Here is a 72,089-nt window from a genome sequence, read left to right as displayed (position 1 = left end):
CTATAGAAATGGGACCTAAGAAGTGGCCAAAGTAAGTAAATTTTATACTTATCAGACAAAGAAACAATACGTTTGTGAGGAATTGACAGAACAAAGAAACAGTATTTAATTAGCGAGGAATCTGAACGGAGTTTAGGCTTGGGTTAGGACAGTAAAGGAGGGACAGGGTTTGTCTCTACAGGATTCTGGGCCTGATAATTCCTGCCTCTGGAGGTACAGGTTGTCCTTCTGCCTCCAGGGACAGGGGAGGCAGCTTTCATGTGAGAGTTTTATTTCTCTCTTTCAGGCAGACCCAGAGGAAGACCAGAAATGTTCCCCTTGCATCAGCTGTTTCCTATTTAATTCAAAAAATCAATACGCCAGACATATTTGGGGGTTAGCCTGCCCGGGGCCCCAACAGCGAGAACACAGATAGTTGCCGCCACAAGTCAGCTCCACCCAAGCCTTCTCGGTGGCCTTTCCTGGCCTCAGGGAGCCTGATGTGTGCAGTTGAGGATCTGAGGGGGACCCTCTGCATGTCTCCAGTCCTCTTCTCTGCAGAGAAAATTTGCTCCCAATCCTCAGGCCCTTAACCAGGATTTCAGACTTAAGAAGTGTTCAGTAAATGTTCTCCGTGGGTCAAGCAAACTTGGGCCAGGGCTTAACATTTGCCTTCTAGAAAACATCCCACAATTGGTCTGCAATTTGTTTGCAAACCAAGGACAGAGTCTCCACTGAAGGAGAACAAAGCTCATTATTCCAGGAGGGAGAGACTTCAGAGCCACTGGTTGATATCAGTGACCAAGCTGCAGGACAGACAGATCTAGTGTTTAGAGCTACATTATCCCATACAGGAGCCAGTTGGCACGTGTGACTATTGAGCACTTGAAATGTGACTGGTCTGCAGAAATAGACTCACAGACACAGAGAACAGACTTGTGGTTGCCAAGAGGGAGAAAGGACTGAAGAAGGAATGGGCTGGGAGTTTGGGGTTAGCAGGTGCAAACTATTATGTACAGGATAGATGGACAATCAGGTCCTACCTTATAGCACAGGAAACTATATCCAACATCCTATGATAAACCATAATGGGAATGAATATAAAAACAAATATATATATATATATTATAACTGACTCACTTTGTTGTACAGTGGTAATGAACACAACACTGTAAATCAATATACTTCCATCTTTCCAATTAATTTTTACAAAAGAAATGTAGCTGAAACCATTCGGTGGCATCTTGGGGAGCTCCGAAGAGCTCCAGTCCTTTATGTCTAAGACTTCAGTGAGAGGCCAAGTAATAGATAGAAGGGATTTGTTAGAATAAGATGCTTGTGAGGTTTACAAGCAGGTGGGCGAAGGGATGTCACGCCTCCAAGAACTTACTGAGCTGCTGCTGCTGCTGCGGCTAAGTCGCTTCAGTCGTGTCCAACTCTGTGCGACCCCATAGACGGCAGCCCACCAGGCTCTGCCGTCCCTAGGATTCTCCAGGCAAGAACACTGAAGTGGGTTGCCATTTCCTTCTCCAAAGCATGAAACTGAAAAGTGAAAGTGAAGTCACTCAGTCGTATCCGACTCTTAGCGACCCCATGGACTGCAGCCTACCAGGCTCCTCCGCCCATGGGATTTGCTAGGCAAGAGTACTGGAGTGGGGTGCCATTGCCTTCTCCAACTTACTGGGCTACAGGTTCACAATCAAAGGAAAACTGGGGAGGGGAAGAAGACCTTCTTTTCTTTCTTGAGTAGATGTCATATGCTTCCATCATCAGCTCCTGCTCCAGGTTGGGCAGGGGAGATTCCTTGTCCCTACATGGTCAAGGTGGGTCTATAAATGATCGTTTTTCACGTGTGCAGAGTGCATGTCACAACTTACTGAGCTCACTGGGCAGGATGTGGGTCTCATGCCACCAGTGTTTTATTGTTTGGGGGAATGTCTCATGCTCTGACACATGGTTTTGTTGCTAAGCGAGCCTGGTTTTGTGGTTAAGCAAACCCGCTTTCTTGAGTGATCATTAATTTACAGGGGTCTGTCATATTCTTACAGTCCTGTAGTGGGATTAACTGTTTAATCATCTACTTGGTTCCTTTACTCTTTCCCCATAATAACTAGCCTGAACTGAAATGTGATAAGTATAAAATACACCCTGGAATTTTCCAAGATTTAGTATGACAAAAAGAATGTAATGACTTTGTACTGTTAACACACCAAAGCAATGATAGTTTGGGTTAAAACAATATTAAAATTGGTGTCTTTTTTACCCTTTTAAGAAGGCTACCAGGATGTTTAAAACCTTGTGCGGTGGCTTACATGATATGTCGCCCTGGGGGGAGAGGGCATCCCAGGATGGCAGGCCTGGGCAGGCCCCAGAATCTTAGAACCCATCCCCAAGCCTTGAGGCTGACAGGAAGTGGAATCTAGTGGAGGCAGAGGAGCGGGGCAACAGGATGCTAGAGGCACAAGTGGCAGGTTTCGTCTTTTGCTGCTTGTGGTCCTCCCCACCCCAACCCCCCAGGCAACGTAACATGAGCCACTCACCTACTGCCTTAAGGAAGAAAGCTGTTCCTGTCAAAGCAGCGAACAATAGAAGCAGATTCTCAATTGCTAAGATCAAAAGCCAAAGAAAAAGTCAGTCTCCAGACTGGGGAAAGCCACCCCAGCTTTCATCTATTTACAGCATCTAGGCAGGACAATTGGACCACCTGGATTCAAATCCTAGCTCTGCCCCTTACAGCTGCATGATTTCCAATCAATGCTTCCCATCTGTGTTTGTCAGTTTCTTCTTCTGCAAAATGGAGCTGATAACAGTACCATCACCAACTCAATGCACATGAGTTTGAGCAAGCTCTGGGAGATGGTGCAGGACAGGGAAGCCTGGCCTCCTCGCAGTCCATGGGGTCACAAAGAGTTGGACACGACTGAGAGACTGAACAACGAGAGTACCCAACTCACAAGTCTGCTGTGGGAGTTAATTTATACCAGGACTTAGAGAATAATGACTGATATCTAGGAAATACAGCCGAAATGTTTACTATGCCCCGTGAGTGAGTTCTGTTCAGCAGCAGGGCTGACAAGCCATATAATAAGTCAAGTAAGGACAGCAGTAGCTGCCATGTGGCTGATCGATTATCCCAAGGAATGACATCCATGTGATGTGAGCCCCTGTCATTGTTTTGGGTCCATCTGGTCTACCCAGAGATGACAAACCTGCCCAGGAGCCAGGATCTTCCCAATCAGCTGAGGCCCCTAGGTCTTAAGACAAGCAGGTGTGGCTGGGTTGTAATGTGTCCATTTGTATTTAGGACCCAAGACTGCACAACATGTGACATGTCCAAGTGCGGCTGGCTGCTTAGGAGCATTAGCAGGTGGCTTGGGCTGGAGGGGGCTTCCCCGGTGGCTTAGATGGTAAAGAATCCACCTGCAAAGCAGGAGCCCCAGATTTGATTCCTGGGTCAGGAAGATTCCCTACAGGATAAAATGGCTCCCCACTCCAGTATACTTGCCTGGAGAATCCCATGGACAGAGGAGCCTGGCAGGCTTCAGCCCATGGGGTCGCACAACTGAGTAACTAATACTTTGACATTTTTGGACCAAAAGCATGACTGCTCCTTGCCTATCCATTCAGAGAAGAGCCCAGACTGGACCCAGCCTGCCCATGGCTCTCTCTCTAGTTCTTTTTTTTTCTTTTAATTTCTTATTGAAGTACAGTTGATTGATAATGTTTCAGGTGTACAGAAGAGTGATTCAGCTACACAGATACGTAAATATAGATATGTGTTCTTTTCCATTATAAGTTACTATGAGATATTGAACATAGTTCCCTGTGCTATACAGTAGGTCCTTGTTGGTTATCTATTTTTTTTTAACGTCCTCTTTTATATTGGAATGTAGCCGATTAACAATGTTGTGACAGTTTCTGGTGCACAGCAGAGTGACTCAGCCATTCATATATATGTATCCACTGTCCCTCAGACTCCCCTCCCATCCAGGCTGCCACGTAACATTGAGAGATGCTCTGAGTTCTTGAAATTGGGAGGCACCTGTTGAGACTGTCCAGCCCTAGAGCTACTCTTCCCTTAACTGAAGAGACCACTGTTGAGTTCTGCTTCTAAGCGGCCAAAAGTCAGATAAACGTACGGGAATGGCAGATCCAGCAGGGGATGGGACCAAGGAGACCTGGACTCACCATCACCAGCTTGTCTCATCTTGAACTTGAAGCTCTCAAGAGTAGGAAGCTTATGCCCCTTGGTAATCTCAGAAGTTGGTAGAAGAGGAACACACATGTTTGAGAATGAGTGAATGAACGGCTTAACAGTCATTAGGAAATGATTGAGGTCATGTGCTCTCAGTGGGAATATAGAAAAGGGGAGGGGTGATTCCATTTCAAGGGACATCCAGTGGAAAGAGTCAGACACCCATCAAATATTTCTTGAGCACCTACTAGGTGGCAGGCATTGTTCCAAGCGTTAGAAAGGATATAGCGAGCAATGGAGTCTTCCCTCCAGGAGCTCACACGCCAGTGGACACAGAAGAACAGTCAGAGAGGCTGGAGGATGACCTGCAGGAGGAAAGCTGAACCGCTTGACAGAGGGGGAAACTGAGGCCCAGCGAGGTTCTACTTGCCCAGGCCACAGAGCTGGCAATTGAGGGACAGGATTTGAACCTACGTCTGTGTGATCTCAGAAAAGCCACAAACAGCGAAAAAGTTGCGAGCCATCAAGGGCCCCATCTAGTTCAACACGCCTGAAAGATTTGGCCCAAAGATGGGAAGGATCCATGTCTGGGAAGTGCTCAGAGCCTTTAGTGGTTCTTAGTTCCAGGCCTGAAATAAATTAACTGGCTCCTCATGGCATTCAGGGGCTTCCCAGGTGACGCTAGTGATAAAGAACCCGCCTGCCAGGGCAGGTAGACGTAAGACACAGCAGGTTCCATCCCTGGGGTGCGAAGATCCCCTGGAGGAGGAAATGGCAACCCACTCCAGTATTCATGTCTGGAGAATCCCATAGGCAGAGGAGCCTGGTGGGCTACAGTCCATAGCATTGGACCCGACTAAAGCGACTTAGCACGCACACATAGTTGACTCAAAACTTTTTTTTCTTTTGGCTGCACATTACGGCCGGTGGGATCTTATGAAAAGTCCCCCCAGCAGGGATGGAAACCGTGCCCCCTGCAGTGGAAGCGTAGAGTCTTAACCACTCCATCACCAGGGAAGTCTTTTTTTTAAGACTCAAGAAATTATGACTTCCGGCTTTCTCCCTCTTTTGCCTCCTTTTGACGCTGACGATTTCTCGAAAGTCACTCCACATATCTGCCCTGTTTGGGTGTCTCCATCCTCTTAGCCTGGTGATGAAATCTGAGTGCTGTTTGGGAAGGACAGAGGCACACCTGGGAAGCGCAAATACACGCTACACGGGCTAAGTCCGCGTTTGCCTCTGCACGCGGTTAAGGTGCTTTGAACTTTGGGGTTAGCCTGACCTCTAGTGGTCAGACAGGGAACTAAGCCGAAAGCTCCTACATTGACATATATTGACATTGAAGTCGCTCAGTCGTCTCCGACTATTTGTGACCCCATGGACTGTAGCCTACCAGGCCTCTCCGTCCATGGAATTTTCCAGGCAAGAGTACTGGAGTGGGTTGCCACTTCCTTCTCCAGGAGCTCTTCCCGACCCAGGGATCGAACCTGGGTCTCCCGCATTGTAGGCACACGCTTTACTGTCTGAGCCACCAGGAAGCCCCAAGGAAAGCTTCTAGGAGAGGTTCAAATATTCCAAGCCTAATAGGCCATTTCAGGCCTTCCCTGGTGGTTCAGACGGTAAAGAGTCCGCTTGCAACGCAGGAGACCAGGGTTCAATCCCTGGGTCGGGGAGATCCTGTAGAGAAGGAAATGGCAACCCACTCCTGTGTTCTTGCTGAAGAATTCCTAAGGACAGAGCAGCCTGGTAGGCTATAATCCATGGGGTCAAAGAGTCCAAAGAGTCAACACAACTGAGCGACTAACACACACAGGTGCTTTTGGAGGCAGCTTTTACTGAGAGCTTACTAAACGCTGAGTTGTACTAATCCACAGAAGTTACTCCCCGTGGTGACGTCCGCAGAGTTCAAAAGTGGAAGTGGCTGCTGCTGCTGCTGCTGCCAAGTCGCTTCAGAAGTGTCCAACTCTGAGTGACCCTATAGAGGGCAGCCCCTCAGACTCCCCTGTCCCTGGGATTCTCCAGGCAAGAACACTGGAGTGGGTTGCCATTGCCTTCCCCAAGGCATGAAAGTGAAAAGTGAAAGTGAAGTCGCTCAGTCGTGGAGAGAAGTTTAACCTAATCCCATCTGACTTGAGAACCCTCTTGTTTATCATGGAGGCACAGCGCCTGACTGGAGAGGGCCATCATCTTGTATCCAGAGAGATAGTCCGGCTTACAAAGCCCTTCCAGAACATCACGGAACAACACAAACATCCTGTGACAGAAGCTGCAATCTACAGGGCCTGCCCTAAAGTTACGTGCATAGCTATCCACCCACATGGGGCGTTATGCAAGACCCTTGCAATAAATGAAAGCAAAAGACACAGGATCCCTGCCTTCGGAACTTAAAGGCCACCATGTAGGTACCGGGACAGAGGTCCCCCGCCTACCAGCTGAATGTTCTTTCCTCGGGGACATAGACAGTGTCATGAAAAGCCATCTCATTTCAGGGCACCCAGACTAGAAACTCAGCAGAGCCAGGGATGCCTCAGTTTAATTTCCTTTTTCTCCATCCATGAAGCTCCAAGTGGGACCCCGCCTGCAGTCGGCCAGAGCTCAGGCTGCCCTCCAGTTATTGGGTTGAGGGAGACTCAGGTGTCATGAACGCCATCACTACTAGGATCAGCCACTGCTGGTTAAGTGTAGACCCTTGTAGCAGGCACTAAGCAAGCATGACTTGCCTCCTCTCAGTTCATTCTCCCAGCACCCCAGTGAGGCAGGTACTACAGTATCATCATTTTACCGAAGAGGAAACTGAGGCTTAGCGAGGCTAAGACACCGATCCAAGAGACGGTAGAGCCAGGATCAGAGCCCAGTTCTGATCCCAAATCCCCCTGGGGAGGAGGGGGACTAGAGGGAGAAAGAGCTGGAGGAGAAATGGACTGGGAGTACCATACAGCAGGCAGGATCTTATTTCCCCCAACCAGGAATTGAAGCTATGGCCCCTGCAGCAGAAGAGCAGGGTCATAATCACTGGACTGTCAGAGAAGTCCTAAGAAGTTATTCCCACTTTTTAATTGAAGTATAGTTACAATTACAATATTGTAAATATTGTAAACATCGATTTACCTCTTTTTATTTAATATTCTTTTCCATTACGGTTTATCACAGGATATTGAATATAGCCCCCTATCTATATAGGGAATACAGAATATAGTATTCTATAGTTAAGACCTTGCTGTTTATCCATTCTAAATGTAATCGTTTGCATCTACCAACCCCAAACTCTCAGTCCATCCCTCTCCCTCTGCCCCACCCCCCCTTTGACAACCACAAGTCTGCTCTCTATGCCTCTGAGTTTGTGTCTGTTTTGTAGACAGGTTCACTTATGGATATTTTAGATTCCATATCCCTTTCTTAAAAAAAAAAAAAAAGGCAAAAAATTGTTTTAGCTGAACCAAGTGGCATGCAGGATCTTAGTTCCTGGACCAGGGGTGGAACCCACGCCTTCTGCCATGAAAGGGCTGAGTCCTAACCATTGGGCCACCAAGGAATTCCCCTCCAAATCTCTTTTAAGCCCTGCACTCTATTGCTGCATCCCTGACTTCTGAGCATTGCAGATTGATCTATAAAGCTCCGTGCACCCCAAGACCTTCTCATCACTGGTCTGAGGGTTGGGTTCCTGGGACGAGGATTTGAGTGCCAATTGTTTATTTGGGGAGTGGTCCCAGGAGGCAACGGGAGAGGACTGGGGGAGCGTCTGCTAGGGCTGGCATCACCACCTTCCACACACTGGGGGACTTAAACAACAGAGGAGGTTCTGGAGGCTGGAAGTCCAAGATCCAGGCGCCAGCAGTGGGACTTCCCTGGTGGTCCAGTGGCTAAAACTCGCCACTCCCAATGCAGGGACCCTGGGTTCAATCCCTGGTCAGGGAACTGGATCCCACGCGCTGCAACTAAGACTCGATGCAGTCAAATAAAATAAATTAAAATAAATAAATAATAAAGATAAAATTACTGTTTGAAAAAGGTGCCAGCGGGGTTGGATTCCTCTGAGGGCTTCCTCCCTGGCTTGCAGATGGCCACTTTCTTGTTGCGTCTCCACATATTGTCCCCTGTGTGCTCCCCTCAAGTCTCTCTGTGGCCTAAATCCAGTCAGGTTGAATTAGGGCCCACCCTAATGGCCTCATTTTTAAATTTTTGTGCTGCGTTTGCTACTCTGGGTCTTCGCTGTGGTGTGTGGGCCTCACTAGTGGGGATGCATGTGGATTCCGGAGCACATGGGCTCCATAGTTGCAGCACAGGGGTCTTAGTTGCCCCAAGGCAGGTGGGATTTCAGTTCCCCAACCAGGGATCGAATCCACATCTCCTGCAAGGTGGATTCTTAATCACTGAGCCACCAGAGAAGTCCCGTTCTCATTTAGTTTTATTGAAATATAGTTGCTTACCATGTGGTGTTAGTTGCAGGTGTACAGCAAAGAGGTTCAGTTTTATGTATTTGTATATCTTCTTGGAATAACCATAGCCTCGACTAGACGGACCTTAGTCGGCAAAGTAATGTCTCTGCTTTTGAATATGCTATCTAGGTTGGTCATAACTTTCCTTCCAAGGAGCAAGCGTCTTTTAATTTCATGGTTGCAGTCACCATCTGCAGTGATTTTGGAGCCCCCCAAAATAAAGTCTGACACTGTTTCCACTGTTTCCCCATCTAATTCACATGAAGTGATGGGACCAGATGCCATGATCTTCATTTTCTGAATGTTGAGCTTTAAGCCAACTTTTTCCACTCTCCTCTTTCACTTTCATCAAGAGGCTTTTTAGCTCCTCTTCACTTTCTGCCATAAGGGTGGTGTCATCTGCATATCTGAGGTTATTGATATTTCTCCTGGCAATCTTGATTCCAGCTGGTGCTTCTTCCAGCCCAGCGTTTCTCGGTCATGTATGGATGTGAGAGTTGGACTGTGAAAAAAGCTGAGCGCCGAAGAACAGATGCTTTTGAACTGTAGTGTTGGAGAAGACTCTTGAGAGTCCCTTGGACTACAAGGAGATCCAACCAGTCCATTCTGAAGGAGATCAACCCTGGGATTTCTTTGGAGGGAATGATGCTAAAGCTGAAACTCCAATACTTTGGCCACCTCATGCAAAGAGTTGACTCATTGGAAGAGACTCTGATGCTGGGAGGGATTGGGGGCAGGATGAGAAGGGGACAACAGAGGATGAGATGGCTGGATGGCATCACCAACTCGATGGACATGAGTTTGGGTGAACTCTGGGAGTTGGTGATGGACAGGGAGGCCTGGCGTGCTGCCATTCATGGGGTCGCAAAGAATCGGGCACGACTGAGCGACTGAACTGAACTGAACTGATAGATTCTTTTTCTGATTCTTTTTCATTATAGGTTATTATAAGGTATTGAATATAGTTCCATGTGCTATACAGTAGGTTATTGTTTACCTATTTTATGTATAGTGGTGTGTATCTGTTAATCCCAAATCCCTGATTTATCCTCCCCCATTCACCCCTTTGGTAACCATAAATTTGTCTTCAGTGTCTATGAGTCTATTTGCTTCATAAATAAATTCACTTGTACCATTTTTTTAGATTCCACATATAAGAGATATCATGATATTTGTCTTTGTCTGACTTGCTTCACTTACTTAATATGATAATCCCTAGGTCCATCTGTGCACGTGTGCTAAGTCACTTTAGTTGTGTCTGACTCTATGCGACTCTATGGACTAGAGCCCACCGGGCTCCTCTGTCCGTGGGATTCTCCAGGAAAGAACACTGGAGTGGGTCTCCATGCCCTCCTCCAGGGGCTCTTCCTGACCCAGGGATCGAACCTGCATCTCTTATGCTCCTGCATTGGCAGGTGGGTTCTTTACCACTAGGCCACCTGGGAAACCCCAGGTCCTTCCATGTTACTGAAAATGGCCTAATTTCATTCTTTCTGTGGCTGAGTAATATTCCCTTATAAATATATACCATATCTTCTTCATTCATCTGTCGATGAATATCTAGGTGGCTTCCATGTCTCGTGTAATTGAACGTGCCAGCACTGAGGAATCTGGTGTTTAAAAAATAGAATCGGGAGCTTATCTTTCTGAACCTCTTGACTCCATTTTCTGTGCTGGTTTCATTTGAAGGAAGGTTCTCTCTATGTCGCGAGCAGCTCCAGAGCTACGTTCTACCAGTCCTTTATCTGTTAGGATGCTTTTGGTTACTAGTAACAGAAAAACTGGCTTGACAATAAAGATAGTACAAAGGGTCCAAAGAGAGGTCATTCACTATCTCACATTTTGTTGTTAAGTTACTCAGTCATGTCCGACTCTTTGCGACCCCATGGACTGCAGCATGACAGGCTTCCCTGTCCTTCCCCATCTCCTGGAGCTTGCTCAAACTCCTGTCCATTGAGTCGGTGAGGCCATCCAACCATCTTGTCCTCTGTTGTCCCCTTCTCCTTCTGCCTTCAATCTTTCCCAGCATCAGGGTCTTTTCTAATGAGTTGGCTCTTTGCATCAAGTAGCCAAAGTATTGGAGCTTCAGCTTGAGCATCAGTCCTTCCAAAGAAATTCAGGGTTGATATCCTTTAGGATTGACTGCTTTGATCTCCTCACAGTCCAAGGGACACTCAAGAGTCTTCTCCAACACCACAGTTCAAAAGCATCAATTCTTCAGCGCTCAGCCTTCTTTATGGTCAAACTCTCACATCCATACATGACTACTGGAAAAACCACAGCTTTGACTATGCAAACCTTGGTCAGCAAAGTAATGTCTCTGCTTTTTAATGTGTAGTTATTCAGAAAATATCACCAAATGCACCAGACAATGACTCCAAATATGCAAAATATGAGCTTGGACTGGATCTATTCCCACCCTCTCCTCCAATCTATTCCCTACATAGAATCCCAAGTGACCCTTTACAGTGCAAATATAACTATATGACTCCCCCAATCAACACCCTTCAGTGGCTGCCTCTCGCTCTTTGGAAATCTTTGCTGCAAAGATGAACACAGCCTCTGCACTGGGTGTATCTGTTGACCTGGCAGGTGAGTTCTTTTCAACCCCCATCAGAAAGGAGGACCTGGGGGCTTCTCTGGTGGTAGAGTGGATAAGAGTCCACCTACCAATGCAGGGGACATGGGTTCGATCCCTGGGTCGGGAAGACTCCATATGCCATGGGGCAATTAAGCCCGTACACCACAACAACTGAAGTCCAAGCACCCAGAGCCAGTACTCCACAAGAGAAGGCACCATAATGAAAAGCCAGAGCAAGCGTAGCCCCCCACTTGCTGCAACTAGGAAAAAACGCCCATGCACAGCAAAGAAGACCCCGTGCAGCCAAAAATAAATAAGTAATAAAAAAGAAAGGAGGATCAAGAGGAGTTCCACTCATTTGCTCACATCTGTGGTCTTGTCCAGAGTGACACCAACTCCCCTGCTCTTTGTTGTAACGTTGTCCCAAGGGACCTCGATCTTCTGGATGTCCACTGGTCCACCATACATATCCCTCTGGTCCACTATACTGATGATGCCATGCCCGTCAGAGCTGATGAACAGGAAATGGAAGATGTCTGGACATTCTGGTGTACCACGAGAGAGGAGACAAACTCGACAGAGACTCCGGAGTCTGCCACACTGGTGAGGTTTTCCTTCCAGCCTGGTGGTCTAGGGCATAGCAAGTCATCCCCTCTGAAACAAAGGGAAGGATACTGCACCTCTCATTTCATATTATCAAGAAGATACAGCAGAAGATGGGTGCTCAGGGTTTTAGAGACAAATTACACATACTTGGGGATGCTTATTCTTGCTACCTCAGTGAGCTATTGGTTTTGAATTAGACCCAGAGCAAAACAGGGCTGTGTAGTATGGTTTGCACCTTACAGAGGGTCCTGAAACTGGAGCTGTATAGATTCCATGGCAGAGAGGTCTCCATGGTGGAAAATGATACTGGGTAAAATCTCTGCAAGCCCCAGTAGGAGAACTGCAACACAGACCCCTCAGGTTCTGGAGAAAGGCCATGCCATCTGCTTCAGGGAACTCCTGAGAGTGAAAAACCAGCACCTGGCATGCTACTGGGCTTTAGTAGAGACTGACTACCTAACCATGGGATAACCATCATGAGCTGACTATTGTTAGACCCACCTAGTCATAAGATTGAGCGAATGCCTTCGAAACCCACAGTACAGTGGAAATGGCACATTTGGGACCAGTCCTGAGCAGGTCCAGAGGTCTTGATTAAGTAATACAAACATGTGGCCCAGATCTCCCTATTACCTACCTCTATTGCTCTGACCTTCATCCTTGGCTCCTAAGAGTTTCCTATAGGCCTGCTGAAGGAGAAAATTCAAGCCAAAATCCTAGACGAGTTGGCTCAATATATTAAAATACTTAATATACTTAAATAAATAAATAATATTTATTTCATCAGTATACTTAAAATATACACTGCTCCTGGCTTCACTGGTGGCTCAACGGTAAAAAATCCACCTGTCAATGCAGAAGACATGGTTTGATCCCCAGTCCAGAAAAATTCCACAAGCCCATGCACCACAACTATTGAACCTGTGCCCTAGAGTCCAGGAACCAGAACTACGGAAGCCCACGCACCCTAGAGCCTGTGCTCCACATCGAGAGAAGCCACTGCAATGAGAAGCCCATGCACGGCAACTACAGAGTAACCCCCACTTGCCTCAACAACAGCAAAGCCCACACAGCAATGAAGATTCAGCACAACTGAATATAAATCCATAAATAAATAAAAGAAATGCACTGCTCCTACACGACTTCTCCACTCAGGGGCCGCTTTGGAAAACTGGACAGAGCTTTGAGCAGTATATCTGGTCATCAATTTTGTGAGACGAGAGAATTGGCCTGAGTTAAGGATATATGCTAGCTTCTCAGCAGTAGTGAGTGGCTTCAGTGATTAGTCGGGAGCCTTGAAGAAGCAAGATTAGAGGATCAGAGATCTTAGAGCAGAAGTACGTGGGCAGATCTGTGAGAGAAGCACGAAGTGTGTGGGTCCTCGTGCCTTTTGTTAATAACCATTAGAGGGCAAAAGAGAGCAACTAAAAGCTGAGTGCAGAGGGTGACTTGTCCAGTGGAGATTGGCCAGCCTCTTCAATCCGCTGTAACCATGCCATAGCTGTGAGCCCTTAAATGGAATAACCACCTGGCAGAGTTGGAGACTCAGCAAGGACCCAGCAATGTGGACTCCCTCCCACCAAGGCTGGTCCAGCCACTGCTGCTGCTGGACACTTAGCCTGTCAGCATCATCCATTGACACTGAATCCTGTGTATGATCCCATCCCTGGAAGAACCCAACCAGCCCACTGGTGGCAAGGAGATTGCACTGGACCAGTTCTCCCCTGGATGAGGCAGTGGTTTATCCCTACTGGGATTCATCTGGATTTCAAGTATGGGTTTGTTTACTTTTCCTGTCCACGGTACTTTGGCCAGCACCACTATCTCAAGACTCACAAAGTGTCTGATTTTCCATCATGGGAGCCTGGGTGACAAAGTCTTAGGGGGACTCCCTAAGTCGCGGGACTCCCTTTATGGTGAAGGACTTGGGCGTAATATGCCAGATCACTCAGAAGCTGCCTGTCTGATAGAATGCTCCAATGGTCTCTTAAAAGCACGGCTAAGACACCAGCTCAAGGATGACACCTTGGAGGGTTAGGATGCTGTCTCTCAAGATACAATATATACTTTGAACCAGTGGCCATTATATGATGGTTTGTCCCTAAAAGTTGTAATACATGCATATGAGAACCATATTCCTCTCCACCGTCTCTCCCAGCAACACACTTAGGGAATCTATACTGCCTCTCCCTGCAACTTGAAGCTCTGCTGAACTGAAGTCTCTGTTCCTAAGGGAAGGTTTAGGGATCATTCCACTAACCTAAAGCTAATTTGCTACCTGGTCACTTTAAACTCCTTATACAAGCAAAAAAAAAAAAAAAAGCAATTACTATATTGCGTTGTGTGTTCAGTCTCTCAGTTGTGTCCGATGCTTTGGATGTCGGACAATACAGACTCCATGGACTGTAGCCCACCAGGCTCCTTGGTCCATGGAATTTTCCAGGCAAGAATACTGCAGTGGGTTGCCATTTGCTATTCCGGGGATCTTCCCAACCCAGGGATCAAACCCCAGTCACCTGCATCTCCTGCATTGATAGGTGGATTTTTTACCACTGTGCTACCTGGGAAGACCAGTTACTATATTAGCAGAGCTAACTGACTCATTACAAGGACATAGGATTGCTGCTATCATATATAATGAGCAATATATAATGCTGCTATCATATATCGTATATATCAGAGAAGAGGATTCTGAAACTCAGAGGATTTCCTGGGGTGCCCCCTGGGGCCTCCCATGGCCAATTTTAACTGTGAAGAGGCAATTAGAGCAACCCCAGCCTCCTTCCAGCATGGAAACCTAGGACCCAGACCCTTCAGGGATGAAGATCTAGGCGAAACCACCACACAAGCATAACTGGTGGCCAAAATAAGCCCAGGAAAAGATGCTCAGCATCATCAGTCATTAGGGAAATGCAAATATAAACCACAATGAAATATCACTTCCCACCCACTGGGATGTCCACACTCAAAAAGAAGAAAGAGCGAGAATGTGAAAAAATTGGGGATGTAAAATAGTACAGTTGCTTTGGAAACAGTGTGGTGATTTCTCAAAATGTTAAGCTTTGAGTTACCATATGACCAAGTAATTCCATGCTGAGGTATCTACCCAAGAGAAATAAAAGCATATGTCCACACAAATACTTGTACACAGATGTTCATAGCAGCACTGTTCATCACAGTTAATGAGCAGAAGCAACCCAAATGTCCACTGAATGGATAAACAAAACAGCATATTCATACAGTAGAATATTATTCAGTCATAGGAGTGAAGTATGATACATAATACAGCGTGGACAAACGTTGAAAATACTGTGCTCTGTGGAGACCAGCGTGGAGTTTCCTTAAAAAATTAAAAAGAGTCACATGGAATTACCATATATGAAAAAGATAGCCAATGAAAATTTGCTGTATGAATCAGGGAACTCAAACTGGGACTCTGTGGCAACCTAGAAGGGTGGGATGGGGAGGAACGTGGGAAGGAGGTTCCAAAGTCAGGGGATATATGTATACCTACGGTTTATTCATGTTGATACATGGCAGAAACCAACACAATATTGTAAGGCAATTATCCTTCAGTTAAAAATAAATCTAAGTATTAAAAAACACTGGAAAAAAAGAAAAAACTAAAAATAGAGTTGTCATATAATCCAGCAATCTGACTCCTGGACATATATCCAGAAAAGATGAAAATTCTAATTTGGAAAGATACATGTACCCCAATGTTCATAGCAGCACTATGTACAATAGCCAAGACACAAAAAGAAAGCTAAATGTCCATCGATAGATGAATGAATAAACAAGATGATTATATATATATGGTATATGTGTATACACACATATATATCATGAGACATAAAAAAAAGAATGAAATAATGCCATTTGCAGCAACATGGATGGACCTTGAGATTATCATAGTAAGTGAAGTAAGTCAAATATGTTATCGCTTATATGTGTAATCTAAAATATGACACAAATGAACTTATTTGCAAAGCAGAGAGACTCACAGACATAGAAAACAAACTTAAGAGGAATTCCTTGGTGATCTTGTAGTTAGGACCCCCCTCCCCTTTCACAGCCAAGGGCCTGGGTTCAATCCATGGTTAGGGAACTATGATCCCAAAAGCTGTGCAGTGCAGTCGAATTTTTTTTTTTTTAAGTTCCCCACTGGGGTTTGTACTCCAGTTACCCACAGCTGTAACCTGTTTCATGAAACACTTTTAATTGGCTTCCTTCCTTTCCCTGTCTCATGACTCTAATTCCCTACTGACGCTTCTTGGGATCAACTGCCAAATAAACTATGCACATTTACATCCTGTCTCAGGATGTGCTTCTGGAGGAACTCAATTCCAGGCAGGGGTTCCCCAGTGGCCATCAGTACATGCAAATTCAAATTTATATTTTATCCTTTGAGCAAACTAAACTGATGCAGAGGTGGGGGGCGGGGCGATAGATTGTTTCTCCTGAATTACTTTTTGGCCCTGGGAGGAGGCAAGGGAGAATCTCTGAGGACACTAGGCATTTTCAAGTAAGAGGGACAACTCTTTGAGATTCTTAGAATTCCATTGGCCCCAGCACATTTCCAACAGTTGCCAATGTTCCCTAGACTATTTCGTCATATAAGAAGCTATCATTGTGGGGCTTCCCGGGTGGCTCAGTGGTAAAGAATCAGCCTGCCGATGCAGGAGACTTGGGTTTGATCCCTGATCTGGGAAGATCCCGCATGCCACGGAGCAATTAAGCCCATGCCCCACAGCTACTGAGCCTATGCTTTAGAGCCTGGGAGCCAAAACTACTGAGCCCATGTTCTCAACTACTGAAGCCTGCACACCTAGAGCCTATGCTCTGCAACAGGAGAAGCCACCACGCTGAGAAGCCCAGCGCACCGCACTAGAGAGTGGACCCCACTCGCCACTCGGGAAAAGCCTCCTGCACGGCAACGAAAATCCAGCACAACCAAACAATTAGTTAATCAACTTTCTCAAAAAGAAGCTACCATTATGCTTCAGCTGTACTTCAATTTAAAAAATAATTAAAATTTTAAAAAGGAAGCTACCCCTGTCTTGAAAGAATCTTGTCCCATACGAGTGGACTCATGCCCTGTGAGATTTCCCCAGGCTTTTCTTTTAGGAGAACCTTTGAAGATGTCTCTGGCAGGCTGACAAGTGTTTCTAGATGTAGTCTATGTACCTTCGCTAGGACAATATACATGATCTGAAGCAGGTATTTTGGGACTTTCCTGAGGCCCAGTGGTTAGGACTCCATGCTTCCACTGCCAGGGGACCAGGTATGATCCCTGGTGGGAGAAATAAGGTCCCTGCAAGTGTCGGGGCCAAAAGGGGGTTTATTTTAAGTAAAGGAGCAAGTAAGCCTTTATATGTCACCCCAGAAGCTTAGATTGTTTTTGTGTGTTTCCAGGAAGTTCATCTGAATGTGACTCTCAAGGGACCTAAAAACAGACAGATGCTGCTTTGAGGCCATAAGTGGCTCAGTGGTAAAGAATCTGCCTGCCAACGCAAGAAACGCAGGTTTGATGCCTGGGTCAGGAAGATTCCCTGGAGGAGGAAACAGCAATCCACTCCAGTACTCTTGCCTGGGAAATCCTACAGACAGAGAAGACTGGTGGGCTACAGTCCATGAGGTCGCAAAAGAGTCAGACACGACTTTGCAACTAAACAAATGGGGTCCTGGCAGACAGGGACCCCTGATAGTTTTCTTTCTTCTTTTCTTTTTTTAAGTGGGTGGGTAGGAGGGAGGTGCATGAACAATGTCTTTTTAGGGAGAGGAGGCACTTAATAAACCAACTCTAATTTGCTGGGTAGGGTTTGGGGCAGTGTGACTAAGGGGTTAATCAGCTTCAGGTCTGGGCTGGGGCAGGCCTACCTGGGAATGACCTGAGATCTCTGAGCTCACACAGCAAAATAGAATAGCTGCTATAGAAAATAGTTTGTTGGTTCCCCATGAAAGTTAAACATAGGGGCTTCCCTGCTGGCTCAGAGGTAAGGAATCTGCCTGCCAGTGCAGAAGACATGGGTTCCATTCCTGACCCGGAAAGATCCCATGTGTGGTGGAGCAACTAACCCCATACACCATAACTATCGAGTCTGTGCTCCAGAGCACAGAAGGCACAGCTACTGAAGCCCGGGCACCCCGGAGCCAGTGCTCCAGATGGGAGAAGCCATCGCAATGAGAAGCCTGCACACTGCAACTTGAGGCTAGTCCCCGTTCACCACAGCTAGAGAAAAGCCCGTACATTCACCAGTAAAGGAACAGATAAACAAAACTATACAACAGTATATCTTTCAGCCATATAAAAGGTGGACAATTAGTCAGCAAAAAGTACCAATACATGCTACAACATGATAAACCTTGAAAATATGGATGAATCTTCAAAACGTGATGCTAGGTGAAAGATACCAGACAGCAAAGGCTACATAGTGCATCATTTCATCTGTATGAAGTGTCCAAAGTAAGCAAATCCATGAAGACAGATTATGGTTCGGGGCAGGACTGAAGGAGGCAAGGTGGTGTTAGCAGGCATGAGTGGGGAATGTCTGCTAATGGGTACAGGGTTTCTTGTGGGGTGATTAAAATGTTCTAAAATTAGTGATGATGGCTGCATGACTCTGTGAATATACCTAAAGCCACTGAACTGTATATGTTTAAAAGGTAAATTTTATGGTATGTGAATTATATCTCAAGAATTCTGTTATAAGGATTGTTGTTGCTCAGTAGCTAAGTCATGCCCAACATTTTGCAACCCCATATGGTGACAAGTAAGCACTTGAAAAGATGCTTCTCATTATTAACTATTGGGACGTATACATGAGATACTCCCACATATCTGTTAGAATGACTTTTTAAAAAACGAAAAAGACTGAAAATATCAAGAACTGACAAGGTCGTGGACCCGTGGGGAGTCTCATACATTGCTGGTGGGAATGCAAGATGGAGCGACTTTGGAAAACAGTTTGGCAGGGTTTTGTTGTAAAGTTACATGTACGATGGCTCAATAACTTATTCTTGGGTATTTACCAAAGATAGATGAACACATGTTCATACAAAAACCTAAACCTGAATTTTATAGCAGTGTCATGCATAATCCCCCAAACAAGAAACAACTTAAGGACTTCTCTGCAGTCCAGCAGGTAAGACGCCGAGATTCCATTGCAGAGAGCATGGGTTCAGTCCCTGGTAAGAGAATTAAGATCCCATAAGCCGATCCCTGGGTCAGGAAGATCTCCTGGAGGAGGAAATGGCAACCCACTCCAGTATTCTTGCAAGCACAATCCCACAAACTGGGGAGCTTGGCAGGTACAGTCCCTGGGGTTGCAGAGCCTGATGCGACTAAACATGCTCGCATGTTCAACAGTATATAATAAGCTGCGTGCAGCCAAAATGAAAGCAGCCCAAATATTTCAGCTGATGAGTAACCAGCCACAATGGACCCATACAATGGAAGACGCGTCCGTGACAGAGAGGAAGGAAGTATGGCTTCAACAACGTGGACGAATGTCAAATTAAATAGGTCAAGTGAAAAAAGCCAGCCTCAAAAGGCAACATACATACAGTGTGGGGACATCCCCTGGCAGTCCAGTGGCTAGGACTCTGTGCCTCCAAAGCAGGAGGCATGATTTCCACCCCTGATCAGGGAACTAGGATCTCACATGCTGGTATAGTGGAGACAGAAAAAAAAAAAGGCAAAATACAGTATGAAGCCATTTATAGGATGAATGGTAAAATAGCAGGAAGAGAAGACAGGTCAATGGTTGTCTGGGACTGGCGGTAGAGCAAGGAGCTGACTTCACAGAGGAGCACATGGGAATTTTGGAGGCAATGGTGCTTGGTGATGTGACTGCATTCTGCCAAAAATCAGAAACCTGTAAGCTAAGATGAATGAATTGTTCTGTGTGAAAATTATACTTCAGTGAATCTGACTTCAAAAGAAAAAATACAAAAGCAAAGGGGGAAAGAAAGTAGTCTTTCTGCTCATACGGCTGGACCAACCATCTAACTCCATCTTTCCTTCCCAGAAGGCAATCACTGTTACCAGCCTGTGTATCCTTTCAGCTTCTCAGAAATAGTCTAGATATGTACAAGTGCATGGGTACATATGCATGTATGCATACACAATATGAAGTGAAGTGAAGTGAAGTTGCTCAGTCGTGTCCGACTCTTTGCGACCTCATAGACTGTAGCCTACCAGGCTCTTCCGTCCATGGGATTTTCCAGGCAAGAATACTGGAGTGGGTTGCCATTTCCTTCTCCAGGAGATCTTCCTGACCCAGGGACTGAACCCAGGTCTCCTGTATTGTAGGCAGACACTTTACCATCTGAGCCACCAGGGAAGTCCCATACATGTCCCATATATGTATACATATAATTTTAGAAGCCTATTATACACTGAGTTTTACTGTGCTTTGCACTTTATATATCTTGAACATCCTCCCATATCAATACATAGCAGGTTGTCGCATTCCTTTTTTCTTTTTTTGAAGCAGGCAGATACCGTGGCTGAACCCAAGCTGCAGACCACCTCCCTTGGAAGGTAAGCAGCTGCTGAAGTGTAGCAGTTCACTTTGTTTAACCACCACAGCTGGAGTTGCCCTGTTTACAAGTAGTCTGCTAGAGATTTCAGCAGGGGTCACGTACAGAATGTGAGGTTCCTCTTCTCCGGATCTCCCTTTCCAGGATTTCCCCCTCAATTTCCAGACGCGGTGTTCATGAAAGGGAAGCCTATGGCTCAATCGGGAAAGAATCTGCTGGCAATGAAGGAGACCCAAGTTTGATCCTGGGCCCCAAAGATCCCCGGGAGGGGGAAACAGCAACACACTCCAGTATTCTTGCCTGGAAAATCCCATCACTAGAGGAGCCTGGCGGGCTGCAGCCCATAGGGTTGCAAAGAGCCAGATACGAATGAAGCAACTTAGCATGTGTTCATGAACATTCGGCCCTCTGACTCTTCAGGGCAGTAAACCCAGGAATTCTGGCAGAGTTGTAGCCACCCCGCCTCCAGCGCCTCCACTTAGCACAGATGTATGCTGCCTTTGAAAACAGGACATTCACCCGGTCCTGTCCTTTTCTTCTACCTAACGGCCACCACCTACACCCGCCTGTCTCTAGTCATTCTGCTGTGCCCTCATGCATGCTAAGTCACTTCAGTTATGTCCAACTCTTTTCGACCCTCTGGACTGTAGCCCACCAGGCTCCTCTGTCCATGGGAATCTCCAGGCAAGTATACTGAAGTGGTTTGCCATGCCCTCCTCCAGGGGATCTTGCCAACCCAGGGATCAGACCTTCGTCTCTTAAGTTTCCTGCATTGCCAGGTGGGTTCTTTACCACTAGCACCACCTGGGAAGCCTTCGGTCATTAATTACTTTATTTATTTTTTTAAATATTTTGCCCAGCATTTATCACTGTTAACTGCATGTGACTGATCTGGGGCGTTATAAGTCCTTGACTGGAAGAGGGACTTGGCCTCACTCTTTAGAACTGCCACGTTTCACCTTCAGGACCACTCCGCAAGAAGGGTAATATTCTTGCCTCCTGTCTGCAGAGCAAAGTGTCATACGGGCCCATTTGACCCCAGAGCATTGGAGCATTTTGAGATTGAGTGTGACTTTTTCCCCCAAAAGATTTTGTTTTATTTTTTAGCCATTTAAAAAAATTGAAGTGTAGGGAGGGTCGCAAAGAGTCGGACACGACTGAGTGACTTCACTTTCACTTTAATTTACAATATTTTAGTTTGACGTGTACAGCAATGTGATTCAGTCATATATTATATGTATATACATACATACATATTATACTCTTTTCCAGATTCTTTTCCATCATATGTTATAGCAAGATATTGAATGTAGTTCCCTGTGCTATAGGTCCTTATTGTCTACCTAAGGGGACCTTCCTCCTTCCTGATCCAGGGATCTAACCCACGTGTCTTACGTCTCCTGAACTGGCAGGTAGGTTCCGTACCACGAGCACCACCTGAGAAGCCCATAGATAGTAGTGTGTGTCTGTTAACACCAAGTTCCAATTTATCACTTGCCCTGTTTCCATAGATCACTTTCTATGTCTGTGAGTCTATTTCTGTCTTGTACATAAGTTCATGTATATCATATTTTAGATCCAAATATAAGTGATATCATATGACATTTGTTTTTCTCTGACTTACTTCACTCAGTATGTTAATCTCTAGGTTCATCCATGTGCTGGAAGTGGCATTATTTCATTCTTTTATGATTGAGTAACATTCCATTGTCTATAGGTTATACATCTTCTTTACTCATTTATCTGTTGATGGGCATTTAGGTTGTTTCTTGGCTATTGTAAATAGTGCTGCTATGAACACCAGGGCACATGTATCCCTTCAAATTAGAGGTGTCTCTGTGTGTGTGTGTGTGTGTGTGTGTGTGTGTGTGTGTGTGTGTGTGTGTTTTCCACATATATGCCTAGGAGTCGGATTGTTGGATCATATGGTAATTCTGAATTTTTCAAGGAAACTGTGCAGTTCTCCACAGTGACTGCACCAATTTACATTCTCACCAACAGTACGGGAGGGTTCCTGTTTCTCCACACCTTCTCCAGCATTTATTATTTGTAGAGAAGGCAATGGCACCCCACTCCAGTACTCTTGCCTGGAAAATCCCATGGATAGAGGAGCCTGGTAGGCTGCAGTCCACCGGGTCTCAACGGGTCGGACACGACTGAGCGATTTCACTTTCACTTTTCACTTTCATCCATTGGAGAAGGAAATGGCAACCCACTCCAGTATTCTTGCCTAGAGAATCCCAGGGATTGAGGAGCCTGGTGGGCTGCCGTCTATGGGGTTGCACAGAGTCGGACACGATGGAAGCGACTTAGCAGCAGCAGCAGCAGACTTTCCTGTATGATTGTATTTGTTTGTGTATTTTTGGCCGTACTGGGTCTTTGTCGCTGCGAGGGCTTTTATCTCTAGTTGCAATTCGTGGGGGTTATGCTCAAGTTACAGTGTGCGGGCTTCTCATTGCAGTGGCTTCTCTCGTTGCAGATTCCAGGCTCTAGGGCACACGGTCTTCAGTAGTTGCGGCATGTGGGCTCAGCAGTTGTGACTCCCGGGGTCTAGAGTTCAGGCTCAACAGTTGCGGCATGCAGGCTTAGTTGCTCCAAGGAATGTGGGATCTTTCCAGACCAGGGATCGAATCTGTGTCTCCTGCATTGGCAGGCAGATTGTTTAAAACTGAGCCACTAGGGAAGCTTGTGTTTACAGACTTCTTGATGATGACCATTCTGACTGTTGCAAGGTAATATCTCATTGTAATTTTGATTTGCATTTCTCTAAAAGAGTTGACTTATTGGAAAAGACTCTGATGCTGGGAGGGATTGAGGGCAGGAGGAGAAGAGGACGACAGAGGATGAGATGGCTGGATGGCATCACTGACTCGATGATGTGAGTCTGAGTGAACTCCGGGAGTTGGTGATGGACAGGGAGGTCTGGCATGCTGCGATTCATGAGGTCGCAAAGAGTCGGACACGACTGAACGACTGAACTGAACTGAATAATTAGTGACGTTGAGCATTTTTCATGTGCCTGTTGGCCATCTGTATGTCTTCTTTGGAGAAATGTCTATTTAGACGTTCTGCCCATTTTTTTTTCTTGCCTTTTAAAAAAAATTATTGGCGTATAATTGCTTTACAATGTTGCATTAATTTCCGCTGTACAATTAAGTGAGTTGGCTATATGTAAACATACATTCCCTCCCTCTTGGACCTCTTTCCCACCCCCCCCCCCCATTTTTTGATTGGATTATTGGGGGGTTTTTTGTTGTTGATGTTATTAAGCTGTATGAGATGTTTGCATAATTTAGAAATTAATCCCTTTGTATGAGCATCATTTGCAAATATTTTCTCCCAGTTGTAGTTTGTCTTTTCATTTTCCTTGTGGTTTCCTTTGCTGCACAAAAGCTTTTAAGTTTAATTAGGTCCCATTTATGTACTTTTGTTTTTATTTCTATTACTCAAAGAGGTGGCTTAAAAAGGGTATTGCTGTTATTTATGTCAAACAGTGTTCTGCCTATGTTTTCCTCTAGAAGTTTTATTGTATCTGGTATAACATTTAGGTCTTCAACCCATTTTGGGTTGATTTTTGTATATGGTGTTAGAGAGTGTTCTAAACTGATTCTTTTACATGCAGCTGTCCAGTTTTCCCAACAACACTTACTGAAGAGACTGTCATTTCTCCATTGTATTGTCTTGACTCCTTTATCATAGATTAATTGGTCATAAGTGCATGGGTTTATTTCTGAGCTTTCTGTCCTGTTCCATTGATCTATGTGTCTGATTTTGTGCCCGTACCATACTCTTTTGAATACTATAGCTTTGTAGTATAATCTGAAGTCAAGGAGTCAGCAGAGGAGTCTGAAGTCAATTCCTCCCACTCCATTCTCCTTTCTCAAGATTGCTTTGGCTATTGCTTTGGGGTCTTTTGTGTTTCTATACAATTTTTAAAATGTGTTGTTTCAGATTATTGCAGAGATACATGCACTACCGTGGCTACTGCAGCATTATCCACAACAGCCAAGATATGGAGACAACCTAAATGTCCATGATTAAAGAAGATGTGGCACACACACACACACACACACGAATACTATTCATCTGCGAGAATAAAGGAAACCCTGCTACATGTGACAACTTGGATGGACCTTGAGGACATTAAGTGAGATAAGTCAGGCAGAGAAAGACACATACTATATAATAAGACATAGATGCACAGATGTCAAGAACAAACATAGGACACCAAGCGGGAAAGAGAAGAGTGGGATGCATTGGGAGATTGGGATTGACATGTATACACTATGGGTGTGTGTGTGTGTGTTGTGTGTGTGTGTGTGTGTGTGTGTGCTTGCTTGGTCACTCAGTCGGGCTGACTCTTTGCAACTCCGTGGACTATAGCCCATCAGACTCCTCTGTTCATGGGATCATAGAAACAAGAATGCTGCAGTGGGTTGCCATTTCCTTCTCCAGGACAATTTGGACACTATGTGTAAAATAGATAACTAGTGAGAACCTACTGTATAACATAGGGAACTCTACTCCATGCTTTGTGGTGACTTAAATGGGAAGAAAATTTTAAAAAGAGGGGATATAGTATATGTAAAGCTAATTCACTCTGCTGTACAATAGAAATTAACACATTGTAAAGCTATTATACTCCAATAAAAAATTTTTTTAATAAAAAATAAAAATGTTCTAGTTCTGTGAAAGATGTCATAGGTAATTTGATAGCGATTATGAGTGTGGGTGTTGTATTTTTGATTTGGAGGATTTTTTGAGAGGGATCTTTCTATTTTGGCAAATGAAATACTTTCAGTGTGACCTTGGAAAGGTCACTTAACTTCAGTTCTCATTTATAAATCTGAATAATGATGATGTTTTCCTTACAGGGTGAACCTGATGGTCAATGCAATAATGCAACAATGTTTACATGGCACTTATTCTATGCAGGTATTGCTCTCCGATGCTTTAGTTTTTCCAATAACCTGTGACTGAGGTACTATTATTATCAGCTGCATTGGACAGTGACGAAAACCGGGGCACAGTGAGTTTACCTGGCTTATCCAGTGCCCCTCACGTAGTATGTGGCAGAGCTGGGATTTCCACCAAGACTATGCGCTGCCTGCATCTGTGCACTTAACCACCTGCAACCAGGAATGTGGAGGCTCTTTATCCTAGCTGTTCATCAGAAACACCTACACATCCTGGCAAGTCCTGCTGAATCAGACCCTTCAGGCTCTGTTTTGGAAGCCAGCACTGTGCCTAGTCACAGAGTCAGGGCTCAAACATGGGCATCCCTTTCTCTTCCCAGTCTCCCTCTCCCAGCCTCACTGGGGAGGATCTCTCCCACCAGCCCCTTCCTCTACCAAATGATAGACCTAGATGATTAGGGTTACCTTTGACTCATTCCTGCCGGATCTGTGTCACCAGCTTGCACAACAGGTGGAACAGGCTCCAGGAGCTACCGGAAGAAACGGCTCTCCTCTGGATCATCCTTCCCCACCTATCTGCACTGTAACCCTGGTCGCGTGACCACTGGGAATGATGCTATGAGCCATGGTGTATGTGCCACCCAAACTCTGCCTTAAACAGCCACACCTGACAGCTCCATGCTATCCCGGGCCCCTTCAGGTTCCTGGAAACTCCCAGATGCTTCTGAGGATAATTATAGTTCAGCTGTGGTATCAGTCATACTCAAATTGCTCTGAATGTTAACACGAGAGGGTCCTGCCTGAGTTCTCATACTCCTCTAGAACATTCCTCTCTAGATCAAAATTTGTTTAAATGGCTTTTGTGGTCCTTTGTGATTTGGCCCCTGCAATGCTTGTGGCCTAAGCTCAGACACTGCCCATCATTATCCGTGCCTCAGCCATCCCAGCCTTTTGACTGTCCCTTGATTACACCTTAGGACTCTTGCACAAGGCATTCATCCTGCCTGGAATCTTCTTAGAACCTCACATTCAAATGTCACCTTCTCACAGAGACCTCTCCTGACCATCCAGTGTTAAATCACCCTCAGCCACCACTCCCATCACTCTCCATCTCCCTAACCTGCTTTAATTTTCTTCATAGCACTTATCACATTCTACAGTTATCTTCTCTCTACTTGTCTAGTTGCTTATTGTGACATTCCTCGACTAGAGCAGAAACTCTAGGATAGCAAAAGCCTTGCCCGTCATGTTCACAGCCTTTTCCCACAGGCCTAGAACAATGCTAGGAACAAGCTGTCACTCAATAAGCATCCATGAGATGAATGATGCCTTTGTCATCAGCAGCAAATTGAAACCTGGGTAGACACCAAGACAGGCACAGGGGATAGACACAGTGAGGAACCCCCAACAGAAAGACTCAGTGCACCCACTGGGTTTAAACCTGGCTCTATCACTCCTAACTGTGACCTTGGCCTCACCTCTGAGGGATGCAACCTCGGGCTTCCTTCTCTGGGCCTTGGTTTTCCTCCTGCATGAAATAAAAAAAAGAATCAGACCTACCTCACAGGGTCATGGTAAAGGTGAGATACTGCGCCTTCAGCAGGCAACACAGAACCCGACCCATCAGATCAGCGATCCTGGGTGCAGAGTTGGGGGAGGGGCACACACAAAGCCTGAGAGATGGCCTGTGTACCTAAAGGCACCCCATTTGTACTTCCTTAAAGGGTAGATTCAAGGCCACAGCCCCGCTTTAATCTACCAAGCTTGTTATTGCTAGAGAAGCCAGACAGAACCACTTATCAGGAGTCATTTTGTTGTTGTTCAGTTGCTCAGTAATGTCCAGCTCTTTGCGACTCCATGAACTGCAGCATGCCAGGCTTCCCTGTCTTTCACCATCTCCCAAGAGTCATTTTGGGACTCCACCAATAATTATCCAGCACATTCCAGGTGCCTGCCGGGAGACACAGCTGAAGCAGATGCAGTCTGTGCCCTCTGAAAACTTAATCCAGGAGCAGAGATAAGATAAAACACATGGCTGAAGATAACAGAAAAGAAGTGTGAGACAAAGAAGGTGGGAGACAGTCTCTTGGCAGTGGATCAGCTTTGCTCCTGGTACCCAAGGAGGGGGAACCTCTCCTCGTGGGCCCCTCCGTAGGACACCCCTGCTGTCACATAGAGTCATGGTTAGGAGACCGCCCTGCCCAGCCAGGCACACCCTGTTTTAAATGATGGATCCTATGTGACATCAAGTATTCAACTTAACCTCTCTGAACCTCATTGCCTCGTTTATAACATGGGAATAATATTAGGACTTATTCACAGGGTTATTGGGAAAATTTAAGGAGGGTTGCATTGAAAATACTTGGCACAGGGCATGGTGAATAGGAAATGGGTGGCAAACGCCAGCCAGAGCTGTTGTGTTGTTGTTAGGTTTACCTGAATTGGAAGCACTTCAAAGAAATATCTCTAGCATTTGCCACATGTATTTATGTGGTGCTTCTATGCCAAACATTGTCAAGGAATTATATTAACAACCTTATGAGGAAGATACTAGTTTTTGTCTTTTTTTACACATAACATAAAATGTAAAAATCATTTTGAAATGTACTGCTTAGTAGTGTTAAGTATATTTACTTTGTTGCGCAACAGATCTCTAGAACTTTTTCCTCTAATGAAACTGAAAGTCTTCCCATTTCCCCCTCTGCCAGTCCCTACTTTCTGTTTCTGTGTGTGTATAGTCGCTCAGTAGTCTCCGACCCTTTTTGACCCCAGGAACTGTAGCCTGCCAGGCTCCTCTCTCCATGGATTTTCCAGGCAAGAATACTGGAGTAGGTTGCCATTTCTTACTCCAGGGGATCTCCCCGACCCAGGGATCAAGCTCATGTTTCCCGCATTGGCAGGCACTGGCAGGCATCGGCAGGCAGATTATTTTATTGCTGAGCCACCAGGGAAGCCCACTTTCTGTTTCTAGGAAAGCACAATTTTAACTCTGTCTTACAAATCAAGAAAGTAAGACCAACGACTTCTTTCATGGTCTGGTGGGTAAGAGTTCCTGCTTCCGATGCAAGAGGCTCTGGTCTATCTCTGGTTGGAGAACTAGGATCCTGCGTGCTGCAGGGCACAGCACCCAGCCCCACCCCCTACCCCCCAATGCCCGCCCAAAAAGAGAGGAAACCAAGACCAGCTACACACTTTGTGGGACTCAGCACAAAATGAAAATGAAACTTGTGAGGAATGTCTAGAGAGCAACAGCGGAGCATTAAACCAAGCACAGGATGCTTCTGAGTGCAGTCACGTGAGCCCATAAAACATCCCTGGAAGAAACCAAGGGCCAGAGAAGTTAAGGTACTTTACTAAGGTCACACAGCAAGTTTGGGAGCCTCTAAAATTACAGGACTTTCCTTCCTTATTGTAAATTTCCTATAGGCAGGGGCTTTGATAGGTTTACTGCAGATTGCCCAGCAGCCAGCTCAGTGCCTGGAACACACTGATGCTCATTACAAATATCATATCTGAAGGAATGAATGAATAGGTTGGATTCACCCTAGACAGAAGAAGCTTCTCAGAGGTTCTGAGCTTTGCCTGGGCTCTGGCACAATAATATTTCCATTCCTATTCCTCTTCTGTGTTTATGCAGAACCCTTGCATTCCTCAAAGAAGCAAGCGTGGCATGTGTCTGTCTATACATAATGTTTCCTGATGCTTTTATGAGGCCTCACCTCTTCCAAACATTCCTGGTTTTGAGTCCCACTTTTATGCGGTGGAGTGAAGTTAGAAGACATAAGACAATGTGAGGTCACCGGTGCCATGTTTTAGCTCCAGGTCCCCCAGGTCAACCCGAGTCTGATGATCAAGTAGACTCTGATCTGAACACAAGAAAACTAGAACCAAAATATACAAGCATAAGCAAAACATGAGGCTTGTTTGCTTGTTTTTACAGTTATGGCTTTAAGTGCTACAGGAATTTAGGGAGCTAAACTAACTTTGGTTTCTTTGAAAGAGGCTTCATTTTCCTGTCTGTGAGATTCTTTGCCAGCAGCAGGAAGAAGGGAGGGCTGAAACCTCAGGGGCACATCAATGAATTAATCATAACCCTGATCTCCTGACCACTTGTTATCACTGTTCTGTGCATGACTCCCTTTTAGTTTAATTGTTCTTTATTTTTAGTAAAATAATGGATACCTGCGAACCTATCAGCTTACCTGGTGGCTCAGATGGCAAAGAATCCTGTAATGTGGGAGACCTGGGTTTGATCCCTGGGTTGGGAAGATCCCTTGGCGAAGGGAACAGCAACCCACTCCAGTATTCTGGCCTGGAGAATTCCACGGACAGAGGATCTTGGTGGGCTACAGTCCATGTGATCACAAAGAGTGAACCTGTCCAAGAACAAGATCATTACCAATAACTCGGAGCTCCTCCTCTGTATTTTATCCTTCCTTCTCAGAGGGAATCACTCTCCAGTTGTCTTGTATAGATGTGTTATATCCAAATGCCTAACTAAATTATGCATTGTTTAGTTTGACTTGTTTTTGAAATTCAAAGAGAGGGTATTACATAATATACTATCTTCTGAGACTTGCTTTTTTGATTCAAGAACAGCTAAAAAGATTCCTGTCACCATATTATTGCACATTGCTATATTTTATTTATTTTTACTGCTGAACAACATTCCAGTGTCTGGGTAAATTTTAATGTATTTATCTATTCTCACAGCATGGGCATTTGGGTGGTTTCAGCTTTTTGTTATTAAAAAGAGAGCTGCCATAAAATTCTTGTCCAAATTCATGAACTAAATTTTGCCTTGTGTTTATAACCAATATGAGAAAGATAATATATACATATATATAAAGACATTATATATAGATACTATATACATAAAGATAATATATATATAAAAGCGACATATATATATATGTATATATATACTAACTCTATACTCATTGAACATCTTCTCATTTCTTCTCCTATAACCCCTTACTCTGTTTCTAGGAAAGTACTATTTTAACTGTTTCACAAATCAAGGAGGGAAATTACTGATTCATGGGATAAAGGAATGCTCAGTTTTGCAAGAGAATTCCAAACTTTTTCTCCAAATGACTGTTCCAGCGTATACCCCACAATGATCACAAGGAATCTCACTGTTCCCTACACGTGTCTCCTATGCATGGTATTGTCATATATTTTTTTCTTTTTTGGATCACACCGCATGGCTTGTGGTGATCTTAGTTGCCTGACCAGGGATTGAACCTGCAATGAAAGTGCTGAGTCCTAACTACTGGACCGCCAGGGAATTCCCATTTGAATGAGTGTTGATGAATACATGAATTAATAGTGGGGAGGAAATAGGTTGCTCATATCAGTTTTCAAAAACTCAGTTCATATGAGGACTTAAATAATCAATGGCCTTTAGCTTTCAACAAATTAAATGTGCCTTAAAATGCTGTTAAGAAGACAAAATAGAAGGGAGTCAAAAATAATGTAGCAAAAATCTTCTAAAAACTAAAATCATCTATGTATTATAGACATAAGATTTTTTAAAAAAACAGTTAAAAAACAAAAGACAGAAAGTCCCTTGCACTGTTTTGAAAGGGATAAAATGATCTTTGCTCTGTGTAGAACCCTTCAAACAGATTACAGAATTTAAACACAGGAAGTTCACACATAAACCAGAAGGAAACATAGCAAATAAATATCTAAGGTGGATGCTGAATGGCCAGGAACTGTACAGAAGTAAACACCTTGAAAGAGGGAATTCCCTGGCAATCCAGGGGTTAGGACTTGACACTTTCATTGTCAAGGGCCCGAGTTTAGTCCCTAGTCCACTGGGGAACTGAGATTCTACAAACTGTGTGACTCAGCCAAAAACAACGACAACACACGCACACCACACACAAACACAAAACACATGTAGGGGAGAAGATTGATGTATTTTATTAAAAATGCAAAAATTTGTGTAGCCTTAATGCTAAATAAATAAATACAAAAGTAATATAAGGGCAATCAACCATCTGGGGAAGATATATTGGTAGATCAATGGTGTGGGGACACACATATCTACCTTTGATGAATTTGGTCTGAGAGCATGCAGACCAGACTAAGAATCCGATGATCTGGGACATTTGGGAGATTAGATTATAACTGTAAATAAATTGCAGTCTCCGTGAGGGCAGTCTTCACCCTAACTTCTGGAGCCTGGGTAGCAGTCCATGTTCCCTGCAGGGGACAGGCAGAGCTTTGTGGGTCTCCCAATTGACAAATTTTAGACAAAGGAACTAAGGTAAGGAATCTACTAAATGCATGTGTTTGGTGGAGGGATGAGGTACGGTGGGCTTGAGAAGGACAAAGTTATAAAATCCTAGCTATGAGAGTCCCAAAATTGCTACAGAGGGGGCACTTGGAAGGGCTTGCCTGGTGGTTCAGATGGTAAGGAATCTGCCTGCAGTGCAGGAGACCTGGGTTTGATCACAGGGTGGGGAAAAGCCCCTGGAAAAGGAAATGGCTACCCACTCCAGTATTCTGGCCTGGAGAATCCCATGGACAGAGGAGCCTGGCAGGCTACAGTCCACAGGGTCACAAAGAGTTGGACACAACTGAGCCATAGGTATAGCACAAAAGGCTTCTCAAGGGCTTACAAAAATGTTGGAGAGGGCTTCCCTGGTGGCTCAGTGGTAAAGAATCCACCTGCATGTAGGCGACTCAGGTTCCATCCCTGATCTGGGAAGATCCCACATGCTGTGGAGCAACTAAGCCCGCTCACCACAACTGTTGAGCTTGTACTCCAGAGTCCAGGAGCCACAACTGCTGACACTAGAGAAAGTCCTCCAGCAACGAAGACCCAACGGAGCCAAATAAATAAACTATTTGAAAAAACTGGGGAGATGGGTACAGCAGTGGGAATGTAATTCTGTGCAACCAAAAGATATTTACAAAATTGATATTAATAAAAGAATTTAATGAAATTTTGTCATTAATCAAGCTGCTTAATTAAATCTCATCAAAGTGTATTTAATGTGGATGCATTTGACCTGTTTGGTGTGATCTGGAGTGAGGTCTCCAAAAATAAGTGCCCAGAGTAAACAGAGTTTTATAAAGGGCTCTCGGTTGTTGGACCCAGTCACACCACTGATTGTGTATTCTTTCAAAGAACTCTTACTGCTCTTCTGACAGGATTCCGATCTACTCTACCCTAAGGGTGTGGCATCCTTTAAATCTCATCAAGTTGGCTGATTAAAGTAGGGTTGGTAGGATTAGCTAAAGACTAGTGAAAGGATACAGATTCACCACTTTGGTGAATGATTTATCATTTTCTTTCATTAGATGTAATTTTCCCCTCATTCATTCACACACAAAAAAATTTTTTTTTCAAGAAGAGCAGCCCTTCTTAAGTGCACCCAAGAGCAAGAAAATTTTAGTGGGTTACTGAAGAAGATAAAAGTAAGAGAAATGTGTTACATGTGAAAAGCATTGATGATGATGTTGAATTAAATTGTATTTGTATCTCTGACAGTCCTTAATTTGCCAAAATCTTAAAACCATGCTATTACTATAGATCACATAAAAAATGTGTTAGTTATTCAACACATTAAGTGCCTACTAGTGTCCAAGCAGTGTTTTGAGGTGGAGATATAGCATAAGCAAAAGAGACAAAAGTCCCCTTTCTCAGTACAGACGATTTAAAAGTAGACATAAACTCTGTGAGTAATGATGAATGCTTGGAAGAAAATTAAAGTGTATAGGAATGGAGAGTGATGACGGTCCTATTTAAATAAGGTGGCCTCCAGAGACTTTTCCAATAAGATGACATTATGAGTTGTATGGATGTAATGATAACTTCCCCAAGCACCAAGGAGAAAAGATGCCAATCTATTGAGGGGGTTCTTAATTCTGCCGCTGCTGCTGCTAAGTCGCTTCAGTCGTGTCCGAGTCTGTGCGACCCCATAGACGGCAGCCCACCAGGCTCCCCTGTCCCTGGGATTCTCCGGGCAAGAACACTGGACTGGGTGGTGCTTAGTACAGTTACTGGCAATTAGCGAAGGAATTTCGGACCCCGCCACCGAAAAGACGTTCCTCTGATTCTGCAAATTCAGAAAGTGCACGATCCCTAGCTTCAGTTTTCTCATCTATAAATTGGAAAGAGTGGTAGTGCTGACCACCTCGGGGTTTTTTGTTGACGTTGTTAAACTGACATTTATTGAGCCACATCGAACCATGTGCTAGGCACGGTCCTCAACAATGAAAACGTATTCATTTAATCCATGACAATCCTGTAAGCCAAGTACGATTTTTATTTTTTTAAGAGCATTTTATAACCTAGGAAACGGGAGGCACAGAGGAGTAAAATCTAGGGTCCCACAGTTAGGGTTTCAAAGCAGGCAACTGCTCAGAATCTGGAAGTGTTGTAAAGCGCTTAGCCCCATGCTTAGCATGTAGTAAGATCTCAGTAAATCTTCACAGTAGTGGCTGTTATCTGTTCTAGCCCGGGGCTCCTCCAGAATTTCTCCTTAGGAAGAGCTTTAGATAGCCAGTCTGTTGTAAGGGGAAGCTAGGGGGTGCTTGCATGGCAACCATAGTTAACTGCATAGCAACCATAATGTTTACTTAAATTGGGGCGCTCGGGAGAATCGATGGGGGTTGTGTGGAAGGAGGAGTCAGCTAGGTGCCCCTCCCACACGCCACTTTTCAGTGGGAACTAGCCACGCACCAGCGGAAACCAGAGCTCCCCTCCGGAACCGCGCTGTGAGCCGGTCCTCTTTGCGGCCTGTCACCCCGCCCTTTGAGGCAGATGGTTTCTTCCGTTCACCCGGCTGGTTCAGGTTCCGCGCTCGGGAGTCACAAAGCGCGGGGTCACGTGGGCGGGCCGGTGCGCTTTGTGACGCCCAGGCCTCGCCCCTCGGCCCGCCTATCGGCGCACGCCAGCCCCGCCCCGCGCGCGCCGCCCGTGCAATCCCTGCTTAAGAGACCCCGGAGTGGGGCGCTCGCCCGAAGCCAGGCCGCGTCCGCCATAGTGCCTGGCTCAGAGGTGTCGCCGGCGCCTGGGGAGGGCCCGAGAGCGGCAGAGGGGCGAAACAAAACAGGGAGCCGGCGGAGCCCTCGCCGTTGCCCGACGGTTTCCGGGCTTAATCTCGCGGTACTGGGCCGAGAGGCGACGGAAGCGAAAGGCGGAGAAGCTCGGCGCACTCGGCGAGAGGAAGCGTCAGGGAGCCTTCGGCGGCGTCGCGAGGGTCCGCCGAAGCCCCCCGGCCGCTGGCTGGGGCCCGGGGTGGTGAGGAAGTGCTGCGAGGCCTAGCCGAGGCCTAGTACCGGCTTTGTGTCGGAGCGGCGTTGGCGTTGGCGGCGGCGGCGGCGGCGGCGGGGGGGAGGCGGAGCCGGGGGCGGCCTGCGGGAAGGCCTCTCCTCCGCCGACCGCGCGTTTCGGCCTAGGCCGCGGGGCCGCCCGAGGCCCTGCGGGGAGCAGGCGAAAGGGGTCTGTTGCGTGGCGGGGGCCTGGGCCTGGGGCAGCCGACGCCGGTCGTCCGGAAGCCAGGAGGAGGCGAGAGGCCGCTCGTGGACTTCGGGCCTAGGCCCTCTCCCCTCTGCCTTCTCCCGGGGCCTGGGTCACCCCCATCCACGGAGAAAGAGACCAGCCGGGAGGTGCGGCCGCGCTATGGACCCCTGACCCCACGGGGTCACTCGGACTCTAAACGTGTGGACTGACCGCTACTGACTGCACCGCTGCCCCCGTCTCTTGCCGGCCCTTAGCATGAGCGAGGGGGACCCAGCCGGGTGACATTGTGCCGGCTGGCGGATTCTCGCTTGCCCCCTTGCCCCGTCCTCGTCCGCCTCCTCCCACATGAAGCGATTCTGAATATCCGGGGGGAGGGGCGGGTTCTGAATTATTGTTTTTACGAACCCCTGCTTGTGGTTGGGGGAGTATTTAATCTGAGGCCTTTTAGGGTCCTTCGGTGTCTCTGAGTGTTTTGTGTGTGTACATATTTTGCTCTTAAGTTTATAAATATACATATATTGAGCGTGTCCACGTCTCCTCGCTGAACCTTAGGAATCCTTTGGCACCATGTCCTGTGTGCATTATAAATTTTCTTCTAAACTCAACTATGATACCGTCACCTTTGATGGGCTCCACATCTCCCTCTGCGACTTAAAGAAGCAGATTATGGGGAGAGAGAAGCTGAAAGCTGCCGACTGCGACCTGCAGATCACCAACGCACAGACGAAAGAAGGTAAGAGCCGCCCGGGCTTCGGATCCTGGCTGGTGGAAGAGATGCTGGTGGCGAGGTGCCTGGCAGGAGACTAACCGCCATTATGTCTTGTGGGACTGTTCGTTCTAACACTTTGGGGACGACTTTCATTGATAGCCAGGGGTTGCAGCAGTCAGCCCCCGAGTTTAACTGACTTTGATTTGTTTTCTGTATACTTGGATCATCTGCAACCGGCCGATCCCCAACTGTCTGTTGATTCCTCCCAAATCATTTTTTTAAATGAAGGTTTTGGTGGTAAGGGGTGGGGATGTCATCCAGGTTGCCTGAGTGCTTACCCTGGGGCATTTTCTAATCTGTTTTCCATCAGAAGGAGGAGAGGAGAGCGTAAGGAAGGCTTTTTTGTAAAGCAGCGCTGGAGAACCTTCTCTAACTTTCTAACTTAATCACCATAGGGGGTTTGATGGCAAATTTTACGTCCTCTTCTCCCTTCCCCGATTTATTTATTTAGTTTTAATTTTGGAGTTGCCTGTGTTTGGAGAAAGATCCTCCCTTTGATGTTTTTAATCCAGCCGGTTTTTAAAGTTGGAATTGCTTTTGGAACTTGGTATGTTCTGGTGTGACCACTTTTGTCTGGTGTGTTAAGTTCCAGAATTAAGTAGTTGAACTCTACGTTCATCACATTGCTCTCAAATTTTAGCAGTTTCATAAAGATCAAAAGTACATATTGTTTTAAATAGTGGTTGCTTGATTTTATATGATTATATTGATACTAGGATACTGAAAAGTAGTCTGCTGCGCTACCATATAAATATACATAAGCCACTAATTGGAATCTTTAAATTTTTCTCTTTTATTGAAGCTTTTTATATGATACTGAGAATTTAACATAAATGAGACAGAGTGGCCTCTTAGAGTTTCTATTTTCAGACTCTGGCTTTGAACTTAACTTTGGTTTCTTTTCTCAGGACTACAACGCTGATGTGTCGTTTTGTGTCTTTTGAGGTTTTTTTGGTAAGATGAGAAGTAAAGTGAAGTTCTAGTTAGGGTAGTTTATTGATCACTAAATTTGGCTTAGTGGGACATGGATTCTTTTAGTTGAAATTGGGGGAGGTTCCCCCACTTGTCAAGTACAAGAGCTGTTTTTTACATTTACACCAGACATAAATATAATTGTATTAAGGAACAGCACTCAAAAACAGAAAGAACTTGTATACTAACTTGATAACATATGCAGGAATATTCTCCGCTTCCCCCCTTTCCGGTTTTTCAGTTATCAGATCTAAGAGACGCTTCATGTGAGGCTTTGGTAATTGTGATTGTGAGGAAAAATTGCTGGTGATCATGAATAGTTGAGAAACAGCTTTTAAAAATATTATTCAAGAAAATACCTATAAGGAAATATTTTTTAAGGCCGCAAAAGCCTTCCTTAAGCATTAGTCACACTTAACAGAACAGATGGATTGATAATAATTTTAGGACATCTGGATATGTTAATGATACTTAATGAACGAGAGAAAATAAACTATTAAGTGAAATTAGAGAATATTAAGGCAGTTTTAATCATATACAGATTTCATATTTTGCTTGAGTATAACACAATTTACTCGTTTAAGACTAGACTCCGTCAATCTTTTCCATCTAATAACTGATTACATCGTTGTTAGACTGGAATAAATTATTGTTGATTGAATTTTTGTCCATGAATTTAAGAGTTTGTGATGTGTTATTTTTTTCTAAGCTAGGAAATTATTTAATACCTTATTTTTACAAATGCTGAAAGCAGGAAAGAGCTTTGCCCAGCCCTGTGTTTTCTGTTTATTTGTGAACTGTCATTATTGGAGAAAGCTTTGCTGTAGTAAGCCTTGCTATTGGATTGGTTAAGAGAAAAGAAAGTATGCATCCTATGCTGTCCTCAAATTAGGAGAGAAAAAGATATTTAGGCACTTAATGAATTTTATGGCAAGTAGTATAAGTGTCACAAGGCAGCTGAGTAAGAATGCCACTTGCTTTTAGCACCATCCAGTGAATTAAAGAGAACAGAATAAATATTTATAGCTTCATAGTTAGGAGATTGCCTAGGAAAGAATGGCAAACTGGATCGCTTTAGTTTGTTTGAATTCATGTTTCTATCATGTTTCTATAAAAGATTCCAGACAGTTTTGGAAGTCTGTCCATGTTTAGGACTCTTAAATCTTAGACTGAAATGCTTGAATCAGAATTTCATGTTTCAGATTTAAGAATTTTGCTTCTTTGTTTCTAGACTACATTTCAAAATGAATCTCAAATTATGTTTTTGTGTTTTTCTTATATAAACTTGTTTTTCTAAGTTTTCTGCTTATTTGCAATTATCCGCCCCCCACCCCCCCCAAAAAAAGCACACACACAACAAAACAGCCTTTATTCTGAACTTAGGGTAAAAAAGATTTGGAAGCTGAGGAAAAAGGATTTTCAAAAGACTATTTCTCCATTTCTTAAATTCGTCTTGTTTTTCATTTCATCTGTATTCTTTATGTTTTTGGATCAAAAATGGAAGTGTCAAATAGAGAGGATCTTTTGAAGCTAACAGGTTACTTATTGAGGTATCTTAAAGGTAAGGAATCATCAGTGTAATTCAGATACTTTAAAAGGTCAATTAGAGAGCATGTGGCATCAGAGCCAGACTTTAAGCTTGACAGCACTGTGTTGATGAGGTGAATAAAGTTGTCTTGGAAAGCTCCTGAACACAGTTGCTGTTTGTTCCTACAGTGAACTCTTTTGACAGTTGTTACATAGCAACTTAATTGTCTGGTATTTGACATAAAGTTTTAGAGTTTTTTTTTTTTCCTAAAGATTCCTCATTTCCCATGCATCTGGGTTTTTCTTTCTTAGAGCTTGCTTGGAACTTGGAACTATCCTGAACTATGCAAAAGATAATGATGGTAGTCTTACACTAGAAAATTGCCTCACTCTAATTGGATACTTACGAAGATAAAGCTTACTACTTGAAATACATATACCAAAAAGAACCCTTTCCTGAACAATTTATGTGTATGTGCACTCAATCATGTCCAGCTCTTTATGACCCTATAGACTGTAGCCCTCCACCCCTCTGTCTGTGGAATTTTCTAGGCAGGAATACCGGTTAGGTTGCCATTTCATCTTCGAGGGGATCTCCCCAATCCAGGTATTGAACTTGCGTCTCTTACTCGTCTCTTAACCACTGTGCCACCTGGGAAACCCAATTTATGATAATGTGATTAGAAAGGATACAGCCAGTACATCTATAAAAGCTTAAAATGCTTACTACATATTTGATAAACTTAAAATAATTAGAACAGAGGTTGATAAGCTTAATAATTAGAGCACTTGGTGCTAAGTAACTTAAGTGAGTCAAGTAAACTCAGTAATCTAAAAAGTGAACCCTAATCCTTGAGTGTGTGATTAAGAGAGATGGTTATATTTTTACGTATATCCCCCTGTAGTGGATTATTTTTGGTAATTTTGCAAATTCCTTTCATAGCAAATTTATTTTTAAACCATCATTGATTCATTTTTTGTTTGCATTTCGTTCTTAGAGAACTATTGCAAGTAATATTCCTAAGAATAGGATAATTCTTCCTGTCTGTCTGCTTAGAAAGTAGCATCTGTGTTTGTCCAGTTGCTTAAGCCAGGAACCAAGGAATTCATGCCTGATTTCTGTCGGAAAGCCTTGAAACATTCTCTTGATTTCTCTGTCACTTCCAGAGCAGATCATTATTCTCTCTTACCTGAACCTACGCAGCAATCTCCTCCTTAATCACCCTGTTTCTGTTCTTGTTCCTATACAGATTCATTCTTCACTTAGATACCAGAGTTTTTGTTTTTAATATGAATCAAATTGTCATCATTTTTATTTAAAATCCTTCAATGACTTCCTGTTGTACTTAGAAACAGAATATAAATATATGTAACCTGTGCCTGTGTTTCTAGTCATTCTGTCCTTCTCATCAGCTCTTCTGGCCTTGCGGTGTCATTTTTTTCCCACATGTTTCTCTCTCTGTCTGAAACATTCTTTGTCAGTGTTTTTGTACATCTTGTCTTCTCAGTCTTCTCTAAATCTCAGATGTCAGTTCCTCCGAGGGGCTTTCCTTGAATCAACTTTCTATCCAAAGTTGCATCCCACTTTGAATTCTTTATTACAAAGCCCTTTTTTCTTTGCTTACAAAGTATTCAAAATGTGTCATACTTTTTAGTCTGTCTTCCCCAGTAATACTGGTGTACAGCCCAGGAAAAGTAAAAGGGAAGTCGCTCAGTCATGTCCAACTCTTTGCGACCCCATGGACTGTAGCCTACCAGGCTCCTCTATCTATGGAATTTTCCAGGCAAGAACACTGAAGTGGGTTGCCATTTCCTTCTCCAGATCATCTTCCCAACGCAGGGATTGAACCCAGGTCTCCCGCATTATAGACAGACACTTTACAGTCTGAGCCACCAGGAGAGAGAAAATATTTTCATTCTAAATGACAACTTTTTCCTCATATAGTTCAGATGTTCAGCATTACTGGCTAAATAGAGAACGACTTAGTCTTCCTGAGACTTGGGGTTCAACCTCCATCTCTGGTAGAGGTGCCAGAGCCAAGAAGCTGTTGACATATTTGGTATTAACTCCTTATGGCTTTGGATATTTGTTCTGATAGTATCAGTAATCTCGATGCAAGGAACATGTGGTTATTAATGTTCTTTTATATTTAAGATGATTTCCCATAAAATTTATGTCTGGTTGAAGTTTTCTAATTCTTGAGGACTATGACTTACCCAAATCTCTAAATAGAAATTCAACTCTTTATCCTTTTATTTACAGAATATACTGATGATAATGCTCTAATTCCTAAAAATTCATCCGTAATTGTTAGAAGAATTCCTATTGGAGGTGTTAAATCTACAAGCAAGACATATGTTATGTAAGTATTTATTAAATCCCACATTTGCAAGTTCTCAAAATACTTTTTACTTTGTGAGAAGGAAAAGATATACTTTAGAACTGAACTCATTACTTTGTGCTAGTGAGTATGTCTTCTTAATCCTTAAAATTATGAGAATGTTTGTTTTCCTGATTTCTTTCCCCAGTTAAACTGTAGTCAGAAGTAAGAGTTAGTAGACTTTTTGATCTATGTAGGTAATGTTAACAAAAAGCAAATGATCTTCAAATAAGTAAATCTTTCCCCTTTGTTGGTTTTTATTCCCTGGGCACTTTTCCCCCCTACCATTTTTTCACTACAAGAATGTAAGTGTCTTGAAATCTGTCCTAAATATTTTGTCAGCATCAGGAGTATTCAGTAATGCTAGTATTTGCTTCTCATTAATAAGGGACTTTGTTGGGAAGTGATAATGTTTATAGGATTCATGAGCACAGACACTGGAATCAGGCTTAGATTTGACTCCCATTTACTGCTTCACACCAGTTGTGTGTAGTTGTATTTGGGTAAATTACCTAAAGTCTGTACCTCAGATTCCTCAAAATAAAATATATGTAACTCCAAGGAATTGGAGGAATTCAGTAGTGCCTGGCACATGGCAAATGCCCTTTATTGGAGTAAGAATTATAGTGGTAATACTTAGGAGTGGATTAGAGCTTAAGGTGAGGTGGCAAAAATACATAGAGGAAGTGTACAAAAAAGATCTTCACGACCCAGATAATCACGATGGTGTGATCACTCATCTAGAGCCAGACATGCTGGAATGTGAAGTCAAGTGGGCCTTAGAAAGCATCACTACGAACAAAGCTAGTGGAGGTGATGGAATTCCACTGGAGCTATTTCAAATCCTGAAAGATGATGCTGTGAAAGTGCTGCACTCAATATGCCAGCAAATTTGGAAAACTCAGCAGTGGCCACAGGACTGGAAAAGGTCCATTTTCATTCCAATCCCAAAGAAAGGCAATGCCAAAGAATGCTCAAACTACCACACAATTGCACTCATCTCATACACTAGTAAAGTAATGCTCAAAATTCTCCAAGCCAGGCTTCAGCAATACTTCCTGATGTTCAAGCTGGTTTTAGAAAAGGCAGAGGAACCAGAGATCAAATTGCCAACATCCGCTGGATCATGGAAAAAGCAAGAGAGTTCCAAAAACACATCTATTTTTGCTTTATTGACTATGCCAATGTTTTTGACTTTGTGGATCACAATAAACTGTGGAAAATTCTGAAAGAAATGGGAATAGCTGACCACCTGACCTACCTCTTGAGAAATCTGTATGCAGGTCAGGAAGCAACAGTTAGAACTGGACATGAAACAACAGACTGGTTCCAAATAGGAAAAGAAGTACGTCAAGGCTGTGTATTGTCTTCCTGCTTATTTAACTTCTATGCAAAGTACATCATGAGAAACACTGGGCCGGAAGAAGCACAAGCTGGAGTCAAGATTGCCGGGAGAAATGTCAGTAGCCTCAGATATGCGGATGACACCACCCTTATGGCAGAAAGTGAAGAGGAACTAAAATTAAAAAGCCTCTTGATGAAAGTGAAAGAGGAGAGTGCAAAAGTTGGCTTAAAGGTCAACATTCAGAAAACGAAGATCATGGCATCTGGTCCCATCACTTCATGGGAAATAGATGGGGAAACAGTGGAAACAGTGGCAGGCTTTATTTTTGGGAGGCTTCAAAAGCACTGCAGATGGTGATTGCAGCCATGAAATTAAAAGATGCTTACTCCTTGAAAGAAAAGTTATGACCAACCTAGATAGCATATTCAAAAGCAGAGACATTACTTTGCCGACTAAGGTCTGTCTAGTCGAGGCTATGGTTTTTCCAGTGGTCATGTATGGATGTGAGAGTTGGACTGTGAAGAAGGCAGAGAGCTGAAGAATTGATGCTTTTGAACTGTGGTGTTGGAGAAGACTCTTGAGAGTCCCTTGGACTGCAAAGAAATCAGTCCTGGGTGTTCTTTGAAAGGAATGATGCTAAAGCTGAAACTCTAGTACTTTGGCTACCTCATGCAAAGAGTTGACTCATTGGAAAAGACTCTGATGCTGGGAGGGATTGGGGGCAGGAGGAGAAGGGGACGACAGAGGATGAGATGGCTGGATGGCATCACTGACTCGATGGCCGTGAGTCTGAGTGAACTCCGGGAGTTGGTGATGGACAGGGAGGCCTGACGTGCTGCAGTTCTTGGGGTCGCAAAGAGTCCGACATAACTGAGCTGAACTGAGAGCTTAAGGAGTTCACTAAAAGGGCAGCATTATAACTTTTTATCTGACTTTCTCTGCTTTCTTGCAATTTTAATGCTGATAACAGTTATTGGGTTGGCCAAAAAGTTTCTTCAAGTTTTTCCAAACAATGGAATGGAAAAATCGAAACGAACTTTTTGGCCAACTCAGTATAATCTGTGAAAAGGATAGCAACTTGGGCTATTTAAAAAATACTCAGAGGTAAGATACACTTACTTGAAATTCTGGCAGATTCTGCTTTTGGTCAATGAAACATTCTGAAATTTGCCAGTCCTAGGAAATGGAATGTATTCTTGGAATTGAGGTAAAATAAAGTCATTTCTTGGAGCTTTGCTTCATGTGGGCAAGTTTTCTTCCTAAGACTGTTCTCATTTAGTTTAGTGTAAAGTTCTATTCCATATTTTAACATTTGGAGGTTCTTAAATCTTCTGTATAGTAACTTTAAAAGCTGAAGACTTTTTTTTCCTTCTGTAAATACCAGGTGAGCTATGTACCTTTAACTTTATATAATTTTGAGACATTATAAGGGAAGAATTTAATTACTAGAATTTAGTGTGAAGTTATACCTTAATTTACTAAGTGCTTTGTAAAAATAGCAAACATTGAGTTTCAGGAGATTGTTTTGATATTCAGAAACTTTAGGAAGAGAATTGTTTAAAGTACATGGGAAAATAGTTGCCTCTTACAGAATTGCATGTGTAATTCACTGTGTATTTGATTTCTTTTATATTATACTTGCTTCATGAAGTGTTTTTGAATTTGTTGAGCAAATACTAGTAAATGAAAATTTCATTTTTATCTCAGGACGTCCCAGTCATGTACAAACCAGAAATTCCTTTCATATGCTATCTAACATTTTTCTGTCAGGATAACATAAACTTAAAACTGAAACTAAGCCTTTGAAGGCTGTATTTTAGCAACTTGTCCCTCATACTCTTTCCTGTGTGGACTTTTAAAGGAATTTCTTCTTGAGCTTACTTGTGTATATATTTTTAAAAATCAGTTCAATTCTCCATAACCAACTTATTATTCTTTTAATGAAGATATGCTGTCAAACTGTTGATTTTCTGGAAGATAGAGTTTCTATTTTATCTTGGTCACTGTGTTGAGACTTTTAAAAAGATGAAACTTCCAACCTGTCTTTCTGGGTTTGAAATTTAGTTTTTGGAGCACAGCAGGGCTCCAAATTGTAAAATATTTACAGTAGTAGTCTTGCTGTAAGGTAATTCAAGGTATGAAAATTCTCATCTGTACCTATTAAAAAAGTGAGGATTAATATAATTGTTCAGTCTATTAAGAAATAGCCACAAAGTTTCTTGAATAACAAAATCCTCATACTACCTTTCAGAAAACATTTATTTTACATAGAAAGATACACATCTATTCTATAATTACCAAGTACAGATTTTTTTTTAACCAAAAATGCATCTTAAACTGTTCAAAGGTAGTAAAAATTAAATAAGGTAGTATATTTATTACTTCTGAAATTGGTTGTTTTTAAATCTTTGTGCCAAGGAAAAGTTGTGTTCCTAAAAAATGTATGATTGGAGAGATGTTTTTAGCACAAAAATTCATTAATAGCTACTCGGAGAGTTAATGCTGTTTTTCTTTTTGTCTTTTTAGAAGTCGAACTGAACCAGTGATGGGAACTTCAAAAGCAGTATGTAAAAACACAATCTCACACTTTTTCTACACGTTGCTTTTTCCTTTATAATGTAGCAGTGAAGTAAATCATTTTTAGAACGTAATATTCAATTGATCATAGTACATATTGTAAATAAAATGTATTTTGATGACAGCTCAGTTGAATATGGATATATGTGGCATAATTTGCACACTTTATTTTGTAGAAATGGGTCATTTGTGCCCAAAAAGCACTGTTTCATATTAAATATGATAGCATTCTCCCTGTATGACACTGTGTTGTACAGTTAATGTATGATCCTTTTCAGATCATGTAGGTTTTACACTAATGAACATGGTGCCATGTTCTGCATCTGTCTGTCTATAGTTAGTATTTTGTATGTATGTACAGGCTGTTGTGTGCTTTTTGTTTCCTGCAATAAAAAAAAAATGTTTGGAATGTATATTTTGCCATTTTCACGTTGTATCACTTAGTTTTTTTTGGTTTTTGGGTTTTTTTTTTTTTTCTTTTTTCTGCCTGATTGATGGCTTTGAAAAATGCATTAGCAACATCCAAAGCTTATATTTAAAGTTTGATGCTTTCTCCAAGTTCAGACACATCATAGAGCTTTCCAGAGACCATTGACGCAGCTTTTATTATTTAGTTTTGCTTTATTTGGCAGTTTTGAGCTCCTATTCTTTGTTTACATCTGTACTGTAAAGTGAAACCTGGAATTGGGCCCCCTACGAGTATACAATGTCTCGTCGATGATTTTGATGATTTTATACAGTTGAGTACTCAAGTTTTAATAGAGATCTTTTACTTCTAGTCTGCTCAGATGTCCGAATTAAAATATTTTCCTCTTCCTCATAAGATATTAAAATGCTGCATTAATTGTAAGCTAACTGAAAGCTGTAGCTTATCAAAGGTAACTCCCCTTAACCAGGTTAACATCTTAATAACCTTAAGTATGACACCGTTTTTACTTTGAGCTTTTAAGTAAAAGGTAGCAGCATTCCCAAGTTGTAGGGTGAAACACCCGGTTCAGAACAGAGATCTGTAGTAATTGAGTTCTGTAAAACTTGATGGTTCTCTAAACATTTGAGTGCTCAGGCTTGATTTGTACACAATATGAGATGTCTGAAATCCTCACTTAGAATTTAAGGGTATTGCTTGCTCTTTCAACTTTATCCTTTTAAAATACTAGTGATCTTTTAATTGTGTATCAGGTATTTTCACTAACCTTGGATCATTGAATCTTAAACACGATAACATAGAATATCTGAACTTTGGACTTGTTTTCTAAAGTATATGACCTTTAGTTCTCATGGAACTAAATATAGTGATTCAAAAATCAAAACTTAGTGTTTTGGGAGTTTTTTTCCCTCTTTGGGGTATATGGTTTTTTGGGGGTTTTGGGTTTTTTTTTTTTTTTAAGCATAATGCTGTAAAAACTGTCCACAAGTTTCTGTTTTGCTGGTGATTGGTTTAAAACTGATTTTTATGTATCCAAATGCTAGCACAAATTAGATTGACTATACTGGTGACTGTAGTAGTTAATGTAACACATTTTGTATAAAGTACATTTTATACAGTATTTAAACATTCAGATGAAGTTTTATTTCTTGAAAACAATTATTTCCTTTTTGTTTATTAGCATGTGTATAAACACAGATCACATGTTCATAAATAAAGTTAACATTCTTTTAGCCTTGTGTGTTCCCTGGCATGTCTGTATTACACTTATAAGAAGCAGTTTATTTTATGCTTATTTAGGTTTCTCTTTTCTTTCTTCTTTTTAAAAAAAAAAATACTAAAAGTGGCTTTAATTTTTAGGTAGAATTATTTGAAGTGGAGAAATTAGATAACATGATATCCCCATTATTTGCTTGGGGTACATTTGCTGACATTTAAAATATGAGAAAATATATTCATAAAGCATAATTAGTGCCCATCTTAGGAGACTTAGGTGTCTTATGCGCATTCACAATTAAGCCAAAATCACTAAAGCCAGATTTTTTAATTCTGATTAAAGTAAAGGTATGTACATTTTTGGTAACTTAAGCCAGCTCTAATCAAGGATGGCTGTTCCTATATTCCACAGCTTTACTGTTTGTAGTTATCTTTCTGTGTTGCTATTCCAAAGCTGTGGGTCCTTCCTGCTAACATCAGAATTACATTTTGTAAGATCCTTTAATTTCAGGCAAGTATAGTTGACATAAAAGATTTCAGATTCTTGCTCCCAGAAGCAAGACCACAAACTAGATGTGAGAGAGGTAGGTTAATTTTAATCATGTCCACGGTGTGCATATTAATCAGTGTTTCTAGAGACTACTTTTTTTAAGTTGGGTTTTTTTAATTGATGTTTAATACATATAAATTCCTACTCATTTTAAAATCATTCCTTGTCAGCATTTTCACTTATTTCTTAATATCTTGCTATATGTAGAAAACAGTTGGATGCCTTTCTAAATTTGTGGTAAATTATACCTCCTTGTATTTTTATAGGATATTAAAGTGCTGTATATAGGGGCTTCCCTGATAGCTCAGTTGGTAAAGAATCCGCAGATTATTTGGTGGGAAAAAAGTGATTTAGATGCTGTTGAATATCTAAAAGTACTCATAACTAAATAAATATATGCTCCTAATAACAAGTTGGCCCAAAGGAGGAATAGGAAAGCCTGGCATAATAACAAAAAAGACAGCTGTATTTTAGGAGAAGAACAACAACAAAAAAGTTAAATTTTTTTGATTTCAGCAGTAAAAAAGTGTAATATAACTGCTGCTTTCTTTCTAAGGAAGTGATCAGCATGCATATTCTATATAGTAAAAGACTATTTTAAAAGGCTATTAATTTGTTTCTTTGATTAGAAACATAGTATAGATGATGGTTGATAGCAGTCTGTTCAGCCCTTATTTCTTAAAATTCAGATAATTCATGGTTGATATAAAATGTTAGGCTCTTCAAAATAGATTGAATAGGTCAGAATTTTTCTAGATAAAAATAGGCTGTGTTCTTTCCATTTTTCTTTCCTAAATTTACCTCCTGAGATATTCATTCTTTAAGGAAAGAACACTTCAACCCACTGATATATTATATGGCTAGGAATGTATATGGGATTAGTGCATTATGGACTCTACAGTCCTTCAATGTGGAGCTGAGAACCTTTTGTTTAGATAAACATCCCAGCAGTAATATCCATCAAACTAGCTTTTAAAACTCTTAAGACATGTACATGTATAAGATGTATTTTAAATTTAGCTAACATTAGTTTTATTTCTATTTGTTGCATTCCTGCTGTGGTGGCATTAAGCTAAGAATTACATATTGAAACTGGTTACATTTCTATTTGGGGCTCCAAGTCATGCTGCTTTTTTTTTTTTTTTTTCCCCCAAATACTCTCAGTTCTTTGGAATCCTTGAAAAATGCATGATGAAGACTCACTTTTTTTTCTTTGATCCAGACATCTTGTTACATTCTCTCCATTTTAAAGAAGAGTTCTGACCAGTAATGCATGAGAAATTTGTAACATGTTGAATAAGCAACCCACTTACTACATAGGAAGCTGATAATGTTTTCATTTTGGTACACTTGTAGGGAAATCGTGTCTTTAGAATTACATGCTAAAGATTGTGTGTGTGTATACATATGCACACCCATGTATAAACACTTTTTAAAAACTGATATTAATATAGTTCAGGGGAACAAACAATGAAGCACTTTTAAATACATTTGAACATACATGTTTTAAAGCCCTCTTATATCCATGTTTAATACTTGCTCCCTTTGATTAAAGTAACTATTTCCCCTGCATATTGAAGGGGAAATAACTATAACTGCTCTGTTTGCCCTGCCCCAGGATGCCTTTTGTTTCCCTTTATATGGCTTAAAATTTTTGCCCTGTTAAAGCTGTGGTTTCTTAGGCGAGATTAGCTATTGATGCTTTGCATGGGAGAATAAACTTATTCAGACCGAGCAGTACATACTCAGGGGGAAAGTAGAAGTTATTTGGGAGCTGTTTTATTAAAGCAATTATCTGAGCCTTTAAAGAGCTGCTTGTTTTTACAGGGTTGTATACTGGCATTATAGGAAAGTTAGAAAGGTTTCTTATTCTCTCTTCTAGTGTACATTGCCTTGAGCATCGTTAGTTTTAGAGACCACTGATAGACCTGGGACTCTTACTTAGTATTTAATAACCACACTGAGCAGCTTTCCTATCCTTTTCTTTACTGTTTTCTCATTGTAATAGAATCCCCTTCAACCATTAGCCTTTATTTACTGTATGTGAGATGTGTGGAGAAGGATAAGTGGGGTGAGCTACATTTCAGCTTAAAACAAGATAACATTCTTTTGAAAACTTCTGATAAAAATACCCAATATTTGAACATTAAGTGGCAGTAGGGAGTAAATGATCACTTTCAGATGTTTTCAGTGTGGAACTTGAATGTGTGTTTAATTTTTTATGAACAGATTGATGACTCTTCTGCGTCTATTTCTCTGGCCCAGCTTACAAAGGTATATATATATTCTTGAAAATATAAATCTTTTTCTAACATCGTAATTTTTTTTAATGTGGAGCGATTGTTTTAAGAGGGGTTGGGGGAGGAAATACTTTGCAGAAACATTTGTACATATTATTACTATCCTGTAAAGAGTAGCTGCCGTTTTGAGAAGATAGGGGGAGTATTTTGCTTCACCATAATGTTGGAGTATTCATCTTCAAGACAGAAGAAACAAATGAAGCTACACTTGCTTGCTTTTTTTCTCATACATTTTGTTTAATTATACATTGGAAACTAACAGATTTCTGGAGGAATTCCCTGATTTTGGCTGTAAATTATGTGGACTTTACACAGCCAAAATAGAAGCTTTCCTTTACATGGACAATTGCGTGGTTATTTCTTGAATATTTGAATTGATCCCTTGAAAGTTAACGTTTTAAATGTGATACAGTTGTTCTCTATGCTATATAGACTTGTAGTCTGTCTGCATTAGAAAAAGTTTTAAACAACCTAATTTGTTTGAACACAGACTACATGAATTGTGTAAATGTATAAAGTTGTTTGCAGGAATATACCACTGTGTATGTTTGGCAGAGGGGCAAATTGTTACCTCCTGAAGTCATTGTATATGCCATGTTTTGCGGTAAGATTGCTTGCAGTTTTCTGCTCAACAGTGTGTACCTTTTGTTTGGGAAAGCACTAGTGATGGATTAATTTTTAAAACAATAGACTTAGTTTGCAAATTATGCCTTTAGGGGAAAAAAGGCAAATAATAGAGAACAGGTAGTGTTTCGAGGGCCAAGAAGGAAGTTTTCCAAAAATCCTTTTTTCCCCTGCTATCAGAAATATAAAATTAAATTTAGCAACCAAAGTGAATGATAGACAAGTTTTCCATTAGTGCTGTCCCTCTCTTGTCCTTGGCTTTGTTGTAGGTTTTGTCCTTATCCCCTAGAATGTATCCCCAAAATGTCCTAGTAACAAATACACCTTTTTAAACTCCTGTTGTGGGAAAAGTATACATTAAAGTTGATAATTCTAAAAGCAACCTCAATAATTTTTTAATGCAAAGTGGTTTAGCATAGAGTTAACATCTTCAGCAACTTATAGTTCACTGTTTAAAGTCTTCTGTACTGTAAGGACCATATTTGAGTTCTGATCTATTCCTCCATTGTTTCTTTGTGGGAAGCAGTTGGGGAGTTTTGGAGGTTTGGGGGACTTTTTTTTTTTTAACTATTTGTAAGTTAATGTTTGGGTTCAAACAAATTAGTTGTTCAACATCTGTAATCCAGTTTTTTGTAAATGTTGCTGTTGTTCTAAGCTCTGTTAATGTTAAGCATTCTTTGTATATAAAATTACAATAAAGTGTTAAAACTGGTTGCTTGTTTTGTGGATGAATGTAAAGCTAAAACCTGATGAATGGCTGATAATGAGTGCTAGATGCTTGAAGATTCAAGTTATTAGGACTCACTCCCTTAGACCCTGCTTATTATCTAGACTACTGTATGTAATACCTCAGAGATGAAGTTCATAATCTTTGGAGAGTTGGATTTATAATTTGAATGCTCAGTGCATGTGCTTTGCACTTAATTTTAAATTTGGCACCACTACTTAAAGAGCCTTCTGATACCTAGTATCTGCTGCATATGGTCAGTGTCCTATCCCCAACCCTACCTCTAAGTCCTGTGCTTGACACTTGATGCTTAATGCTATGACACTTGAATTATTTTTAATATTTGAAAATGTCAAGTGTTTCTCTAACATAATCTCAGTTTTTAACTTAGAAGAGTAGTATGTAAATCTTAATGTAAGGTACAAACAGGGTCTAAGGTTTGAGTGCCCCCAGAAGGACTTTCTTCAACCCCGTAGACACCCAAACATCATGTAATGACCTAAGGCACTCCCCATGCCTCTTCTAGGTTATACTTGTAAATAACTGTTTTTATGCAAGATTAGATATTGCTCTTTACAGGATGAGTGGTGTTGTCTTTGGCTGTGTGGTCTTAAATGTGTTTCTAATGTGTGTGTCAAATAATTACCTGTTAAACAGACTGCCAATCTGGCTGAAGCCAATGCTTCTGAAGAAGATAAAATTAAAGCAATGATGTCGCAATCTGGCCATGAATACGACCCAATCAAGTAAGTTTATAAGTACTTTATTCTAATATGTACTTTGGGGTGGTACTTAACAGCCCCCCATGTCAAAAGCTTTTTTTTTCTTTTTTTAAGTCTTTGTGTACATATAATTTTTTTTTTCCCCTTTCAGTTACATGAAGAAACCTTTAGGTCCACCACCTCCATCCTATACTTGTTTCCGTTGTGGTAAACCTGGCCATTATATTAAGAATTGCCCAACAAATGGGGTAAGTGCAAACTAAAATTTTTCCTTAGCCATTTTATTTCTCTTGGTAAATATTGGCGTCTGTGTTATAGTGGCAAATAAGCACAGCTTTTGGAGCCAAACTGCCGGTATCAAATCTTGACAGTGCCACCAAGTGAGCAAGTTACATGAATTTCTCTAAGCCTGTTGTTTCTTCTCTGTAAAATGAAGATAGTGATAGTCCTTAACTCACATGGCTGTTGTGAGGATTAAATGAGATCATAAATGTAAAGCTCTACAAATAATACAAGCAGATAGTGAATACTGTGTGTTGGCTAATATTATTAAATAATGGTAACTACTTTTTCTCTTCCTCCTCTCCCCTTTCCCCTACCTGTAGGATAAGAACTTTGAATCTGGTCCTAGGATTAAAAAGAGCACTGGAATTCCCAGAAGTTTTATGATGGAAGTGAAAGATCCTAACATGAAAGGTGCAATGCTTACCAACACTGGAAAATATGCAATACCAACTATAGATGCGTAAGTATTCAAATTAGGTATGATCTGTGGCGATTACAGTCAATCCAGGCGATAGTGTTTTATTTAATCTTGGGCTTGTAATTTGGCCACTTGGATTCCTTATAAACATTGTATACCAAGTCTCAGTCTATATGTTGCATTTTTGTGTTAAGAATGAGAGGCTGCAGTCTGCTCCATTTAAAGCAAATTAAAAATGTATTTGGGGTTTTTGTTGCCAGTGAGTGCCACTTTCCTTGTGGTCTTCTAATTTTTCTTTTTTCTGTCATTCCCTGCTTTCTTCCTCATTCACATACATACTCCTACATAATCTTGTATGCTGTTTGCATCTTTTAAATGAACAAGATAAGTGTCAGACTTTTTAAGAAACTAGAGGCTTAAGAATAAAAGTTCTGCAAGATATCAAGGCAGATTTAAATGTGAAGATTAAAGGAAATACTCAAGTATCTTGACTAGTTTGGATATACTGTGTGACTCTTAAGATTCTAAAGTATGGTTTATTTTATAAACTGTTAGTTCAGATCTGTTGTATAACAGTTCAGAACTGTTTATCTGTTATAAACTGTTAGTAGCTCTGTAAGCCATACCTTAACACTTATTTTTCACATGTTTTCAGGTTTTATTTTAGGAGCCCATTTTTAATGAAATGAATAGACAGTAAACCCAGTGGCATAGTTCAGCTAGGTAACTTCCCATTTTATCTGCTTTTATTAATACATTTAATTACCTTTTGATTGCCCTCAACAGTTGCAAACTCACACAATATAAAACACAGTATTAAGTGTTCCTTAGGACTGCGACTCTGTAACTTTATTGTAGGGAAGAATCTCTTGCAGAAGTGTGTTAAACCAGCCTAGGTGCCCTGTCCCGCTCCTCTCCCCCGCCCCTGAGGGATTATATTCTCAGTCTGCATCTTTAACGAGCCCTCCAGAATATGAGGTTAGAGGATGCTCAAGGCATGCTTTGAGAAACATCAGTTTAAAGAATAGATATCCATGTTCCCAGTGACAGAATGTTTATTAGGAACAATTTTTGTCAGCTTTGTGCTGTATTATCAAAATGTGATGAGCAGGTAAGGACAACGAAAATGCTATGCTTACAGAATGAGGCTGAAAAAAGATTGTTTTTGAGTAGGTAAATACATTGTTTTAGTTAACAGATAAGAATTAATGTTTTTCTAAACTCCCAACCCTGCTCACTTTCTCAACTTCACTCCCATCTATTTTTTATCAGTCTACCATTGTGTGTTTTTGTGGTTCATCTTAGAGCAGTTTGTTGTATGCTGTTTCTAATTCAGACATTTCATACATGCATCCCAACAGTTTTAGGTTGAAATTGGTGGCTTTTTACAAAGATTAAGAGCAGACCGCTTCATCTTAATACAATAAGATGTAAATTGAAAAGTATTTAAGTAGAAATTTGTGTTGGAAAAATTAACATCACCTATAAACTCATAACTAATAATTAACTTCATTGCTATTTGAATACTGGAATACAGAAGTGCATTTGTGCCAAACACACAGCAAATACTGGGGAAAATGGGAACCCAAATATTTTAAATGAAACTTTCACCCTCTCCACTAACACCACTGATAAGCAACTCAGACTCTTCTTCTGTTTCTTTTCTATCCTCTGTTCTCCTCTTTTTTTTTTTTTTCTTTTCTTTTCTCTCTTTTGGGCAGTGGGAGACTCCTCTTTCACAAATTGGGAACAATGGGGCATAAGCAAATTGATACTTATTTCTGGAATCGTGGTGATGTCTATGGAGCAACTGCAACACAAATAACACACCTAAGGTACCCTGCTCTGTCCAGATGAGATTCTTTCATTTTTAGCAGTGAGTTGAACACACTCTGTTCCTGAATGAAAGGGAAGATATTTCTCTAGGAATTCCTATGTTTTACAAATGTGCCTGATTACAGAGAAGATGGGGGTATTGGAAGCGGTGGTGATAAGTCTGAGAATGGCTTACTTTTTTTTTGTTTGTTTTTAATATATTTAATATCCAACATTGCCACAAAATTTCTACAAAAAAATGGACCCCCAAGTATCTAATGAGGTGTTACTTTTAAGTTTTTTACACATTTTTCTAATTAAGTCATTAATATTTCTTGTGCTCAGTCATGTCCAATTCTTTGTGACCCCATGGATTGTGGCCCACCAGGCTCCTCTGTCCATGGAATTTTCTAGACAGGAATGTTGGAGTGGATTGCCATTTCCTACTTCAACTGTCTATACATAGATTAATCTCTCATAATATTAAGTATAAGACCACTGTTTTGAAGTCTAATTCTGTTTATTAATTATTGATGTGATTAGGGACATATTTCCTTTGAATTACCCACCTTAATCGTGTAATGTCAGTACCAATTTTAGCTTCCCGTATTGTGACATTCACACTAGTATTTTCACAGCTTTGGAGACTGTTAGACTCAGGAGGAAAAAAACTTTTTCCAGGAAACATGGTAGGCTAGAGAATAGTGATTAGGGTGTTGTCATCACTTAAGCTCAAATCCTGTCTCTACCATTTAAATATAACTTTGTGGTACTTGATTGTGTCACTGTACCGCTCTTGACTCACAGTTCTTAGAAATACAGAATCTAAGATCCTTTTAGCCAATTTTGTGGCTGTTTTTTCTTTCTGTTTTGTTATACTCTCTTAGGATTTTGTTTTATATCTTTTTGTTTAGGGGAGGATATTCATAACTGCTCTCTTATTTTGGAAAGTACTACACTTGTATAAACTAATTTGGCATCATACTAGATTGTAAGTTCCCACTATTGTATAATAGAATATATAAATATCTTGGAAATACTTTCCCATAACAGTGTTAAAACACCAAGACCTTCTTTTACAGAGAAGCATATGCAATTGGGAAGAAAGAAAAACCACCTTTTTTACCAGAGGAACCATCATCATCTTCAGAAGAAGATGATCCTATCCCAGATGAGTTGTTGTGTCTCATCTGCAAAGATATTATGACTGATGCTGTTGTCATTCCCTGCTGTGGAAACAGTTACTGTGATGAATGTAAGAAATGTTGAACCTTTGAAGATATGTATTTTGGAGTGTGTGTGTTTCCTTGGAAAGGCTCTTAGCAACAGTATATATTTAAATGATAAAGTATGAATTATTGATATATTCATCAGTGAACATTTAATAACTTTTTATTGTTCCTTTTTTTAAAAAAAGTCTGTTTGTCCTTTAGAATTGACCACTTTCTTTACCTTCATCAAGGTGTCTTTACTGAGGTTTTATAAAATGTAGGATTTTTGTTTCAAGTATGTTTTAAATGGTATAGAGAAATTTAAAAGCTTTTGGGGCCTTAGACATTTCCAAATTATTTTTTTAAAATAAGTCCCTTTCTAGGAATGTGAAAAATAGTTTAAAATTCCAAAGGGTGATTGAGAACTACGGTCTGTAAACATATTACCCAAACACTTGCCAGGGGACTGCTTGTGACTTTTTTTTCCTAGTCATTTATATTATATTAGCACTTGATTCTCTTCTGCCACTTTCCTTAAGTTTTTCTTACCCAGATGAAAATAATGTCATCTAAAAATTTGATTGCTCAGTCCTGCTTTGGTCCTTTTCATTTCTAAAGATTGTTTTGGGGGACTTCCTTTGTGGTCCAGTAGTTAAGACTCCATGTGTTTCTGCTAGAGGGGATGGTGTTCAGTCCCTGGTCAGGGAACTAAGATCCACTAAGATGCTGTATGACATGTGGTGCAGCCAAAAGAAAAACAAGAGTTTTGGAATCCAAATCTTTGTTATGGAGCCTCTTCAGTGAAGACAAAAGTCAAGAAGACGTTACTTAAGGCTTGTTTCAGAGTGTGTCTTAAGTTTTACAAACCGCTTATATAACTGGGTTTGTTTGCTACACTGAAGCATAATCAGTGCATCTGTAATTTTGTTTTCCTTTTTAGCTGCTGTGCTATACATGGTTCTGATTTCCTTGACTGAATAATGCTTCTGCTATATTTAATGCCCTTTCCTAGTGATGCCTTCTTGAATTTCGTTTGTGCCACCCGTGACTAGGTATTTAACCCTGCCCCTCAGCAGTGTGGAGTCCTAACCACTGGACCACTGGGGCATTCCTATGTGATTGCTTTTTTTAAAGCCCTGTATTTACAACATAATGTTTTTGTCTTTTTCTAGGCTGTATTTCTATTTTTTTTCCTATAATACTCTAGATGTGAGCTAACCAAAGAGAATATTTGACAAAGAGTGTCCTTTCTCTCAATTTAAATGTTTGTTTAGCTTATATCCACTAATTCTGTGTAAGGTAGAGGTTAGAGCAAAGGAATGATACCAGGAGAGAAATTTTACTTTTAAATATCTTAATCTCAGAATAGAAGTGATTAGTAATGTGTGCTTGGAAAATAGTAATGTAACTGAACACATATAAACCATCTTTTCAATTCATTGCCAAAAACTGGGTTCCTAACTGTGCTTTTGTTAATATTTAAAATCTTACACATAGGTATAAGGACAGCACTCTTGGAATCAGATGAACATACATGTCCAACATGTCATCAGAATGACGTCTCTCCTGACGCTTTAATTGCCAATAAGTTCTTACGACAGGTAGCTATATTTATGTATCCCTCTTTATGAAAATTTTTTAAAAACCTTTTGATTTAACTGTACTTGAGTAAATACTACATTTTTTCCTGCATTTTTATGTTTGGTGTCTATAGGCTGTTAATAACTTCAAAAATGAAACTGGTTATACGAAAAGACTAAGAAAACAGTTACCCCCACCCCCTCCCCCAATACCACCTCCAAGACCACTCATCCAGCGGAACCTACAACCTCTGATGAGATCTCCAATATCAAGACAGCAAGATCCTCTGATGATTCCAGTGACGTCCTCATCAACTCACTCGGCTTCATCTATGTCTTCATTAACCTCCAGTCAGTCGTCTTTGGCCCCTCCTGTCCCTGGAAATCCATCTTCTGCCCCAGCCCCCGTACCTGATATAACTGCAACAGTCTCCATATCAGTCCACTCAGAAAAATCAGATGGACCTTTTCGGTAAGTGTATTTCTCACTGTTAGGAAACAACTGAGACCAGAGACATAGTTTTTGTTTATTGTATATTGCTTATATTGTTGTTTTAGTGACTGGCAGAGAAGCCAATGGCACCCCACTCCAGTACTCTTGCCTGGAAAATCCCATAGACGGAGGAGCCTGGTAGGCTTCAGTCCATGGGGTTGCAAAGAGTCGGACACGACTGAGTGACTTCTTTCACTTTTCACTTTCCTGCACTGGAGAAGGAAATGGCAACCCACTCCAATGTTCTTGCCTGGAGAATCCCAGGGATGGGGGAGCCTGGTGGGCTGCGGTCTCGGGGGTCGCACAGGGTCGGACACGACTGAGTCGACTTAGCAGCAGTGACTGACAGTCTGTAGCATCCTACTGTACTCAGTAAGGTGGGTGACTTGTAAGAAATGACTTAGTCTTTTGGAATTGCCTGGCAGTCCAGTGATTAGGACGTGGCTCTTGAATTGCTGGAGCGCGGGTTCAATTCCTTTTGGGGATCTGAGATCCCGTAAGCCACACAGCATGGCCAAATGAAAAAAAAAAGAAATGACTTAGTCTTACTGGAGGAATAGACAGATAAAAGAGATTCATTTGTAAATGATTAAATGTCCCAAAGTCAGAAACTATACAGATTGCCAGCAACCCCTCTTAAATGTTGAATAATATCCCATAACAGCTTTGCAGTTCACAGGAGGGGAGAGTTCACTTATGGTCATGATGACGGTACTGAAAAACAGTAGATTTGAGTAGAACTAAGAACAGAGGGGAGGGGATGAAACACTGGTAGAAAGGTCAGAAATAATTGTTGTGGAGCATAATTATGTAGTAGAGTAGCAAAACCTCACTTAAATCCTACCGCTTCTGAAATGAAAGGGACCTATGACTGTATAGTCCAGAGGGTCTGTAAGTCCAAGTCTTAAAAAATGAACCAGCTTTGAAAAATTAAGATGCCAGGGGTATGTTCCCAGGAGCAAAATTTTTAGGAGTAGGACCTTTACAAGTATACTAAAGAGATCCCTGTAAACTCCTGTATATATAGAATGGATAAACAACAAGATCCTACTGTATAGCACGGGAAACTATTCAGTATCGTGTGACAAATCATAATGAAAAAGAATAAAATCCCACTGATCTAGTTCAACCTTTTATTTGATCAATTGTGGGAATGGCCTACTATTCATTGACTTACCTTAGAGTACCTCTTTGATTTAATAGAGCTGGAAGTAGAATTTAACTCTTAAATCCTTTTCTTTTTTTGGTTTTTCAACTTTTTTTTTTTTTTTTAAGCTTTAGTAGTCTTAAAACTGCACCAGTTTCTATCATTTCATAGATTGTACTTTTTAGGAGATTCCTTCATCATACATTTTACTTACATATGAAGAACTCTTCAAAAGTCCCGTCTGGCTCATTTTCCCCAGAAGTTTTCTTCATCTTTGATTTAAACTCATCTAAATGCAAATGTGATGGAGAACAGTGTTAGGAACAACAAGATGCAATTTTAATGTTTTTCCTTTAATAATTTTTATTAGTTATATGCAAAAGGAAACCTTACAACCCTATCATCACAGATAATATATTCCTGAAGTAAGAATATTTGTGTACTGCAGACATCTTCTGCAGATCTGTTATTTTTCAAACTCTGCAAGTGTTTCAGTTCAGTTCAGTTCACTCTCTCAGTTGTGTCTCTTTGCGACCCTATGAATTGCAGCACACCAGGCCTCCCTCATGTCCTTCAAGTTGGTGATGCCATCCAGCCATCTCATCCTCTGTCGTCCCCTTCTCCTCCTGCCCCCAATCCCTCCCAGCGTTAGGGTCTTTTCCAATGAGTCAACTCTTCACATGAGGTGGCCAAAGTATTGGAGTTTCAGTTTCAGCATCAGTCCCTCCAATGAACACCCAGGACTGATCTCCTTTAGGATGGACTGGTTGGATCTCCTTTCAGTCTACGGGACTCTCAAGATCTCTTCTCCAACACCACAGTTCAAAAGTGTCAATTCTTCAGTGCTCAGCTTTCTGCACAGTCCAACTCTCACATCCATACATGACCACTGGAAAAACCGTAGCCTTGACTAGACAGTCCTTTGTTGGCAAAGTAATATCTCTGCTTTTGAATATGCTATCTAGGTTGGTAATAACTTTTCCTTCCAAGGAGTAACCGTCTTTTAATTTCATGGCTGCAGTCACCATCTGCAGTGATTTTGGAGCCCCCAAAATAAAGTCTGACACTGTTTCCACTGTTTTCCCATCTGTCTGCCATGAAGTGATGGGACCAAAAGCCACGATCTTAGTTTTCTGAATGTTGAACTTTAAGGCAACTTTTGCACTCTCCTCTTTCACTTTCATCAAGAGGCTTTTTAGTTCTTCTTCACTTTCTGCCATAAGGGTGGTGTCATCCACATATCTCCCGGCAATCTTGATTCCAGCTTGTGCTTCTTCCAGTCCAGCGTTTCTCATGATATACTCTACATATAAGTTAAATAAGCAGGATGACAATATACGGCCTTGACGTACTCCTTTTCCTATTTGGAACCAGTTTGTTATTCCATGTCCAGTTCTAACTGTTGTTTCCTGACCTCCATACAGGTTTCTCAAGAGGCAGGTCAGGTGGTCTGGTATTCCCATCTCTTTCAGAATTTTCCACAGTTTATTGTGATCCACACAGTCAAAGGCTTTGTCGTAGTCACTAAAGCAGAAATAGATATTTTTCTGGAACTCTTGCTTTTCTTGCTTTCTCGATGATCCAGTGGATGTTGGCAATTTGATCTCTATTCCTCTGCTTTTTGTAAAACTAGCTTGAACATCTGGAAGTTCACGGTTCACATATTGCTGAAGACTGGCTTGGAGAATTTTGAGCATTACTTTACTAGCATGTGAGATGAGTGCAATTGTGCGGTAGTTTGAGCATTCTTTGGCATTGCCTTTCTTTGGAATTGGAATGAAAATGGGCCTTTTCCAGTCCTGTGGCCACTGCTGAGTTTTCCAAATTTGCTGGCATATTGAGTGCAGCACTTTCACAGCATCATCTTTCAGGATTTGAAATAGCTCCACTGGAATTCCATCACCTCCACTAGCTTTGTTCGTAATGATGCTTTCTATGGCCCACCTGACTTCACATTCCAGGATGTCTGGCTCTAGATGAGTGATCACACCATTATGATTATCCGGGTCATGAAGATCTTTTTTGTACAATTCTCCTGTGTATTCTTGCCACCTCTTCTTAATATCTTCTGCTTCTGTTAGGTCCATACCATTTCTATCCTTTATTGAGCCCATCTTTGCATGAAATGTTCCCTTGGTGTCTCTGATTTTCTTGAAGAGATCTCTAGTCTTTCCCATTCTGTTGTTTTCCTCTATTTCTTTGCATTGATCGCTGAGGAAGGCTTTCTTATCTCTTCTTGTTATTCTTTGGAACTCTGCATTCAGATGCTTATATCTTTCCTTTTCTCCTTTGCTTTTTGCTTCCCTTCTTTTCACAGCTATTTGTAAGGCCGCCTCAGACAGCCATTTTGCTTTTTTGCATTTGTTTTCCATGGGGATGGTCTTGATCCCTGTCTCCTGCACAGTGTCACAAAGCTCATTCCATAGTTTTTCAGGCACTCTGTCTATCAGATCTAGTCCCTTAAATCTATTTCTCACTTGAATTGTATAATCATAAGGGATTTGATATTGGTCATACCTGAATGGTCTAGTGGTTTTCCCCACTTTCTTCAATATAAGTCTGAATTTGGCAAGAGGGAGTTCATGATCTGAGCCACAGTCAGCTCCCAGTCTTGTATTTGCTGACTGTATAGAGCTGCTCCATCTTGGGCTCAAAGAATATAATCAGTCCAATTTCGGTGTTGACCATCTGGTGATGTCCATGTGTAGAGTCTTCTCTTGTGTTGTTGGAAGAGGGTGTTTGCTGTGACCAGTGCATTCTCTTGGCAAAACTCTATTAGCCTTTGCCCTGCTTCATTCCGTACTCCAAGGCCAAATTTGCCTGTTACTCCAGGTGTTTCTTGACTTCCTACTTTTGCATTCCAGTCCCCTATAATGAAAAGAACATCTTTCGGGGGTGTTAATTCTAAAAGGTCTTGTAGGTCTTCATAGAACCATTCAACTTCAGCTTCTTCAGTGTTACTGATTGGGGTATAGGCTTGGATTACTGTGATATTGAATGGTTTGCCTTGGAAACGAACAGAGAGCTTTCTGTCATTTTTGAGATTGCATCCAAGTACTGCATTTCGGACTCTCTTGTTGACTATAATGGCTGTTCCATTTCTTCTAAGGGATTGCTGCCCACAGTAGTAGATATAATGGTCATCTGAGTTAAATTCACCCATTCCAGTCTATTTTAGTTCACTGATTCCTAGAATGTTGACGTTCACTCTTGCCGTCTCTTGTTTGACCACTTCCAATTTGCCTTGATTTATGGACCTGAAATTCCAGGTTCCTATGCAGTATTGCTCTTTACAGCATCAGACCTTGCTTCTATCACCAGTCACATCCATAGCTGGGTATTGTTTTTGCTTTAGCTCCATCCCTTCATTCTTTGTGGAATTAATTCTCCACTGATCTTCAGTAGCATATTGGGCACCTACCGACCCAGGGAGTTCCCTGTTCAGTATCCTTTCATTTTGCCTTTTCATACTATTCATGGGGTTCTCAAGGCAAGAAAAGTGACGCGGTTTGCCATTCCCTTCTCCAGTGGACCACATTCTGTCAGACCTCTCCACCATGACCCTCCCATCTTGGGTGGCCCCAAAGGGCATGGCTTAGTTTCATTGAGTTAGACAAGGCTGTGGTCTGTGTGATCAGATTGGCTAGTTTTCTGTAATATGGTTTCAGTGTGTGTGCCCTCTGATGCCCTCTTGCAACACCTACTGTCTTACTTGGGTTTCTCTTACCTTGGACGTGGGGTATCTCTTCATGGCTGCTCCAGCAAGGTGCAGCTGCTGCTCCTTACCTTGGACGAAGGGTATCTCCTGACTGCCCCACCCTCCTGACCTTGAACGTGGAGTAGCTCCTCTCGGCTCTCCTTTGCCTGGGCAGCCACCACTCCTTGGACATGAGGTTGCTCCTCTCTGCAAGTGTTTGAGGCCTTTAAATATGACTCAATGTTTGTAATAATGGAATTTTTCTTCAAAAATATTCTCATTGAACTTTAAGGCATACAGCATGCTGATTTGATTTACACATATTGTGAAATAATTACTGCAGTAGGGATCAGCTAACATCCATCTTCTCACCTAAATACAATAAGTAGTGGAAAAAAAGAGTTCTCACCTCCTTGTGATGAGAACTCTTAGGATCTAATCTCTCTTACCAGCTTTCCAGTATACCATACAGCTGTGCTACCTACAGTCATCATGTTGTACGTTATATCCTGAGTACTTACTTATTTTATATAACTGGAAGTCTGTACCTTTTAATTCTCCGTTTCTAATGACCTTTTAATGTTGTAAATTATTTTCTAGGGATTCTGATAATAAAATACTGCCAGCTGCAGCACTTGCATCAGAGCATTCAAAGGGAGCTTCTTCAATTGCAATTACTGCTCTTATGGAAGAGAAGGTAAGTTTCATTGGCTTTTAAATTTGGAGACCTTTTTATATTATTACAGTAGAGTTTTTTGTTTTGTTTTTTTTTTAACTATTTGTGTTTTTTCCTAAAGGGTTACCAGGTGCCTGTACTTGGAACCCCCTCTTTGCTTGGACAGTCATTATTGCATGGACAATTGATCCCCACAACTGGTGAGTATAAAATCATTTTGGTTTGAACTTTTCCCTTAAAAAATAATTTTAGCTTTATTCAGCATGTAATTTTATATTTAGTTGTTCTTATTTTTTTGTCCAAGGTCCAGTAAGAATAAATGCTGCTCGTCCAGGTGGTGGTCGACCAGGTTGGGAACAGTAAGTATATGTTTCACATAATCTTCAGATGATTGCTTTCAAACCAGAAATAGAAATTACAATCTAAGTGGTATGTTGCTGAGTGTCTTTTATTATAAACTTTTATATGCCGTAGTTTACAGTTTTTATGTAAAATGTCACAAACTCAAGACTATATGAAGAATTGTTTTCTAAAATAAATATAAACTTACACAAATTTTTTTTAAAGTGTATCAATCACAGAATTTCTCATTTTGAGTAGTTCAGTTAATTCTATTGCATATTAAAATCTATAAGGTATGAGAGACATGCTTTGTGAACGGTCCCTGTAATAAGTCCTTCCTCCTCTCAGAAGAAAAAGCAAAAAATTATACAGGGTATAATTTTTTATGGCATTAAAAATCAGATTTGTATATTGTTTTATATAATATTTGTTTATATAGCTCATAAATTTATATAAACTGGCTTATATTCTAAAACTTTGATCTTTTTGTTTGAAAGATAAATCAGACTCATTATAGAAAAAGTATGTTAAGAATATATCAGTAGGAAAGGCTTCCCTGGTGGCTCAGATGGTGAAGAATCTGCCTGCAGTGTGGGAGACCCAGGTTCAATCCCTGGATTGGGACGATTCCCCTGGAGAAGGGAATGGCTACCCACTCCAGTATTCTTGCCTGGACATAGAAGGTCCTGGTGGGCTACAGAGTCAGCCACGATTGAGGGACTAACACACACACATACGCATATATCAGTAGAAAGAATATGGGATTTGAAGACAGATCTCGGTTTGACTCCCAGCTCCTGCATTTACTAGCTGTATGACAGTGAGTGTGTGATTGTACTTCTCAGCTTCCATTGCCTCATCTGTAGAATTGGAATGGTGCTACTTACGTCACATATCAGACACCTCCATATAGTTCCCAGCAGATAAGACAACTCTTTTCTGTAACAATTAAGTTCAAGGCCTCCCTGGTGGCTCATTGGTGAAGAACCCACCTGCCAACGCAGGGTTTTGGTGCCTGGTCTGGGGACATCCCACATGCCTGAGACCAACCACGCCCATACACCACAACTGTTGAGCCTGTACTCTAGAGCCCAGGAACTGCAACTGTTGAGCCCAGGGTTTGTAACTGCTGAAGTGCGTGCACCCTAGAGTCCATGCTGTGCAACAAGAGAAGCCACCCCAATGAGAAGCCTGCACACTGCAACAAAGAATAACCCCTGCTCACCACAAGGAGAGAAAAGCCCGAGCAGCAATCCAGCACAGCCAATAAATAAATGCATAACTTTTTTTAAGTACATGGGATCTTTTAAAAAACAAAACACAGGAAGTTCAGAGTAACTTATACAATGCTAATTAAAATATACTACATGAAGTTTATATTGAGGCTTCATTGTTTATAATGTTAATCAGAAAAAATATTCAGGTACACGTAATGCTTGCTCATCTCTCTCTATCTGGAACAAGCAAGAATCAGGGTCAGGGAGTAAGGGAAGGTTTCCAGAATAGTTAAAAAATAGTTATCTTAAAGTCTGTGCACAAAAAAATCATGTATTATACTCAAGCCTATTTTGTCTTTTCACACAGTTCCAACAAACTTGGATACTTGGTTTCTCCACCACAGCAAATTAGAAGAGGAGAGAGAAGCTGCTACAGGTAGGCTTGCTAAAAATCTTGAATAACAGTAATCTGATGACAAACTGAAAAATATAACAAAAATTAAAGCATAGCAGTGGCAAGGGGAATGAGTTCATTTGGTTTTCAGATTCCTCACTTAAATCTTGAGTTGCGCTTGAGGGGCCTGTAAAAGAGTAAGTTACATTTAGTATTTTAAATGTTAGTTTTTTAAGGCTACATCTTTGCTACTCCTTCTTAAGGACTACTTTCTCCTTGTCAGGACATAGCAGAATATTGGCTTATCTCTGTTGAGTGTAAAGGGAAGTTAGTAAAGCCTGTACAATGTTTAAGGTATTGTCATTAATCTAAAGTGAATGGTAACCAGTTCAACTCCTAAGTGTGAAGAATTGCACATATTTCTCCCTTAGACTCAGTTGTCCCAGTCTTCTGCCATCTTTTCTTCCAAAAGAAGAGACAGGAGATTGTTAGGGACCCTTGCTCTGGAGATACACAAGCAGTGTCAATCTAAGAAGTAACCCATATAAGTTTTACTGTCTAGGTCATTCTTAAGGATATCTTCTAGTGCACCAAAGAGAATTGCTAAGCTTATGAAAGATAACTACTGTTGTGCTGCTAAATCACGTATTTAATAGGATATTTACTAAATCAGACTCTCTGAAAAGAGGCTTAAAATCTAAACCCCTACTGCTGCTGTTGTATACTAGTTACCTGTAATTTAAAGATCCTTTTAAAAAGCTTAACAGAAATAAGCACACTTTTTTTTTAAGCCACTATTTCTTTGACGAGGCAGAATTTTAGCACTTATTTTAACTGTCAGAATAAAACAGATTTTCAGTTACTGACTACAAATGTTAAACTAATATTTGTTCTAGTTTGAAGGGTCTTTACATATTTACTCAAAAAGATTATAGGAAGTGGGTTTTCTTCATTTAAACTTCATCTTAGAAGGCATTTTGGGGAGAACCAGATCACAGAGGCTTTAACCTATTAGCTCCTTTAAATGATGGATTAGGAAGTAACAAGAGATCATTGTGAAGTGATAATTGGAACTTCACAAGAGAACTTTTAAATACAGTGAAAGTGAAGTCACTCAGTCGTGTCCGACTCTTTGCGACCCGTGGACTCTAGCCCACCAAGCTCCTCCGTCCATGGGATTCTCCAGGCAAGAATACTGGAGTGAGTTGCCATTTCCTTCTCCATTTAAACACAGTGTCTCCATATAAGAAGGCCTTGTAAACGTATATCCTCTCAGTCCCTAACTGGCCTGAAAAGTTGTTTTTAACATATGAATGATGTTACCTTTACATTTAAATTATATCAGTGTCCTGATGTTTATTTAAATAGTTTTGGGATAGAAAAGATAAGCTTACTTATCTCAGATGCTTTAATATCTTGGAATTATTTTTCCAGAAGTATAAACCGTGGACGGCATCACAGCGAAAGATCACAGAGAACTCAAGGCCCGTCACTGCCAGCGACTCCAGTTTTTGTGCCTGTCCCACCCCCTCCCTTGTATCCTCCTCCTCCCCACACACTTCCTCTCCCAGGTGTTCCTCCTCCACAGTTCTCTCCTCAGTTTCCTCCTGGCCAGCCACCACCTGCTGGGTATAGTGTTCCCCCTCCAGGATTTCCTCCAGCTCCAGCCAATTTATCAGCACCTTGGGTGTCATCTGGAGTACAGACTGCTCATTCTAATACCATCCCAACAACACAAGCTCCACCTTTGTCCAGGGAAGAATTCTATAGAGAGCAACGGCGACTAAAAGAAGAGTAAGTGTTCTAACTTGAAATTACTCTACACTTTCATTTTCTGATGTAACATTAAACAGGTATCTTTGGAAGCATTTTCCAGTGTTTCCAGTTAGTGTAAGAAAAATCACCTAAAAATTAAACCAAGTCATACAAGCAACTTCCTCAGGGATTCCTAGTTATTTATAGTTTTAAAGTGGAAAACTAATGGCAATTTCATTCATTTCATTCATAATCTAATTACATTTGTCTTGTTAGTTTTCTTAAATGGTTTTTGTTAACTTTCACTCTTTAACTTTATTTTACTAGGGAAAAGAAAAAGTCCAAGCTAGATGAGTTTACAAATGATTTTGCTAAGGAATTGATGGAATACAAAAAGATTCAAAAGGAGCGTAGGCGCTCATTTTCCAGGTTAGTGTTTTGCAAGCCTTCACAACAGAATTGCAAATGGGACTTTGAATATCCAGGGATTAGCTATGGATATAAATAACATCACAGTTATGGAATTTTTCTGATTCGGTCTAGGTTTATAGAAATGGAAATGTAGCTTATTTCCCAGTATCTGTTTATTGAAATAATTTCTCACTGTAAATTCTATTGTGTAGAACTAGCAGTTATGGGGATTAAATTACCCTTGTCCCTTGAAGTTATTTATAGTATGAAAAAATTGGGAAATGTTTATAGAAGGAAAGAAATAGGGGAGTAGCCAAAGAATACATTTCTGAGGACCCTCTTACTTAAGGCTACAGCTTTCTGCTGGAACATTAACCTGTGTAATTATGAAATAACAGTAGACTACAAATTGCTTTATTGATAGAAAAACTGAATTATAAAAATTCCCTAGAAGCTTGTTTAGAACACTTCTATTTTAAGCTTATGCTCGAAATATGGTTCCTTTTAAAGCTAGACTGTTGGCCAATAAAGGACAAAAAGAAAAAAAGTCACTGCTACTTAAAATAATCAGATAGGAAGTAAAATTTAAATTGGCATTTTGTTTAGTGTTGATTAGCTCATATAAATCACGGTACATTAATGCACTTCACTCTAATTATTAAGACTTCACTTTTGTTTTGCAACAAGTGATTGCTCTGATCTTTGTGTACTTTATTCCATTCCAGTAGAGGTCACTGTGCCTCTTTAATCATCTAAGATGAAACTTTATATAAAGAAATATGGAACCATGAGGAGAACATATTTGAATGCAAAAACCTGTATTTTATTTAGTATATATTTCTCAACTATCAATTATTGTTTTGTTTTTTTTAGGTCCAAGTCTCCCTATAGTGGTTCATCTTATTCAAGAAGTTCATATACTTATTCTAAATCAAGATCTGGTTCGACGCGGTCACGTTCTTATTCTCGATCATTTAGCCGCTCACATTCTCGTTCCTATTCGCGATCACCTCCATACCCCAGAAGAGGCAGAGGAAAGAGTCGAAATTACCGTTCACGGTCTAGATCGCACGGGTATCATCGATCTAGGTCAAGGTCACCTCCATATAGACGGTATCATTCACGATCAAGATCTCCTCAAGCATTTAGGGGACAGTCTCCTAATAAACGTAATGTACCCCAAGGAGAAACAGAGCGTGAATATTTTAACAGATTCAGAGAAGTTCCACCACCTTATGACATGAAAGCTTATTACGGGAGGAGTGTTGACTTTAGAGACCCATTTGAGAAAGAACGTTACCGAGAATGGGAGAGAAAATACCGAGAGTGGTATGAAAAATATTACAAAGGCTATGCTACTGGAGCACAGCCTAGACCATCAGCAAATAGAGAGAACTTTTCTCCAGAAAGATTCTTACCACTTAACCTTAGGAATTCTCCCTTCACAAGAGGCCGCAGAGAGGATTACTCTGGTGGACAGAGTCATAGAAGTCGAAACGTAGCTGGCAACTATCCAGAAAAGCTTTCATCAAGAGACAGTCACAATCAGAAGGATAATACAAAGTCAAAAGACAAGGAAGGTGAAAGTGCTCCAGGAGATGGTAAAGGAAATAAACATAAGAAACATCGAAAAAGAAGAAAGGGGGAAGAAAGTGAAGGCTTTCTAAACCCAGAGTTACTAGACACTTCTAGGAAGTCAAGAGAGCCTACAAGTGGTGAGGAAAGTAAAACAGACTCCTTGTTTGTTCTCCCAAGTAGAGATGATGCTACACCTGTTAGAGACGAACCAATGGATGCCGAATCCATTACTTTTAAATCAGTGTCTGAGAAAGACAAGAGAGAAAAAGATAAACCTAAAGCAAAAGGTGACAAGAGCAAACGGAAAAATGATGGATCTACTGTATCCAAAAAAGAAACTGTTGTAAAACCTGCTAAAGGACCCCAAGAAAAACTAGATGGAGAGCGTGAAAAATCTCCTCGATCTGAACCTCCACTTAAAAAAGCCAAAGAGGAGACCCCAAAGACTGACAATGTGAAATCGTCATCTTCCTCTCAAAAAGATGAAAAGACGGTTGGTACCCCCAGAAAGGCTCACTCAAAGCCAGTAAAGGAGCACCAGGAGACAAAGCCAGTCAAAGAGGAAAAAGTGAAGAAGGACTACTCCAAAGACATCAAGTCAGAGAAGGGAACTAGTAAGGAAGAAAAGGCCAGGAAGCCTAATGAGAAAAGTAAGCCACTTGATAGCAAGGGAGAAAAAAGGAAGAGAAAAACTGAAGAAAAAAGCATAGATAAAGATTTTGAGTCATCTTCAATGAAAATCTCTAAATTAGAAGTAACTGAAATAGTGAAACCATCACCCAAGCGCAAAATGGAGCTTGATATTGAAAAGATGGATAGGACACCTGAAAAAGACAAAATTTCATCATCAGCTGCTCCGGCCAAAAAAATCAAGCTTAACAGAGAAACTGGTAAGAAAATTGGAAGTACAGAAAATGTATGTAACACAAAAGAACCCTCTGAAAAGTTGGAATCAACATCCGGCAAAGTGAAACAAGAAAAAATCAAAGGAAAGGTCAGGCGAAAAGTGACTGGAACTGAAGGATCCAGCTCAACACTTGTGGATTATACCAGGTATCTGATAATTGGGGAGGGGGGCGCGGGAGGAGGGTTTCATTGTGGATTATACCAGGTATCTGATAATGGCGGGGGTGAGCAAAGGAGAATATGTTCCTTGAGAATGTATTGATGTTAGGGGTTAGCTGGTTACTCTTGTCTTTGAGGATAACAATTGTTAAAAAATAATAGATGCTAAGTAGATTTTGGGAGTGAGACACACTTAATTTTATGTAATCGTATATACATATCTTAGAGCAGATAAGTGGGCTTTTGAAACTTGAAAGGGCATTTATCATATTTAAGTCTTTTTATACTCATCAGTGTTTAACAGTTATGAGTTCTTCATTGAATAAAAAATATTTTAATTCTTTTTAGTACCAGTTCGACTGGAGGCAGTCCTGTGCGGAAGTCTGAAGAAAAAACAGATACAAAGCGAACTGTCATTAAAACAATGGAAGAATATAATAATGACAACACAGCTCCTGCTGAAGATGTTATTATTATGATCCAGGTTCCCCAATCCAAATGGGATAAAGATGACTTTGAATCTGAAGAAGAAGATGTTAAATCCACCTCACAACCTATATCAAGTGTAGGAAAACCTGCCAGTGTTATAAAAAATGTTAGCACTAAACCACCAAATGCAATCAAGTATACTGAAAAAGAGAGTGAATCATCAGAGAAAATTCAGAAACTCACCAAGGAGGTGAGCCATGAAATTGCACAGCATGAGGTCAAAAGTTCAAAAAACTCTGCATCTAGTGAAAAAGGGAAAACCAAAGATCGAGATCACTCAGTATTGGAAAAGGAAAACCCAGAAAAGAGAAAGAACAACAGCACTCAGCCAGAGAAAGATAGTAATCTGGACCGTCTGAACGAGCAAGGAAATGTCAAAAGTCTGTCTCAGTCTTCCAAAGAGACTAGAACTTCTGGAAAAGAAGATAAGCATGATTCCATTCGAGGGTCCTCAAATAAAGACTTTACTCCCAACAGAGACAAAAAGACAGATTATGACAACAGAGAGTATTCAAGTTCCAAACGTAGAGACGAAAGGAATGAATTAACAAGAAGAAAAGACTCTCCTCCTCGGAGTAAAGACTCTGCATCTGGACAAAAAGCTAAGCCAAGGGAGGAGAGAGATTTGCCTAAAAAAGGAACAGGAGATTCCAAAAAAAGTAATTCTAGTCCCACGAGAGACAAAAAACCTCATGATCATAAAGCCACTTACGATCCTAAACGCTTAAGTGAAGAAACAAAATCTTTAGATAAAAATCCCTGTAAAGACCGTGAGAAACATATGTTAGAGGCAAAGAACAATAAAGAGTCAAGTGGCAATAAATCACTTAGTATACTTAACCCACCTGACCCACAGATTGAGAAAGAGCAAGTTACTGGGCAAATTGATAAAAACACCATCAAGCCTAAGCCCCAGGTAAGTCACTCCTCTCGACTGTCTTCTGACTTAACTAGAGAAACTGATGAAGCTGCTTTTGAACCAGACTATAATGAAAGTGACAGTGAAAGCAATGTGTCTATAAAAGAGGAAGAAGCTGCAGGAAAGGTTTCTAAGGAACTGAAAGATAAAGTAGTAGAGAAAGCAAAGGAGAGCCTGGACACGGCAGCAGTCAGCCAGGCAGGCGTCACCAGGAGCCAGAGTCAGAGCAGCCCGAGTGTCAGTCCAAGCAGAAGTCACAGCCCTTCTGGAAGCCAAACCCGGAGCCACAGCAGCAGTGCCAGCTCTGCAGAAAGTCAGGACAGCAAGAAGAAGAAGAAAAAGAAGGAAAAGAAAAAGCACAAGAAACATAAAAAGCATAAGAAGCATAAAAAGCATGCAGGCACTGAAGCAGAATTGGAAAAAAGCCAAAAACACAAACATAAGAAAAAGAAGTCAAAGAAGAGCAAAGATAAAGAAAAGGAGAAGGAGAAGGATGACCAAAAAGTGAAATCTGTCACTGTGTAGAAGGGCAGATTTTTAAAAATTGACTTAATTCCTAAGTCATCTGTATTAAATTTTGTTATAATGTAAAGAGATTCAAGCCTTGTAAATAATGATACGGAAGACCCTGTGCTGCACTTAAAATATTGCTGCTTGATTATTTGATTTTTACATCAGAGCTTTATAACACGAACTTTTGTACAGAATTGTGAGTTGTGACCATGTAACATGAGAGGTTTTGCTAGGGCCTATTATTTTTAACCACCATTAATTAGTTGGGGTGGAGTTTACTGTACTGTGAAATTTTCACATTTGAATTTTTTTAATTGCCTGGCAAAAGCTGATATCAGTTCTAAAATATCAGCAGAATGATTTGCTGAATTCATTACAACCCTGTTATGTCACTTTTTGATTACAATAAAAGTTTTCAGTAAACTTTTCAAATGTTGAATGTTTGCCTTACATGGAGGAAAGTGTGTCAGGACTCCTCACTTCCCTCTTCCATTTCCCTATTTAAAGTATCCTTTGAGTCTTGAGTATAAACTGAACTGTATATATAAAATCCTGAAGTAAACATGGAAAGTAGACTTCCATTTGTGGGCTGATAATAGGTGGCCAGAAATAAGGAATCGTGGTTAACTTGATTCCTGGTTGAATAAGTCTTAAAGTGCTAAATTGCACTTAGCATACATGGCCTACCCAATCTGTGTCCAGCATCGAGCAGTAATAGGTCCAGAAGCACTAGGTAGAGACTACAATGGGTTTCCTTAATGGCTCTGTTTCAGGAAGTTTACTGTAGGCAATAAAAAGTTACTGAAAGGATGTTGGGGAGCTAGGGTAAGATTGGTACTTTAGAAACACAGCTGTGTAAATAGAGATTAGGAAGACAGTGGCTTAAGGAAGAAAAGAGACTAGTTCTAGTGTGAGGTAATGATCCTGAAATACTTTGGTCCAGGGCACTGGACTGGTAGAGAAGAACAGGTTTACATTAGCAGCAACTCAATTCATTTCCTTGATATTATTTCCAAAGTGTACCATATTTACAGTCCTGTATGCCATTATTGGTACTCGGTTTTAGGTGGTATGCAAAAATACGTGAGAATGTTTTCTGATGCAACATTTAATACGTAAAGAAAAACATTAAGTGATTTAAAGAATGTAAGGGTAATAACGAAAATGCTATTCACATCAGGAAAGCCATTCAGGACTGAGTTTAGTT

The 72,089-nt window shown here is 41.3% G+C and overlaps 1 protein-coding gene across 2 annotated transcripts; it reads left to right on the top strand.

Annotated features, from left to right (window-relative positions):
• Positions 1-34,657: 34,657 nt before the first annotated feature.
• Positions 34,658-71,247, top strand: RBBP6 (RB binding protein 6, ubiquitin ligase). 2 transcript variants are annotated; one of them, XM_068967509.1, is made up of 18 exons: positions 34,658-35,474; positions 40,273-40,372; positions 44,262-44,298; positions 48,734-48,778; positions 50,813-50,901; positions 51,029-51,125; positions 51,483-51,622; positions 54,478-54,650; positions 56,104-56,207; positions 56,321-56,658; positions 62,124-62,220; positions 62,321-62,399; positions 62,504-62,558; positions 64,126-64,194; positions 65,587-65,946; positions 66,235-66,336; positions 67,192-68,949; positions 69,310-71,247. In XM_068967509.1, exons 1-18 carry the CDS (start codon positions 35,309-35,311, stop codon positions 70,892-70,894), a joined length of 5,394 nt encoding a protein of 1,797 aa, XP_068823610.1. In that variant the 5' UTR covers positions 34,658-35,308; the 3' UTR covers positions 70,895-71,247. The 2 variants fall into 2 exon arrangements, with proteins under 2 accessions (XP_068823610.1, XP_068823611.1); XM_068967510.1 differs by lacking the exon at positions 66,235-66,336.
• Positions 71,248-72,089: the final 842 nt, after the last annotated feature.

This window comes from Capricornis sumatraensis, chromosome 3 (genome assembly GCF_032405125.1).
Source record: "Capricornis sumatraensis isolate serow.1 chromosome 3, serow.2, whole genome shotgun sequence".
NCBI lineage: Eukaryota > Metazoa > Chordata > Mammalia > Artiodactyla > Bovidae > Capricornis > Capricornis sumatraensis.
This window is presented reverse-complemented; position numbering and strand designations above follow the sequence as displayed.

Bases quoted from the DNA above. Each gene is read 5' to 3' on its own strand.
- RBBP6 (XM_068967509.1), top strand. From the start codon at position 35,309: ATGTCCTGTGTGCATTATAAATTTTCTTCTAAACTCAACTATGATACC. The intron at 51,623-54,477 runs GTAAGTATTCAA...CTTCTTTTACAG, and splicing joins GCAATACCAACTATAGATGC to AGAAGCATATGCAATTGGGA. The intron at 64,195-65,586 runs GTAGGCTTGCTA...TTATTTTTCCAG, and splicing joins GGAGAGAGAAGCTGCTACAG to AAGTATAAACCGTGGACGGC.